The sequence below is a fragment of the Quercus lobata genome, chromosome 4 (assembly GCF_001633185.2).
Source record: "Quercus lobata isolate SW786 chromosome 4, ValleyOak3.0 Primary Assembly, whole genome shotgun sequence".
NCBI classification, from domain to species: Eukaryota; Viridiplantae; Streptophyta; class Magnoliopsida; order Fagales; family Fagaceae; genus Quercus; species Quercus lobata.
In genome coordinates, this window is record NC_044907.1 from 54,121,711 (window position 1) to 54,193,454 (window position 71,744).

Below are 71,744 nucleotides of genomic sequence, written 5' to 3' on the forward strand. Positions count from 1 at the left end.
TTTGTAAAACCTAAAGCTGTTAGAAACTAAAGTTCCTGGAAAAAGAGAAATAATGCAGGAATAATTCATACCTGTAAGACATTAAAGGTTAATAAACACCATGTGCCTACATCACAAGCATGATACAAGCCACTAAAAATTCCGCTAGCTGTGTACACCACCCACTCTGCTAATGCCTGTATAAAACAAGATATTGTCAATTTGGTAATAAGAGGTAAAAAAAATGTGTAGGCTGATTGAGATTGCTTGAACATTCCCTAATCGCTCAATCAGTTTGTACATATATGAGTTGTGAATAACTTCCCATGATATCACTGGACATATCATTGACCTCCTTGAGATTTCTACAATGTCACTAATCTCTACTTCATTTCAAAACTTTTTTAGTTTTCATTTTTCCCCCCTTTCATTTAAGAAGATAGCTCAGCGATGTGTAAGGAAATGCATCCATGACCTTACACTTCACCCTTGACCAAGAGTTTTCTATTGTCTGTCTTTATTAGAGTAAACATCTTCTACTAATTTATGCTCGAATTAAAGTTAAAAAGTCTTATAACAGCACTATACGTTGGGAAACTACAGAAGCATACGCAAGTCATGCAGCCATCATAACATTATGAAAGACCAGTGATATTGTTGCATAACCAAATGGGAAGATTCTGATATACAACAAAACCTATCACTACTCTTTGTTGTTAGAAGTTCTTAATTGTTTCAATCTAATCCAAATATAAGGTAAAAGCATTACCTTCTGTCGAAGGGCCCAAAAAGCAGGAAGTACAGCAGCCGCATTTGACGCAATAAGACAAAACGATTGCCATATATGCCCTACAGCAGTTTTTAGGCAAGAGAATCTAGTAAAAACCATTGAATATCAGGATACTAACTTCTGGCTTAAAATTCATATGCAAATAGATTTTTTTTTGTAAACCAAAAAGTAGACAAAAAAAGAATGTGACTAACAGGAAACTGGATCGGACAATTCAGGGGCCAATGTCTCAAAATTGAAGACCGAAATTTTTAGATCACAAACCTTTTAAGAAAAGAAAGTGGCCATCTAGAATACCAGAAAACCGGACCAAACGATTACAACTTTTTTGAAGACTAAAAAACTACACAGTAGTATCGAAAGTGACCGCAACTCGGAAAATTTTAAGGGTCAAAATTAGAAAATTTTAGCAACTTCCCATTGGAGGGACAGTCGGAATATATATATTGATTTTTCAGATTGGCCATCAGCCTTTACTCTTCTTTTTTTTATAGGGATTTATTTCCTTGCTTAACCAATTAAGGTGCTGGTTAACAACCGGCAGAAAGTTTAGCAAAATGGTTGTACAACATAAGGGGGTGCAAAATTTACCAATAACAGACAAGGAAATATTAACAACATAATTATCAAAGACCAATTACAAAAACATCATCTTAAGTTACTTTGTATCAGCATTTACCTTGATGTGATACAATTTCAATTCCACAGTCAAAGCCTCCATGCCTTCGATCACAGGCGCAGAAGCTGAGGAAAGGAAAAAAGTACCCAATTACAAAAGTGAGGAAACTTAAATAAGACAAGCAAAATTTGATTCTCCATAAGCGAGCACCAAAATCATAACAGTAATAATGCTTTTGGGAAAAGAGAGTAAGCAAAGAATGCCATGTATAATGTCCACCAAAAGAGGAATAATATAGATAAAGTAAAAAGAATATGGGGAAGGCTGAACATAAGACCTGTATGATGTTAATCCACTTGCATCAAAAGCAAGTCTGCAATCACCATGAGAGGAGCAGCTTTTGGGGCATCTTTCAAGCGAAATGGACATGATTATCTCATCTTTGGAAGCACTACTACTAGTGTTAAGATGTCTCAATCCAAAACCCCAAATTCCTTCTCTAGCGTATAAAATATAAAAATCAACCTTTTCTTTGCTTGAATTATTCAACATGAAAAACATGGAGCCATCACTACTTCTTGTACTATTTGCATAAAAATAGTCCCATATATCAATAGATGGCAATCCACCAAATCTAGCATACACTTCATAATTTATCTCTGTATCTGATGTTAGTTGGATGTGTATATTTCCACCAGCTGCACCACGAGGAATTTCCGACAGAAAGTAAGTCCAAATATCATCTGGTTTTTCACCATATGAGGAGTTACTTAGAAGGGGTTCAAGAGGGAAATTGGCTGACTTTGAGAATACTTTTTCACTGACTGGCAAATAATAAGATTCAAAGGGGCTTGAACCTCTCCTGAGTATCGTCTGCAGACAACCATTCTCAGCTTGTCAATAAGTTATTCCTGCGAATAAGTTTCTTCAAGCATCAAGAAAAGAGAAGACACTACAGGCATGAGTTGTTCATCAACTTAATATAAATGAAAGAAACTAATATGAAAGGTGATATTTCCAATGTGAAATCTGCATGCCAGAATCCTGATCCTATTCTGTTTATAATGATTTTCTATAAGATCATTATATTTTGGCATTATAAGCCATTTCACGCTTTATACGCAAACATTCTTAACAAAGCATTTTCTAATCATCTAAGAAAATGGGTCCAGATGGGAACTCATTGAAGAGATACACGTGCCCCTTCATATACGCAGTAGTGCATATTTACAAGTTGTATAAACAAATTCTCATCCTATTCTACCAGCTTTTCATATTAAAGACACAAATTTAATAGAGGAAGAATGACAGAAAACACATTCTCATTAACAATCTCACCTGAAGGACAAATCGTTCCCATGTACAATTTGATCCAGCCTTCCCTATGGGACATTCAAGCATTTGTGATTCCATGGAATAGCAAACTTTTGTATTTGAGTTTTGAGTCCCTCCAAGTTCTTTTGAAATATTAACAGGTAAAATGGCAATATACCAACGACCAACCTTTGGTGAGCGAATTGACAAAGGGGCTTTACTTATGTTACTGGAATAATCATGCAGTGCCGCTGAAGGAATTGCACCATGCCGAACAAAGCACATTAAATTAACTCCAATAAAATTCCCAGAATTATTTGTTGCTGTTACATTCAATCTAATATTCATTGCCATAATGGTTAACTCTTCAGCCACTCCCATTACCTCCAAGGAGTATACTTTTTGCTCACCATCACCAAGGCAAGAAGCTTCTAAACTATTTTTGCAGGAAACCACATTTTTACTTGTTTGGTTGTATGACTTGGCTACCGAAATATTTCCTGCAGATGGAACACATGAGAGTGTATCAACTGTTTGGTTGCAGTACTGGCCCCACATTGTTGGGGTTGTACATCCTTCCACAGTAATGTTGGCGCTAAAGGCATATGTCGGGCCTCGGACAATCTGCAATTATCAGAGCAGTAGCTATAGTTTAAATTTTCAAATGATTGCATTATTCATGACCATCCAGAAATTTGATATCAAGACTCTTCATTGAGGAAGTGAAACAAGGTAGACTGGAAAAAGCTAAAGGAAAAAAAGTCAGCAATATTTAAGGTGTACAACACTATGACACCATGGTAATTCTCTATTCATTGAAATTTAGAACAAACGTTAGAATGGTAAAGCTTGTAGAGCCAGCTGATTTTTTTTCAGATATAAACTTGTAGAAAGAATTCATGGGCTTCACAATTCACACAAAAATATTAGAACTTTTGGAACGATAGATTAAATGCCATTTGATCTTATTACAAACAAACAGATCATCAGCTTCAAACTTTCCAGTAACTATCATTACCGCAGCTTTCCTCCTAACAAAGTTTTCATTAATAAGAATGGCTTCCTCACAGAGATCACAAGCATTAACAACTTCCATTCTTGGATGGGATTTATATGTATTAGAAGAAAATATAAAAAGAACTGCTATTTAACTAAAGTATTTTCCTTCACGCGATATAATCAGATACAAAGCAGCATTACTAGCAGCCTTTGAGAAAAGAAGTTGACAAAAATTGTAAAACTGAAGGGGAAAAAACTATACCATCTTTGATTGTGTCCTTGTACGTCCAATGCCATTGAAAAGACCAAAATACCAAGCTCCTGGAGATATCTAAAGAACAACTTCATAAATATTATTGCTATCAACCAGAATTTATATAAATTATGAAATATTCCTTGCACCAAATGAATCACCCTTTACAAAGTATGTATATATAAGACAAAAAACCACCTGACAGTAATCATGGATTATCGTAAGTGGAAAACCATGACACCATGTCAGTCAGACTTATTAAAAAAGACAAATATAGTGTGAACATTTTATTTAAGCATCCAAGAAGAAATGTACAATAATAAGTAAATGAGATTGAGATTGACCTGCTCATTTGTCAACTTCATTGTGATATTTTTCTGCATAGGAAAACACTGCTCCACATTCTGAAAAGCTTGTATTCCTCCAAACGAATAATTAGAGATGGGAACTAACACTACAACAGAAGAAATTTTTTTTAAACTGCTGGCAAAGATACTCTGGTTAGACTGGTTACCAGAAGGAAAAATAAGTCGACCAGAATTCTTAATTGATTCAAAACCAAAAGCAAATAGGCAAAAAGAAAGAGTTTTAAAAGCAGCTAATTTGGGTGTTCCCTAACCCAAAGAAACTGTTACAAATGGTAAGTAATTTGAGAAAAACTATTTTCATAAAGCAGAAAGCAGAATACACAGTCATTAAGCCCTATTAGATGAAAAGAAAATTAATTTTGGTGGTCCCATGGTAACTGTCAGGTTGTTTTCATATGAAGTATTTGCATATGCATATTGGCTCAAAGCATAACCTCAAAGAATATAAAGCCTATAAACTGGAATGGAAAAACAAGATTCAAGTGGATGAACAGCGACAACAACAAATCCTTAGTCCCAAAATTTTGGGGTCGGCTAACCATTCAGAATGGAGTGACCAAATTTACGTTGGCCATCAACCTACCGCAACCCTCCTTTTCTCAGGCTTGGGATCAGCTGTGAACAAAATATATGACACTAAGCAAAGCCACAGCCCACAAGCAGAGTTGAATAAATTCAAGTGGATGAATAGATGTATTTAATTAAGATTCAGTTGAAGAAATTCAACCACTTTCATGTGAAGTACCTAGATCTTTTAGAGAAGTGTTTGAGACATCTGGCAGTGGGGGACTGCCATCTCTGAAGCAAATTATTGGCAGGGCGCTTTCAGGAGTCTTCCTTAAGCTAGCAGCATCCTGCAAACAAATTGGACAATAAGCAAATGAGGGAAGCAAATTACTCATAATGCATTAATTTGATAATTGATTCAACGCAATTCCCTACATTTTAAAGGAAAATTTTTGAAGCAGAACTCTGATCTCTATTTTAGGACAAAAGAAGAGTACAAAGGCACAAGATATGAACATGATGGAATTGGAAAAACTTAATAACAAGAAAACAAGCTTCAATTTCAGAATCAGCTATTAGACAAGTGTATGGGATACATTGTTTCTTATGGAAGAAGTTACATATACAACAGAAACATCAAAAGACAAGTAATTGATAAAAACTTATAATAAATAGATGCTGGAATAAAAAACAAATCCTATTAACTCTATAAACTTGATGAGCATACTTACAAGGTCTACATCCGAGCTCAATGAAATAGATAATGAAGAGAACCACAATGGCAAATCAACTGGAACAAGGCAAAACAGCAAGATCAATAAGCTACTGTACAAAATGTAGATTTTTCAAAAGAATACATCTTAGCATTTGCATCTTGAGTAAGTCAATATCTTGCCTTTGTAATTGAGAATTGACAGATTGAACACATAAATCTAACCATGATACAAACAAATATCTTTTTTAAATTCAATAACAGGAAGTAGGTAAATACTTCAACCCAATAGAAGTAAGTAGGTATTGACAAAAGAAACAAAGTGAAAACATCTGAAGCAAAACCCATTCCTTATTGCATTTGAAAAGAAAAAGGAAATATAAAACTTGATAATGATGAAACAATCAATAATGTCATGAAAACCCTCAAAATTAAAAATGACTCTAGTACCAATATCAGTGTGACACAGGCACACAGGACCAAATTAACTCTGATACTAAGACATATTGTCACGCAGCACCAAAACATGGTTACATACCGACCAAATGTTGATTCTAAAATTATTATCTCCGAACCCAGTATAAACATTAAATTTGTCTTATATATGACCTCATCTCAGATGAAGTTATGATACACAATTCTGCAATCAGTTCGTCAATTTTTGTTGCTAGAACAAAAACATTCTCAGTGACTGTTACGTATATTTCACCTCTGCTAGTAACATGTAAAACATAAAGAATATATTATACCAACAACATCAGCAAATAAGACCCAAAAAAAAAAATTTAATTAATTCAAATTTCATGAATTTTATTAGCAAAGATCAAATTTTGTCCATAACCCATTAAATATAGGTACCCCACAATTTTTGCAGCCAGTTAATTCTAAAAAAACAAGAATTGTAACATTGATACATATACACAAAACAACAACCATAATATTAAACAAATTCTACGTATTCCATTAATCCTTCACGAAATTCAAAATTTTGACGAAAACCCATTAATCTTTACACCCCATAATCCTTCAACAATCAATGAAAAACCAAACTTATGAGCCAAATTCTCAAAAGGGTAATTGAGAATTAGTTCAAACACCACTGAAAAATAGCCACAACAAAAAAACCAGGTTAATGAATCAAATACTCAAAAGGGTCATTGAGAAATGGCCCACACACCTCTAAGATAGCGCAAATCGAAGGGCCTGAGCGTTGTCTGAGGGTAGCTAAAGCTGGAGACAGTGAAAGTGTTGTAACCCGGTTGGTCATAAGTATAACAGAGACCAAAACAACAAGAAAAGAGCACGAAAATAGTGAGAATCAGATTGAAAGGAGAGCACAGAATCGAATGAAAAGCCATTTAGTATTATTGGTTTGGATGAATCTCGTAGCACACAGCATATATGTATACATACGTGAAGAAAAGCAATTGGCTTCGAAAGTTAAAGGGTTTAAGAATTAAGAGTGCAATAATTGTATGTTCCGTGTATGTGTTTGTGTGTGTGTGTGTGTGTGCGTGTGCGTGTGTGTGTGTGAGAGAGAGAGAGAGAGAGTGTGAGGGGTGTTTTAGGAAAATGAAAAGAGGTTTTGTAATAAAGCTTTCTTCATGTAAAATCAAGGAAACGTGGGAGTTGACCATATGGACCTCTGTTGATGAAGCTAGTTTTTTTTTTTTTTTTTTTTTTAATTTGAAATGATGTTGATGAAGCTAGTTAAGGTATTTATTTTATTGTTTTTTTTCATTTTCACTATGTTGGGTCTGAACATTAAAAATTGTTGTTTGAGGTTTGGTAGTAACAGAAAGTCAGAAACTCATAATATTTGTTTTGAGATTTCAGAAATTCATAATATTAAAAAATTATAAAAGGCTTTCTTGCGGAAAAAGCATAGACATCGAAATTGACTCATGTTTATCTTTTGACAAGGATTGCAACAGTGAAAAGTATAAGAGCGATTACTTTATATTGCAGCAATTTTTTTTTTTTTTTTTTTAAAAAAAAAAAAGCAATACCTTAGTTGTTCTTATTACCGACCTTCCTACACTACTTTACCAATTTTTTTATTATAAGCATACTACTTTAAACATATGAGTTTAATACGTTACTATATGCTTTTTGGTTAACAGTTTTATGATATACGATTGCCTGTAAAAAAAAAAAAAAATCGTTTTTGTTTTTTTTTTTTTTTTTTTTTTTGATTTCTAAGATGATTAAAAATTCTAACTTGACTACTATTCTTTCTAAAAAAAAAAACTTGCCTACTATTGGAATTCTTCCTCTAATGAAATGAATTTCTTTTAATTATAAATTTATTGCTTTTTATTACCAATTTATCAAGAGAATTAACATGAGAGCTCTTTTTTTTTTTTTTTTAATGAAACTTAAAATTAAAATAGAATTAGTATTATTTTTAAATAAGATAACTGTGGTCTCGTGAACTCATAATGATTTTATTTTTTAATGCCAAACTGTGAATTTCATTATAAAAAAATAAAAAATAAAAGTAAAAAAGCAGCATTACAAGTAGGGGTGGAGCTATACTTATCAATGGGGGGGAAGGATTTTTTTTTTTTTTTAAATCCTAATATATATATTTTACAATTTTTCAAAATATTAGATCATAAAATTAATAGTTGGCCCCTCCAAAAAATAAGAGCTAGCCCTAGCAAAAAAGGAATTGAACCACTATAATTGTTGGATTCCTTAAAAAAATAAAAAAAGTTGTTAATAACAACAAACTATCCATCTCTTTCTTTAAAAAAAAAAAAAAAACTATCCACCTTTTTTTTTTTTTTTTGATAACCGAAAATGGGGGCCTTTATGGTTGTATTATGCCACCCGGGTTTGTATAGACCATATGAGGGACAGGACCCACAAGGACCACCGAGGTACCTGCTAAGACTCGAACCTGTGTTCCCCTTAAATCTCTCACACAGCAGCCCACCAACAAGAGCTCGTTGGCAACGGGAATCGAACCTGGGCTGGTTAGGCGGAGCGAATGAACCTTACTAGCTGAGCGAAGCCCTTGTTGGCAAAAAAAAAAAAAAAAAAACTATCCACCTTGTAACCAAAATAAGAATTACATCTTTTTAGTTTTTTCCTCTCTTTTTTTTTTTGAGAAATAATTACAACATGCTGCTAACCCCGCAGTTCGAACCATTTCCCTCCTAGACCCCCAAGCACTTTGTACATGAGGAGGTGTCAATTCAGCTACAAGGCCTTTGACTAGTTTTTTCCTCTCTTAATTGGTAACTTCTAGTTGTTGACTTTAAATAGTAAGTTTTTAATAAAAGAAATTTCCTCTTGGAGTGTTATTTTATTTGGGATTAGGCCTTTTGGTGTTGTTGTTAAGTTTAAAACTGTTTGTTAATACTTGATTTAGTCACAAAATGTAAAAAAAAAGACACTGAGGATACTTAATGCTAGGGGGTAACAGTACTTAAAAAGCAAATTTCTCTTGGATATATATACAGGGCCGACTTAAGGTATTTTGGGGCCTAAAACAACAATTTTGGGTGGGGCCTTTTTTTTAATTTAAATATTAAAATTTTTTATCGATTGATTTTTTTTTCTCACAAAAATAGTTTATTTGTTAACAAAATAACAACTAGTACTGTTAATGTGGACCCATACAAGAGTATACAAGTAAATTTTTTTTTTTTTTTTTTTATAACGAATCAACGAAATTCTCAACAAAAAATTGAAGGTGAAATTTATTTAAAAAATTAAAACCCTAAGAGAAAAGTATAGACGTAGTTCCATGATTACTAAAATAATAAAATAAAATAAATTTATGGTCCTATGCTACTCCACATCCCAACCAACATGTTAAATGAATGAATGAATGAAAATGAGTTTACCTCTGTGCTATGTCAAAATTCAAAGTAATTACCAAGAATAAAATAAAGAGAAAGTAAAACAAGATAGCTTGAATTATGAGAAAGTTCAGGAAAGAAGCAAAGGTTCTAGAGAAGTAACAAACTTGAGGATTAGACTCAAATGAGGAGAAGAAAGTCTGAAGCACAACAGCTACAGCTTCAAAACAATTTCTTTTTTATGCTTTAAATCGAGAGTGGGGCAAAATTTCCAGCAATTCGTACAAGAAAAATTGAGGTCCGAGATTGAATATGTATATAATTTTTGTCTTCAAATTTTAGTTGTTTGGTTGAGAGAGAGTGTGTGTTTTTTAAGCTTCTCTATGTGGCGGTTAATGAATTCTACATTGAAAAACACCCATGGAGAAGGTGAAAGGTTACACATCAAACGAAAAATTTATTTGTTCTAGTTTTTTCTTTGATAAAAAAATTATTTTTTATTTATTGGTTATAATTTTGGGCTTAATTAATACTTTCAAGAAATAGATCCTATTGGGTAGAAGTAATGTTACGAAATATATTACATTTTTCACAACAATTGAGTTAGCAAATTTTGGTTTTTATTGGTTTTTTTTTGGGTCACCATTAACATTATTTTATCATCTAACATTTTGGGACTTAAAGAGCTTGTTTGGTATATATGTTTAAACAACACTTTTCAATTTTTTTTGAAAATACGTGTGGGTGAAAAAGTGTGTGAAAATACATATAATGTTGTTTAAAAACTAAAAATATGTGTTTAAATTTATGTACCAAATGGGCCAAATAAATTTTGATTGGTTAAAATTTAGGGCCTTTTTTTGCTTGGGGGCCTTAGGCAATCGCCTCACTTGCTTAGTATGTTGAGCCGGCATTGTATATATATGTGTGTGTGTGTGTGTGTGTGTGTGTGTTTCCCCAGTTTGGGACTAAGTCTTTTGTTGTTATTGTTGTTGTTAAGTTTCAAATTGTTTTTCAATGCTTAATTTAGACTGAAAATGTTGAATGAAACAAAAATAGAAGATATTTAATGTTAGGGGTGATAATACACCAAAAATGATACAAAAATAGAGAGTTTGTGTATTCATTAAAGTTTATAAAGATGACAATTTCTATTTTTATATTATTATTGTTATAATAATAATAATAATAATGTATACTTGTGTAAATGTTTGTATGTATCAATATGTGATTCAGTCCCCCCAAGCCAAAATTCTTAGTTCTGCCCCTTGTTATAGGGCAATAAGATAAACACCATTCATGGTTCAATCCCCTTCCATAACTTTGTTTCAATAACATGTTTTGACGTTAGACAAATAATTATAATTATGGTCAAGATTGTGTAAATGCCGACCTCCGTTTTTGTTGGATAAGATATTGTTGGAAAGGTTGTGATGCCTATTTTTATATTATTATTGTTATAATAATAATAATAATAATAATAATAATAATAATAATAATGTATACTTGTGTAAATGTTTGTATGTATCAATATGTGATTCAGTCCCCCCAAGCCAAAATTCTTGGTTCTGCCCCTTATTATCGGGCAATAAGATAAATACCATTCATGGTTCAATCCCCTTCCACAACTTTGTTTCAATAACATGTTTTGACGTTAGACAAATAATTATAATTATGGTCAAGATTGTGTAAATGCCGACCTCTGTTTTTTTTGGATAAGATATTGTTGGAAAGGTTGTGATGCCTATTTTCTAAATATTCTTACTTTTTTGGTTCAAATCCTTCGATTTAGCACATCGGATGCCGTGGAAAAGTAGTAAAAAAAAAAAACCATGTTTTAACATAAAATTCTCACTTTAATATTTTTGTAAATATTTTTTATTTAAATGGAGTTTTTTAGTCATCCAAGCATGTCAAATCGAAATTTATCATGTAACATTTTCAATGACTCCTCACTCGAACCAATTGGTGTTTATTTGATTATCATTTAGTCCAAAATTAAATTATAATCACATGTTGCAAAAAAGGTTAACACTTTTGATATTTTAGGAATATCTCATCCGTTTCAACTTTGATTTAGGCCCATGAACTTCCACTTTAAAGGGAAATTCATGATTTTTAAGACGAGCTCAAATTCATCTAAATCAAACGATAGGATTTTTGGTCAAACTTTGACTAGCCTCGCTTAGGGTTGGTCAAAGTTTGTCAACCTTAGCTAAAAATGACATTTTTGGGATTTTAAAATTTGGATCATCAAAATGATTTATCCAACATCTGAACGAGACAAATAAAATTATTTCATGTAATTCCTTTTTTTTCATGTTTAAAAAAAGAAATTTTTGGCTTTTTACGGCTTAAATTGGTTTTTTGGTACGCAAATCAAAACTGAACAAAACACGATATCAACACCACCTTAAGATTTTTTCCAGTGAACCTAGTTTTCAAGATCTCTAAATCTCTACACGCTTGGTTGGGTATCCTCTAATGTGGACTTTCAACCTCATCCCCTTCAACATCTACTAAATCTATTGGCTATAGCTACAGGCCTTCATTTGTTTTAATCTCCTCAAAAATACAAAAGGTATATTTTTGGTGGTATTAACAATTTCTAAAAATTAAAATTTTTGCACCAACTTTTTCTTATTGGCTTACTTTGGTGCTTTTAACAAGAATCTTTTATATTTCAAAATGGTATTCACCAAATTTATTTTCATAGAATTAGTAATATGAAAATATAATTTATGTTTATTAAAATACAATAACACCTTTCGTATGCCATTTAAAGACAAGAACCCTAAAATCACTCATTTCCATTTTCATGGTTGCTTTGATTTTGGTCAACTCCCTAGCTAGCCAAAATGTTAACCAAACACCCTAGAGACTCTGCAAATCTATAAAGTCCACCCCTTTTTTGGTCACTCATTTCCATTTCACTCCTTTTTTCAAGAATGAAGTCCACCCCTCAAACCATACTAAAATGCTACTGACATCTAGACTTGTTCCCTCTCTTTGCTAAAAGTGTTAGAGCAATATCTTTTACAAGAATTAACTTTTCTCTCATGGGTTTCAACTATCACTAATTTGTCCAACATTTTTTACCCTTGTAGTGTTCATGTCATCCCTTGAAGTTATTAATCATTTTGGCTTAGGTTTTTCTAGAACCCCTTTTACCTTATTTCTGTTGGGTAACACACATAACTATGGTACCTGATTTGATGAAGCGATCAGTCAAAAGATCACTTCAATAAACGAAAAGAGGTATGAATTTCTTCCATAATCCTCTCCTCCTAAATGTGATGTTTTTAGAGTTATTTTCAAATGTTAATTTGTGCTTTCATGTATATTGGATTATAGCATGTTGTTTATCTTTCTTCTTCTTCTTTTTTGGCACTTTTAGTGAATTTATGTTTTTTTTTTTTTTTTGATGATGTGATGTATGCCACTTCCAGAGATACATATAGTCATATACTAGTCATCAATGGCTTACACCAGTTCTAGGCACCCCCCCCCCCCCCCAACCCCTGATTGGATGTTCTTTTAGTTCCCATATTCTTCATTTTCTGGGATTTTGTTTGAAACTAAGTAGAGTACGCCATCCATCAATGGTGTATGCCACCCAGAGTAGATCCTTTAATTTGAATTTAATTTCCATATATTATTTTTGTACAATTTTATTTTACTCAATTTCGTTTTATTTTAGTAAGTTGAATAAATCAAGTTCAGTTTATATAATAAAATTTAAAATATTTTTTTTAGCCAAGCATTTCATTCTATTTATTTTAGTATAAAATTTATTCAGTGCATGTTTAATAGACTGTAATAAACATTGTAATGTAACAACCTACTGTTTAGTTATTCAATAGTTTAGTTATGTCTTTGTTACAAGGAATAGCTGTGGATGCCCCAAAAATTTAATTCCAGTTGCTTTCCCTTTAAAGAAGTTTTCTTTTTGGTTTATCACACATTGGGTCTTTAACGACGTGACTCTTTATGTGTATATGCTTCTAGGGTGAGGTGTGTGTGTGTGTGAGTCCCTTTTTCTAATTTTTATTTTAGGAGTCACCACCAACCATTGGTTTTGTATGATTGGTCGCTTCTAGGGTGAGGGGTGTGTGTGTGTGTGTGTGAGAGTCCCTTTTTCTTATATATAATTATGAGTCGCCACCAACCATTGGTTTTGTATTAGGTTTGATTGGTCACCTATTTGTCTAATTTATTTTAAGTTACCTAATTAACTAAACCAAATTCAGGGGTTTATTAATTAAGGTAAGCCAAAAATCTCGAACCAAAGATCTTAGACTCGGAAGTTTAGTTACGTGTGAGTGAGGTTTGAGGTTTTCAATGAATAAGGGTGGTGGGTTTTCATGGTTTAACGATTTTTTTTATTAATGCTCACACACCTGAGACTAGGAGATTTTGGTGGGGTAATTTTGTCCATTTAAAAAATGGTTCTCACATGTGCCAATAATTTTTTGCTACATGTCTAAATTTGTTTAAATAAAATAATTTAGTTCAAGTCAAAATCCACATTAATGCTTTGTCAAGCCACGTAAGACATAAATTAACAGAAACATAATAAGGGATGAAAATTAGAACGCTTTGCAAAGTTTAGGGATGAAAAATAAAACTTCTGAAAGTTCAGGGACAAAAGGCAAACTTTTGTGATATTTTAGGGATGAAAATTATATTTTACCCTTTTTAGTTTATACATATTAGGTTTAGCGTGCCAATAAATGTTATAGGGGTTACTTATTAGTAATATTTATTTAGGTATACTACAATAATACAAGTGAAGGCTAGCTATGGTTGGGCAATATTAGGTGTCTAACATATTCCCAATAATCATGGGCAGCGCCATGTATAGTTCAGGGGGTTCCTAGCAATTTTTTTTTATATATAATATATTTTGTTTTTTTTTTATTTGACCCTCCTAAATAAAAACTTGAACACTCTGACCCTAAATTTTTTTAAAACCACTTGAAATAAATTAATTATGATCATCTTAACAATATTTTGATCTTTTTAAATACAAAAAAAACGCCTAACAACAATCCAATTTTATCTAAAATCTAGAAGAAATAGTAAGCCCAACAACAAAGTTTTTTTTTTTTCTCATTTAAATTTTTTTTAAAAGCCCATTTAGATCTTAATAAATTTGAAATAAACTAATGGAAAATTCATAGTTTATATTGTACTATCATTGTAATATTTACATTATTTCTAAACAAATGTGTACAATATTATATAGTTTTTGCAAATGTGTATTATAATTATCTATAATATAAATCTTACATTGATAGTACAATGTAAACATATAATTGTAAGGGCGGATTTTGGGACCCAGGCCCAGTGAGCAGGCAATTCTGGCCCAGAAGACCCTCAACAATGAATTTGTAGAGAGTGGGTCGAAGAACTAGGTCAAGACAGAGTGCACGTAATGGTTAGTAAGCCATGCAACCATTTGAACGTGGGAACGCTTCATTAGGTTTCTTGGGATAACAGTTCATGGAACGACAACTCAGGCTTTTCTTACAGAACTTCTTCTTCTTCTCTCTCTTTTCCTTACTTTTTTGCTCTCTGACTTCCCATCCCCTGGTCATGGGGGTTTTCTTCTCTTATATAGCATCCTTCGAATGATAATGGCCCTACATTTGTTGATCATCTAGGCCTCTACTTGAGTGCCTGTCCCATAGGACATCATCCTCCTTTTCTGTGAGTTGCACTGGCCAAGATAATACTGTTCTCCTGTCCTCTCCACATTAATGCGGCTGGAAAAGTAGCTTCCTCGCATTTAATGCGGCAGTTGTGGTTGCCTCCCTGCGCATCCAGCATTTTCCTTCGATCTGGGACGATTTCCTACTATGTGAAGGGTGTGCGTTGGATTCCCATTTGATGCGTCCGAGGAGACATTCCTCCTCGGACGCCTCTTAAACAGGCCCGGCCCGGCCCAACAGGGTTGGGCTGGAAGTCCTCTGGCCATGTCCTCACTTCTTATCATGGTTGGGCCCCGCATGGGTGCCAAGGCCCACCGTTGACTGATGAACTTTTACCCCCACAATAGCCCCTCAAAATTCCGACTCTTTCTTCTCGATCCGAGGAGGAAAGGTGGGATTTTGATACCCACTGGATAGTTCGCTGAGGATCCCTGCTTTGCACGTGCGGAGGCGTGCCCTTACGTGCCTCATTAATGCTGTAGGCATTTATTGACCCTGGGGGAAGTAACTGCAGCTTTTGGAGTTTTACACTCTCTCAATCCAACGGTTGGAGACTGGATCAACGGTGGACAACATTTCATTTGCTCTAGGCGGGAGTGTGTCTGTCCAACTCCCTTTGAGTATATAAGGCTTTGGAAGGCGTTCCTTCCTCGCTTTTGACGAACACTCCAGTATTCAAACACCTTAGAGCCTTCTCCTTCAGCGCGTTCTTACCTTCGCCGTCGTTCTCTTGAAGATTCCGTCGAGCGTCTTACCCATAAGTGTACGCCTCTCCTTCGTTATTCTTCGTTAGACAGATTGCCTTCACGTTGTCTAGGATTAGAGGGGATGGGTAGGCTTGAAAAATTGGTAAACACTCCGGCCGGTATGGCGGGCTTCAGGGCGAAGTATCATATTCCACCGGAGGTTGGTTTAGAGTATTGCCACCTGGAGGAAATTTTTTTCAAGAGGAAAACGGGGGAAGTCGCAATTCCAATGATAGCCTTCGTGGAAGGAGGAATGACGATTCCAATGGGGAGAATAACTAGGGACTACCTACGTTGTCATAGGTTGGCCCCACACCAGTGCACCGCGAACCTGTTCCGGATCCTGGGGTGCACTGACGCCTTAAACGACCAGATGAACCTCGGCCTTTCATGGCACGACGTCGTTCATCTCTATGAATGCCATAAGCTCGGCGACTCATATTACCTAAAGTCCAGGACTAACGAAGTGAGATTGATATCCTGTCTTCCCAAGTCCAGCAAAGGCTTGAAGGATGACCATCTGATCGTCTTCGGACCATGGCATGACGGCCTTCACTGTCCGACTAGAGCAGGAGAGCCAGGTGGGGTGTCATAGAATTAGATTCCGTGGGGAGGACCTTAGTTTCGAGCTCTCCCCCCTTTTTGTTTTCTTTCTTTTTTCTTTTTTTTTTTTTTTTTTTTTTTTTTTTTTTTTTTAACTTGTTGGTTTGGTTGCATGCCTCCTCGGACTAACAAACCCTTTATCAGCCTTTGCAGACAAGGAGCGAACATCCCCTCGGCTGAGCTTTGTCAACGTCCCAACACTAAATTTCCTCCTCCGATCTGAGATTTTCGTGAGTGAGGACGGACACTTACGGTCGGCTCCTCTGATTTTGGAATACGTTCCTCTCACTCGATCCTTGGTGGACCCCGGCCAAGCTATAAGAGCTGGTAGTCCTCTATTGGCACGTATTGACGTATCCATACCGGGGTTCCTTGCTTCAACAGACTTACCTCCTGTTCAGCTGCCTCCCCAACGTGCCTTTCCCCCAGTGGTTATCCCGGAAGAGGAAGCTGGTTCTTCGCATTCATCCCTGGAAGAACAAATAGACCAGTTCCATCTTCCCGAAGAAGGAGAGGTGTCGGCCAGGGTAGTAGAGCACTCAGACTCCGACGCCGATCTAGATCGTGCTTCAGCGGCTCCTGATACTGGCCTAGTCATCGCGCAAGTTGACACCAGCGAAGAAGTTGAAGAAGAAGGGATGGACTTGAAGCCGAGGACAGGTCTCAGGGGTCTTCTATCCAACAGGAGCAAGGGGCAGTCCTCTAAGGGTGCCTCGAAGGAACAAGCCGTCACTAAGGCTCCTGCTCCTATTCTCCCTCCCCCCTTGTCGGACGCGGCGCTGCAAGCTATGCCTAACCTAAGGCGAAAAAGGCAAGTAGAAGAAACGGAGGAGGGAGAGATTGGCCGTGAGAAGGCTAGGCCTCAAAAGAAAGGCAAGGAAACGAAAGAGTCCCGAGAGAGGAGGACTAGGTCCACTGATACTCGAGATGAGGCGGCCACCCGTAGGGAACAACGAACATGGTCGCCGCGGATCGAGTTAGACGGCGCCCCGATCCCCTGGGATGCGACCCTATGGGAATCCCAGCGAGAGCAGGCATCATACTTGGCCGAGGCCCTGCAGCAACCTCTTCTCCTGCCTCGTGATATGGAGGGGCTTAGAAAAACTCGCCAGCCAGAACTTTTCATGTCATTGAAGAGGGACATGGCCATGGTAAGTGGAGTCTTCCGTCTCGTCCCTATATCGTGTACCCTATTATTGTCATATTTTAATAGGGTTTTCGTTTACTTTCGAGCGCAGGTGACTCAACAAATTTTTGTTGCGGAGGAATGGGCCAAGAAGGCTCGCGAGGACTTGCATAGGAAGGCTCAGTCCCGCTATGCCGCCGAGAAGGCCGCTGGCGATCTCAAACAGGATTTTGATCGTCAGGATAAAGAGATGAAGGAGGTGAAGAAGGCTCATGCGAGCGCGGAGGCCGGCGTTATGAATGCCGAAAAGCAAGCTGAGGAGCTGCGCGTAAAGCTCCGCCAATCTGAGGAGAAACTTACGGCGGAGCAGCAGGCAGTCTCTACGCTCAAGGCTGACCTTGCAAGGACCAAGGAGGAGGCCCGCTTGGCCAGGGAAGTTGCTGAGAAGGCTGTGGCGGCCTCGTATGAGCGTGGAGCTCGTGATACCGAGACTAGGCTCGCCGAGGAGGTAGCCATTGTCTGCAGGGAATACATCACCATGTCCTGGGGTGTAGCCCTAGATCGGGTAGATGTCCCAGCGGATTCTAACCTTAGGAAGGCTGAGAACATCTTCTTCCCAGAGGAGGTACGCGAAATTCCTGATGAGGATGCCACCAAGGAGCCTCTCCCAACTGACTCCACTATTCCCGAGGCTGGGGGCAATGAGCAGGTCGTGCAGGACAAGCCACCTAAGGACAGCCTTTCCATCAACGAGATCGTCGCCCAGGCCAAAGAGGTTGCCCCGGGGACCTAAGCAGCTGATGGTCAGCCCACTCCTGCTCCGGGCTCTTAAGAGACTAGCTTAGGATTTTTGTCTCATTTTTTGTATTTCGATTTGTTTTGCCTCGCCAGTGTTTGTAAACAGAACTGCTTTTAGATTTTAATGATAAAGGTTATTTTCTTTCAAGTATTATTGTTTACCTCTCTTTTTTTCTTTTCATTATGAATGGATGCCTATTCCATCGCTAACTGTTGACAACCGAGCGTAAGTAAATGAATACGTGAATGGAACGATAGTTAATAATTAGGTGTATTGGCTGCGAACCTTATTTTCTCCAAGCCCCTGGTCCGAAGAGCCAGTCAGGATTTGGGCCCTATTTAACACTTAGGGAAAACAATGTCGCGGTTATTTCCCTCAAGTCTGCGGCCGAGAAGCCGTGCAAGACCTGGGTTCTGTCTAACACTGGGCAAAGAATAGCTTAATTGTTAATTTCCCCCAAGTCTTTGGTCCAAGGATCCATGCAGGACTTGGGTTCTGTTTAACTCTCGGTGAGAACCATTTTGCAGTTAATTTCCCCCAAGCCTGTGGTCCGAGGAGCCAGGCAGGACTTGGGTTCTGTTTAACTCTGGGTGAGAACCATTTTACAGTTAATTTCCCCCAAGCCTGTGGTCCGAGGAGCCAGGCTGGACTTGGGTTCTGTTTAACTCTGGGTGAGAACCATTTTGCAGTTAATTTCCCCCAAGCCTGTGGTCCGAGAAGCCAGGCAGGACTTGGGTTCTGTTTAACTCTTGGTAAGAACCATTTTACAGTTAATTTCCCCCAAGCCTATGGTCTGGGGAGCCAGGCAGGACTTGGGTTCTGTTTAACTCTGGGTGAGAACCATTTTGCAGTTAATTTCCCCCAAGCCTGTGGTCCTAGGAGCTAGGCAGGACTTGGGTTCTGTTTAACTCTTGGTAAGAACTATTTTGCAGTTAATCCCCCAAGCCTGTGGTCCGAGGAGCCAGGCAGGACTTGGGTTCTGTTTAACTCTTGGTAAGAACCATTTTACAGTTAATTTCCCCCAAGCCTGTGGTCTGGGGAGTCAGGCAGGACTTGGGTTCTGTTTAACTCTGGGTGAGAACCATTTTGCAGTTAATTTCCCCCAAGCCTGTGGTCCAGGGAGCCAGGCAGGACTTGGGTTCTGTTTAACTCTTGGTCAAGTAACTGCACAGCAATACGGCATCAAATATTTCATCTTTCATTAATAACAGTATCTTTTCAGGTTGCTTACATTTCAAGGGCGTGGGACTACACGTTCATCCAAGTCTTCTAAATAGTAGGCTCCTACGCCAGCTACAGAAGTGATGCGGTATGGTCCCTCCCGGTTTGGTCCGAGCTTCCCCCATGAGGGGTTCCTCGCATTGCCCAAGACTTTCCTCAGTACTAGATCTCCAGGCACCAATGACCTGGGCTTCACCTTGGCATCGTAGCCTTGCTTGAGCTTCTGCTGATAGTTAGCTAGGTGGACCATCGCGCCTTCCTTTCTTTCGTCGATGAGATCCAAGCTTTTTTCTAGAAGTTTGTCATTGGTAGCGGGACAAAAGGTGGTGGTCCTCTGGGTTGGGAAGTTCACCTCCAGTGGAATGATAGCCTCGGCTCCATAGGTCATTGAAAAAGGGGTTTCCCCAGTGGACTTACGAGGCGTGGTGCGGTATGTCCATAAGACATGGGCTAACTCTTCTACCCATCTTCCTTTTGAGTCATCTAGTCTCTTTTTCAGTCCGTTCAATATGGTCTTGTTGACGGCTTCTGCTTGGCCATTACTCTGGGGGTAAGCTGGCGTGGAATACCGGTTAACAATTCCCAGCTCGCTACAGTACCCTCTGAAGGTTTTGCTATCAAACTGGAGCCCGTTGTCTGACACCAGGGTGTGCGGGGTGCCAAACCTGGTTACTATATTCTTCCAGAGAAACTTCTTGACATCGACGTCCCTAATGTTTGCCAGCGCCTCGGCCTCTACCCATTTGGTGAAGTAGTCGGTGCCGACGAGAAGAAATCTTCTATTCCCTGTTGCCTTGAGGAATGGACCGAGTATATCTAGGCCCCATTATGCAAACAGCCAGGGACTGGACATCGGGTTTAGCTCTCCACCAGGCTGGTGTATGCTCGGAGCGAATCTCTGGCATTGGTCATACTTCTTGACGTAATCCATGGCTTCCTTTTTCATGCTCGGCCACCAATAACCCTGCGTTAAGGCTCTGTGAGACAAAGACCTACCCCCCATGTGACTTCCGCAAATTCCTTCATGTAACTCCTCCAAGATGAGTTCTGCAGCCTCTGGGTGCACGCATAGCAAGTACGGCCCTGAAAACGAGCGTCTGTAAAGCTTGGAGTCCTCCGATAACCAGAATCGGGTAGCCTTTCTCTTGATTTTGCTAGCCTCAACCTTATCGTCTGGCAAGGTGTCATGCTTTAAGTATAGAACGATAGGGTCCATCCAGCTCGGTCCTGCCCTGATGTTATGTATTCCATTCCCATTGGCCTTTTCTGCTGATGGACGGAGGACCTCTTCTACCAAAATGACTCGAGGTAGGGGTTGAGCCGAGGAGGTAGCCAACGTCGCAAGAGAATCAGCATGAGTGTTCCCACTTCTGGGTACGTGCGTCAAGCGGAAGTGATGAAATTGGGTCTGCAGGTGCTTAACCCGAACAAGATACTCTTGCATTCTTTCGTCCTTTGCCTCCATGTCTCCATTTACCTGCCCCACAATAAGTCTTGAGTCCGAGAACATGTCTACGGATTCCCCCCCCCCCATTTTCCGGACCATTCCCATCCCTTCCAATAGCGCCTCATATTCGGCTTCGTTATTTGTGGCTGAAAAACTGAGTCTCAATGACTTCTCTATGGTTATCCCTTCAGGTGAGAGCAGGACAAGCCCTAACCCTGAGCCCCTTTGGTTTGATGCGCCATCAATGTATGCTTTCCACCAAGCGAGCCCATGCGGGGAAACTGTGTTGCTCACCCGCTCACCAGCCCCCAGTAAGACCGACACTTCCTTTCCCTCTGATGCAGGCTCTGCAAACTCTGCCACCAGGTCGGCGAGGACCTGGCCCTTTATAGCGGTGCAAGGCATGTATCTAATGTCAAAGGCGCCCAAAATAGTTCCCCATTTTGCAATTCTACTTGTGTAATCTGCGCTGCGTAGGATGGATTTTAAGGGGAGTTGAGTTAACACCACAATCGTGTGTGCTTGAAAGTAGTGGGGCAGCTTTCTCGTGGCCTGTACGATGGCCAGGATAGCCTTTTCGAGGGGAAGGTAACGGGTTTCTGCCTCCTGCAACGATTTGCTAACGTAATAGACGGGGCGTTGCGTGCCGTTGTCTTCTCGGATCAGCTCCAGGCTTACTGCATGTGGAGCCACTGCTATGTAGGCAAACAAAACCTCGTCGGCCTCGGGACTGGACATAATCGGTGGCTGGGCGAGGTATTCCTTTAGCTGTTGGAAAGCCGTAGCGCATTCCTCATTCCACTCAAATCCTTTCCACTTGTGCAGTAGGAGAAAAAATGGCCTGCATCTATCTGCTGAGTGCGAGATGAAACGGTTTAGCGCTGCTATCATACCAGTAAGCTTCTGTACTTCCTTAGGGTTCCGAGGAGGCTGCAAGTTATGGATGGCTCTTATTTGGTCAGGGTTGGCCTCAATACCTCTGTGAGTCACCATATAGCCCAAGAACTTTCCAGATCCCACTCCAAAAGAACATTTGGTCGCATTCAGCCGTAGTTTATACTTTCTTAGTACTTGAAAAACGTCCCCGAGATCATCAATATGGTTAGGGGCCAGCTTACTTTTAACCACCGTGTCGTCTATGTACACTTCAATGTTTTTACCCATCTGATGTTCAAACATCTTGGTCATCATCCTCTGATAGGTTGACCCGGCATTTTTTAGGCCGAAGGGCATCACTTTATAATGATAATTCCTAACGGGAGTGACAAAAGCAGTCTTCTCCTGGTCTTCGGCGGCCAAGGGTATCTGGTGGTAGCCCTGAAAAGCGTCTAGAAAGCTCATTCTAGGATGTCCGACAGTCGAATCTACTAACCGGTCTATCCGGGGCATAGAGAAGGGATCCTTTGGGCATGCCTTGTTTAGGTCGGTGAAGTCTACGCAGACCCATCATTTCCCGCTCTTCTTCCTTACCACCACCGTGTTGGCTAACCACTCGGGATAGAAGACCTCTTTGATAGCCCCTGCTTTCTTCAATCTCGTAACCTCTTCTATCACAGCGTCAGTATGTTCTTTCGATGGTCGTCGAGGAGCTTGCCTCTTAGGTGTTATGGCTGGGTTCACATTAAGGCGGTGGCAGATGAAATCTGGGTCGACCCCGGGGGCCTCATAGGGGTCCCAAGCAAACATGTCTAAATTCTGTCGGAGGAAGGCAGTCAGTGCTGACTTCTCTTGGGGCGGCAATTCCGAGCCAATTTGAAAAAATCTCTCCGGGTCAGATCCGACAAGTACTTTCTCCAACTCCTCACAATTCGCATCCATGGCTGGTCCTCCACTTCCCGCAGTTGGGACCGTAGTCATTAATTGCTATAAGCCGCTTTCGGCCGACGTGGAAGTTACGCGATCCTGCCGCCGCAAGATTGCCGACACCATGCATTGCCTAGCAACTCCCTGGTTCCCTATTATCTCTTTGATCTGACCTCCCGATGGATACTTCACCTTTTGGTGCAAGGTTGATGACACAACCCCTAGGGTATGAAGCCACGACCGGGCCACGATGGCTGTGTAAGGGGAATATGCATCTACGACAATGAAGTTTACTTCTACCACCTCCGAGTCTGTTTGCACAGGCAACCTAATCATGCCTTTCGGGATGACTACCTTTCCTTCAAAGCTAAGCAGGGGGGAATCGTATGGTAACAGGTCTTCCTGCTTCAAGTTCATTCCCTTATACAAATCAGGGTACATTATCTCCACCGTGCTGCCCTGATCAACTAACACCCTTTCGACGTCATAACCTCCTATCCTGAGCGTCACGACCAAGGCATCATCATGGGGTTGGATAGTCCCTTGTTTGTCTTCCTCCGTGAACCCAATCAATGGCGTGGCGCTCACTCTAACCCTCTTGGGTTCCCTGTCTTCTGGCTTAGTCGGGAGATTGCTCACTGACATTACCCTGAAGGGGACAGGGCCTGTCCTTCCAGGTGCGGCGAGAATGACATTAATTGTGCCAATGGGTGGCCTCAACGCACTTTGTCTGGTTTCATTGTTTGATGGTTCCTGCCATCCTTCCGAGCGATGCAGCAGATGTCTCAGCTTCCCTTCTCGGACGAGCCTGTCTAAATAGTTCTTCAGGTTCCTACAATCATCAGTAGTGTGACCGGGTTCCTGATGGTATGCGTAATATAGGTTCTGATTACGCTTCAAAGGATCGCCAGCCATCTTGTTCGGCCACTAAAAGAAAGGCTCATACTTCACCTTCTCTAGGATTTTGTGGAGAGGTTCCCGGAACACAGCATGGACTGTCTGAGCCCTAGTAGATCCAGATTGCTCTATATAATCCCTTCTCGGCTTGTTACTGTTGTTAAACCGTTCCGACCTGAAGTCCCTCCTCTCCTGAGGGACGACCTTCGCTTTACCCTTCCCCATCTGCTGATCCTCCTCGACCCTTTTATACTTGTCAATTCGGTCCATGAGCTGGCGCACGCTGGTGACTGGCTTTCCAGTGAGGGACTTTCTTAAGCCATGCTCTGTCGGCAAGCCCCTTTTGAACGCGCTGATGGCGACATCCTCATTTTTCCCTTCGATCTCGTTGTACATTTCCCAGTATCTATCCGAGTAGGCCTTCAGCATCTCTCCTTCTCGCATGGACAGGGATAGGAGGGAATCGAGGGGCCGAGGGACTCTAGTACTGGTGATAAAACAGGAACCAAAAGCCTGCGTCAGCTGCTTAAAGGAATCTATGGAATTTGGCTGGAGGGAATCGAACCATCTCATCGCCATGGGTCCCAAACTAGATGGGAATATCCTACACATTAACGCCTTATCCCTGGTGTGGACGGCCATCCTTTGATTGAATTGGCTCACATGCTCCACTGGGTCGGACCGACCATTGTATATGGCAAATGTCGGTTGATGGAATCACCGAGGAAGCACTGCCCTCTCTATTCTACGTGTAAACGGCGACTGGGAGATGCGATCCAGGGCCTTACTCATGGCATCGTTGGCCAGGCCTTGGTAAGATGGGCTTTTGTGGCTGCGTTTACGAGGTCTCTCTTCCTCGTAGGAAAAGGTCTCGCTCGGAGGGGTTCTTGATCTTCGCCGGTATTCATTATCCTCGCCACTGCTAGAGCCCGAGGAGGGTAAAGGACGTTTCTGCTATGCTCGGTGCAGCTTTTTCTTCAAGTCGTCAATCTCTTTTCGTAAAGCCCTTCGATCGTCTTTCTCACGGGTTGCATGATCCTTCCCCTTTGAACGACTTTTACTCGTATGAGAGGTGTTCATGCTTCCCTCTCGTTGGTTATCTTGGTCGTTCCTTCGTTCGACATTTAAAAAATTGTCCTGCCGTTGAGAATCTGCATGTCCGGTTTGGCGCAAGCCTGATCCTTCCATTTCTTACTGTTCACTTGTCGAGACGCAAATTCTCCCCACAGACGGCGCCAATTGTAAGGGCGGATTTTGGGGCCCAGGCCCAGTGAGCAGGCAATTCTGGCCCAGAAGACCCTCAACAATGAATTTGTAGAGAGTGGGTCGAAGAACTAGGTCAAGACAGAGTGCACGTAATGGTTAGTAAGCCATGCAACCATTTGAACGTGGGAACGCTTCATTAGGATTCCTGGGATAACAGTTCATGGAACGACAACTCAGGCTTTTCTTACAGAACTTCTTCTTCTTCTCTCTCTTTTCCTTACTTTTTTGCTCTCTGGCTTCCCATCCCCTGGTCATGGGGGTTTTCTTCTCTTATATAGCATCCTTCGGATGATAATGGCCCTACACTTGTTGATCATCTAGGCCTCTACTTGAGTGCCTGTCCCATAGGACATCATCCTCCTTTTCTGTGAGTTGCACTGGCCAAGATAATATTGTTCTCCTGTCCTCTCCACATTAATGCAGCTGGAAAAGTAGCTTTCTCGCATTTAATGCGGCAGTTGTGGTTGCCCCCCTGCGCATCGAGCATTTTCCTTCGATCTGGGACGATTTCCCACTATGTGAAGGGTGTGCGTTGGATTCCCATTTGATGCGTCCGAGGAGACATTCCTCCTCGGACGCCTCTTAAACAGGCCCGGCCCGGCCCAACAGGGTTGGGCTGGAAGTCCTCTAGCCATGTCCTCACTTCTTGTCATGATTGGGCCCCGCATGGGTGCCAAGGCCCACCGTTGACTGATGAACTTTTACCCCCACAATAATCATCATAAAGTAATAAATAAAATTATTTTAAGCAGTAATAATTAAAATTCACTTAATAACAACAATTAACATGTTCATTATATTAAGAAAAATATGTCAAATGAACCTATGGTTTATTTTTTATTCTATTACTAGTACATACTATAGACAAATTTGTAATAAGAAAGTCATTTAGGCCGTAAGATTTATATTTTATCTAAGACATATCTTCTTATTGTTCCCCCTAGAAAAAAATCCTAGAGTCGCCACTGCCAATAATGTACCCTAACTTTATACTTAGTATGCGCCATGTAGACCTTCATATGTAGGGTCTAAAGTGGTTCATGGATATATAACTTGGTGATGACTCATTTTCCGCCCTATCCTTAAGTTAGACACTAAAGCGATACATATCTCGTTAGGCTGACCCACTATTCTAGTTGGGACCTAAGAAAGGTGCTAGCGCTCATAGAATTTATTTGATCACAAGTTCAAATTTCTTCAAATTTCACATATATAGTTATTTTGTCATTAAAGATCATGTGTCAAGGAAAATTTGGTTTATAAATTTATAATATTTTCTATTTGTTTTGGGAACATAGTATGACATTTTTTTTTTTTTTTTGCCAATCGTAATATGAAGATTTTTTGACCGGTAGATAGTTACAATGGGGAAGGAGAGGTGTGATTCAAATCACATATATAAAACACCATAATATATACTATTACAATTGAATTTTCACTTGAATCCCTTAGAGCATTTAAATTGGGGTGCTAAATTACCAAAAATGATATTTTAGTAGTTATGGCTGCAAGCGCCCTGTGATGAGTTTGAAGTGTTCTCCAATCGTGGGATGTACGTCTCGGCCTAGGATAGACTTGGTAGAGGGTGTAAATGGACTTGCCACCTAGATTAGATCCAAGAACCATATTTATAGCATCCTTATGTGAATGATTGATCTTACCAGGGCACATGTCCGGAGTTTAGGTATGGGAATGGGAAGGTGTTAGGCACCCAACCCTACTCGACTTGTGGGTCGGTCTCTACTCATTGTGTTCCAAATTCTAATCCCATCAAAGGGTCCTCTAACATGTTCATCTTATAGCCACACACACTTTAACATGCATCTAACATCCAAACATAACATATTATCCCACATACATGTCATAAGGCAATGACATCAATAAGGCATAAACATGTGGTCATGATTTTTAAACAAGACATATTCAATCATCCAAGCATGGCATCATAGTATTCAAGCACGGCATCATAGTATTCAAGCACAATCATCAAGTTCATCAATCAACTCATGTTAAACAATCCAAATGCATGTCCATATTCATATGCATGACTTATTTCACTTACCTTACTATACCACAACACCTATACATCAATGCATGTTCATGTTCTATGCATGTTTATATTCTCTAAAGCATGTAAACCCTAATATAGAGATTAAGCAAACAAAACATGTTCTACTACTGACCTAAACTCTAAATATGCAAGAACTTGACTAAACAGAAACAAACACTTGCGCACCCCATGTGCATGTGTGCACATGCATGCAAGTATGCCTTGGCATGCATGATGCATGCACACACATACGAGCCCAAGAACACCACCCTAGAACATGCAAGAACAGAAGATTAAAACAATAAATCTAATGACCTATCATGCTGCTAATATATATAAAAACTAAACAACCTAAATTAACAAACAAGGTATTAAAGAAATAAAACACACACCAAAAAAAAAAAAAAAAAAAAACCCAAACAAACAACAAGAAAAGGAAGAGACAAAGTTTGAACCTTTACCTCAACGCTAGAACTCTTTAGAGTTTTGATTTGAATGTTCCCTTCAGTCAATCTAATCAAGAACAAAACCAAGAAGAGTAAGATTAAAACTCAAAGGTTAAGACCAAGATATGTCTCAACCAAGTAAACTTTAATTTGAGGATGTTTTAGAATAAAAACTACCTCTTTGATTCACTATTTTCTAGTGCATTTGGCTTTTTTTTGGTAAAAGAGCCTTTAGGTCCTTTTTATGGGATCATAGAGGGGTGTAGGGTGGCTCCCAAACGATGTGTGATTCACTCTATATGATTTTATATCCAAAATTTTTTTCCTTACATGGGGTATCCGTGTGCATGCTTGATATATACGTACACATTCTTAACAGCACACGTGCTTAGGGTTTTCCTGCATTATTTTCTTCACCAAATATCCTTCAAGCTAAAGATTCACAAGATTAAACTCTAAATCAATCCTTGGTCTTTCAAGTGATGTCGTCATTAGGGAACGAGAGTTCATGTCGTAAGGGGTACAAAATGAGATGTCTACAGTAGTCCAAGTAACAAAAACCATGCTTCACTCGAGTTGATAAAGTTAAAAAAATTACTAAATTGCTATAGTAAATTACTACTTATATTTTTGTTTTTAATTCTCTCTTCTCTTTGTTTATCTTACTTTCACTCTCTTGTCCCTTTCTCTTTCGTCCTTCTCTCTCTCTCTCTCTCTCTCTCTCTCTCTCTCTCTCTCTCTCTCTCTCTCTCTCTCACACCACTAATGCCTCTATGATGGAGATCAATGTGGGTTATGGTGGAGATTGGTGTGCATGGGTCACACTGGATCTACTACTAAGTTGAGGATGCCAATATGCTACTGGTTCGATTTGAGGACGACAATAATGAGGGCAACAACGCTGGTTTTCTGGGTTATGGGTCATGAAAATTAGGTTGATTTTGGCTTGTGGTATGCGTGGGTCACAATGGATCTACTACTAAGTTGAGGATACCAATATGCTACTAGTTCGATTTGAGGACGACAATAATGAGGGCAACAACGCTGGTTTTCTGGGTTATGGGTCATGAAAATTAGGTTGATTTTGGCTTGTGGTGGCAGTGGTGGTTGAGTTGCTAGGTTTTTTTGGGGGGGGGGGGGTTTGTAGTGGTGGATGGGTTTCTATTTGATCAATTAAATGGAGAGAGAGAAAGAGAGAGAGAGAGAGAGAGATGAATAAATAAATAAATATTATTAGCTGTGATGTGAAGAATAAGAGATGAAAGGTAGTGTGAGTTGTGAAATAGTATGTTTAAGGATAAAATAACTTCTTGGAGTGATAAATATTAACCTTTGTAGCACCCAAATGTGAATGTTCGTAAGATGAAATCATGCTTTAATAAAGGCCAATGCCTTAGTATGATAGAGTCGACACAATTTAGGCAAAAATATCATTTTGATCCCTACATTTTGAGGTCATTGTCAATTTAATCCCTATATTTTTGGTAGGAGTCAATTGGTCCATATTATTTACATAATATGATGACATATCTAAATTTTAGTAGTCACATCAGCATTTAAAATTACTTTTATTTTCTTTACCAAATTTTTATTACAAATTTTTTTAACAAAACAAAAATTTCTTTTTTTATTCTTATATCTTTATTATAATTTCTGAGTTACCAAACACTCTCTCTATCTATCTCTGCAATTTCTTTACTCTTTAGCTTCTCTCTCTCCCTCTCTTATGGCTTTCACTCTCTTTCACTTTACTCTTCTTCTCTTCGGTCATCAATGGCTATCAAAAAAGACTCAACACCTCCACCAATTATCGGCAAAATCAGATCATACACAGTATTCATGAAGCCATCATCGACTTCGTCCCAAAAGCTTTCTTAGCAGCTATTTTTCGATTCAGCCAAGAAGATCGTTGTCCCTTCGCTGCAACTATTTGATAAGTTTATTCAAGAATGAGATCCATAATGGATGGTCCTAGAGAAGAATGAGAAGGGGTTACCAAGAATAAACTGGGTTTGATTACATATGAGGTTGTTCCTTTTTGTTTCTTGGTTCCTCTACCCTTTCTGAGTTTTGAATCTTCTAATTTCTGAAAGCATCACAAGAAACAGAGATCTACTTTCTAGTTCTAATAAACTACTGTGGGAAGCAAAATGATGATTTTTTGTTTAAAAAAAAAATTATCTTGGGGACTTCACGTTTGCTCTCAGAACCTCATTAAAGAATTCACATTCATTATAGAAAAGAAAGAATCTTTTGGATCATTGTTGATATCTGATAGTAGTAGCACTAATAAAATAATCAAAGGTCCTTTCCCAATTAATTGTTGTTTATGTAGAGAATAAAGTTGCAAAGAAAGAGACGGTGTGTTTGGTTACCGAGAAAAAAAACTCGAGAAAATAAAATAAAAATTTTAAAAGGTGACGTGGCTTTTAATGTGGTCACTAAAATTTAGGCTTGTCATCATAAAACGTAGTTTAATACTAGGCATGCCAACAGTGCAAATCGTTTGTCATATATGCATTTTTCATTAGCAAGTTAATGGTAAAGACTAAATTGGTTGCAAGTGGAAAATAACGGATAAATTAACTGCTACAAAAAATATAGGGACTAAATTTACTTTGACCTCAAAATGTAGTTAGGGTCTATTTGGAATTCGCTTATTTGGTGAAAATTGAAAATTTTTACTGAAAGTACTATAGATAAAGGTAAAAGTTAGTTGAAATAGTACGGTGGGACCCATGAATAGTATCAAAAAGTGCAGTGGGCCTATGAATAGTAGCAAAATAAGCTGAATAGTAAAATAAGCTGATTTTTTAAACTAGAGCCAAATGCACACTTAGTGAGTTAATGGTAAAGACTAAATTGGTTGCAAGTTGAAAATAACAGAGACTAAATTGACTGTTACCAAAATATAAGGAATAAATTAACTGTAACCTCAAAATGTAAGAACTAAAATGATGTTTTCTCGGACAATTTATACAACCCTAGAAGAAAAAGCAATATCATCTTCCACCAATGAATAATGCTAGAAATACAAATTATTTTACAAATTGCTGATGTGATGAGTAATTATTGGTAAATAAAAAAATAATATTAATAGCGAGTCTAAATAAAAACCAATAAAAAGATGGCTACATCAATAATTTGTAAAAATCAAGGGTGGAGCTATAGCAAGGCTTGGGGGGAGGGGGGATTGCCCTCGAAATTTTAAAAAATTATTTTATATTATGTATAAGTAGTAAAAGTTTAAATATTTAGCTACAAAAATAGAAGTTTGCTTCCCCAAATGTTTAAGTTGGTCCAATGATACTCTTAAAAACCAATAGAATTTGTCAATTAGTCTAATAGTTATAGAGACAAGATATTTTTTGTTTTCTCTAATTTGTTTTTTGTACATGTTTAATATCAAATTAAATTGCTTTTATATAATATTGGAGTTTAAAAGATGATAAATTCGTCTAAAAAATATCTTGCAAATATACATATGTGAAAGTTATTAATTTTATACATACTATATTTATAAATTATGACATACTTTAATATTAATATATTAATATTTATATTTGTGTATATACATTTAGACATATGTGTGATAGTTTATCTTAACTCGAGACTAAAATATTAGTGACAAAATATGGCACTACAAATAAAAAATTCTAACTTCACCTCTAGTAAAAATATTGTAAAATAATTTATAGTTATAGCATTATCTTCAACCAGTTGCCCTACCTCTACGTGGGCGATGGTGCAAAATCTTAGGCGTGACGTAGATTCCAATTTTGGTATTCTCCATCCAATCCCAAAGTATTGATAATCTCAACAAATCATGAATTAGCACGTAACAACCGTAGGATAATATCCTTAAAAAATTCCCATGATCCAGCTTTCCACAATAATCAAAACAGTCAATACAATAAGTTATCGTACAACTTAGAATCACCATAACCCTACCTTCTCCCTATGTCTCTTCGCTGTCTCCGTCTCAGAACGTAGTAGTAAATGTAACCCCACAAAAAGAGTAACTCAAAGACTGTCACACACAGAGAGAGAGAGAGAGAGAGAGAGAGAGAAATGGGTGTGATGTGTGATAACACGAGTTGACGCGATTTGCAAGAAGTACGAGAAGTACGACGTAGATAAACACAAGGACAAGGACCCCAGCGTTGTTTCTGGTGGGGATGATGCTTTTGCTCGTTTATACGGCGTCGTTGAGGCCGACACCGATGCTGCCTTCCAGGTCTGTCTCTGTCTCTGTCTCTGTGTTCATGGCGGTCTTGGATGATGAAAAGGGTCTTTGTTGGTTTGTCTTAAGAATGCTTTTTCTTCTTTGTTGAGAAAAAAACTGATCAGAAAGGACAAGAAAATAAAAAAGTTAACCAATATAGAATCTTCAGTTTTATGTTCTTTGTAGAGGGTGCATGTTGGTTTAGTGTTTTATTATTATTTTATTTATTTTTAGGGTGGGGAACCTTTTGCTGTGAAGAAAATTGAAAGGGAAAGGAGAAGAAGAAAAGTATGAACTTTTTTCTTTTTTGATGTTTTGTGTTTTATTACTTTTTAAATGATTAACTTATTTGTTAAGGAAAAAGTGTTAGTAGGAGGCTGAGTATAGAGTAAAGGTTTTTGCTGTGATTATATTTAATATGCTTTCTATTTTTAGAATTTTTTTTACGTTTTGGTTATATTTATGTTTATTTAATCTTGTAGAAATCAGATGCGGCTGCCAACGAGAAGAACGGGGCTACGGTGGTGGCTTTGAATGCAGAGATTAGGCTAACCAAAGCTCGTTTGCTTGGGGAGCTCCCTAAATTGCAGAGACTTGCTCTTAAAAAGGTTAGTTTATCTTTTTACATTTTTTTTTTTTTAATGTTATGTATCTCTCTGTATATGTGTTTAATTGTTGATATGAAGTTCCGTCTTCTTTTTTTTCTTTATTTTTTTATTTTTTATTTATTTTTTATATTGCTTTGTTTCTGAAAAATGTAGAAAAGGGTATAAGTTTCCTAAACTTGTACTTTGATTTAAATTTTCTTCATTTATTCAAGGGGGCACTTAAGAACATGTTCAATTTCCAAAATTTTCTCTTCTAAGTTCTAACCTTAGTTGAGCTAAAATTGGTGGAATTTCTGCTTTCAAATGCGGGAAAAGACTTCAAATTGCTATCCCTATGATTTTTTGAGTATTTCCTGGATTAAACAAAAGCAAAATATTGTTTTCATTTATAGTATTTATTTTTCATCTTGTGCTAGACTCTACTACCCTTTTTGCTACTGATTCTAATTCATTTCCCTTCTTGGTATGCTTATTAAGGTTTAAAACTATTTGTAGGTCAAGGGCTGTCAAAAGAAGAAGAGCTTGAGGCTAGAAATGATTTAGTTTCTGCACTGAAGGAGAGGATTGAAGCTATACCTGATGGATCTAATACTAGTGTAGCTAAACAAACTGGTGGTTGGACAGCTTCTGCCTCTTATACTGGAATCAAAATTGACTAACTTCAGGTATTACTTTATTTAAGTTATTGACCAGGGTTCTTATAAACCTGTAATAATTATAAACTGATTAAGCTTGAACACATATTATACCAGATGGAAGATCTGATAATGAGTACTTTCAACAAACCAAAGAATCGGATCGGTTTAAGCAGGAGTATGAAATGCGGAGAATGAAGCAGGCAAGTATAAATAAAGCAGTGGTTTTTGAGTTTGTGTACTTGTGAGAGCTCAGCTACCTGTTCTCTCATTATTGTTATTAGCAGCTAGGCATTTGACCTCGATGACTCTGTTTCATTTTTATTTTCCTGATTTGGAAGCTGGTTTTAGATATTTCTTGGATTTTTCACATGAAGCCTCCCTCCAAAAAGAAACCTTTGATTTTGATTTCTTTAAAGAGCTCATTATAAACAGTGCCATTGTTATTCTGCCAAAGATGGTGGGTAAAGGATTTAGCAGTAGCCAGTAATAACTGGGAAATATTCAGAATTATGCGTTGGAGTTGTTGGAACACATTTTTTTCTTCTCTATGTAGCCTGTGATACAACCATTACATGTAAGATCAATTTGAATTCATATAGGATCAAGGATTGGATGTTATAGCTGAAGGATTGGACACATTGAAAAACATGGCACACGACATGAATGAGGTATTTCTCTGCTTGATTCCATCAAATGTGATAGAAAGAATAGAGTAAATTGAATTCTTGTTCCTATTATAATGTGAATTTGATGTACTGGAATTTGACAGACAAGTATGATTGATGGACGAAATAGACGATTAGGTAATCCATCATTTTTTTTCTTTTCTTTTTGCCAGTGTCTTCTTGATTATCTATCATGGAGGTATAGGACTTATTGGGAGAATCTTACAGCAATACCTATCAGATAGTCCTCCATCTAAGTTTGTTAATGGCTAGGTGATATGAAAACTCTACAAAGGATTTGCCAAAGATTTCCCCCCCTTACATATATATGTGTAAATGAAATTTGTAAAATGAATTATTGACTAAATTTGGACATCATCTCAGGTCAACAGAGCAACCACTGACCTTAAAGGTGCTAATGTGAGACTCAAGGAGACTGTAACCCAGGTATATACATTTTGTGCATATTTGAAATTTAGATTATCCATGATCCATCCTTTCATATCATCCCCTCACATCCTTCTTGTATGTGTTTCTACTTTATTCAGCTGAGGTCCAGCCGTAACTTTTGCATTGATATCATCCTCCTATCTATAATTTTAGGAATTGCTGCCTATTTATACAAGTTAGCTCCATATCTTACCACATTAACCTAAAATTCTGGATTACTCTTTGTTGCATATTCCTCCACTAATGTGTATCTGGCCAGATAAAGATTTTGATATGAATATTAAGAAAGCCTATAGATTTCTAACTCAATTGTTTCAGTGAGATCCCTGTGTGTTGACTTGGTAAAAATGTCTGACATTTTTTCAAAACAAATCTAACCTACCTCATTTTGAATGAAGTGTAACTCTCACTATTCTGAGCTTTTAGCAGCCACTGAGTTGCACATCTGCAAAAATGGCACTGGTGCACCGTGCACAACTATGGAAGGTGTTTAGTAATTTAACTGGTATTTTCTTGAAATTTCATAATAGAGCTTTATAAATGTGACAACATTAATTATTTTTAAATTGCTCTGAAAATTGACATAATTTTAAGGTTGTGCATCAATATGTAATTTTACTGACGAAAATAGTATTTATACAGTCCTCTATGTCCCACCGATTGTGATTGACCTCCTCTCGTGGCCTTTGTATCTATAATAATACTTAGGGAAAGAGACGTAATTTTCGATTTCCTTCTAGATGAATATGATGATGAAGTTATTGCATATTTTGATGCCTGTAATTCTCTATGCAGTGTCTTAAAGTGACATTGGTGCTCTTGCAACTACCACCACGGCTCCTCTATTTACTGATATATGGACTCCTTTGAGTCGAGGAATTGTGTGTATATGCATGCAATGGTGGTTTTTTGGCGTAATATTGATGTGCGTATGCGTGCTTCCTATAGTATAATGTTAGTGCAAGCGTGTTGGTATCTGTGTTTCTTGTCTGATATTAGTATATGCATGATTCTCTCTCACCTTGAGATAAATTTCACATTTACATTTCATACATATAGCATGACTTGGATTGCCAACAAATTCACAATGTTTTCTTTTGAAAAAAATATTAACATTGTTAAGAGTCTCTGGTTTTAGAGTGTGTTTGTTTGGAGGTGAAATAAAAAGAAAACAGGAAAAAAAAAAAATTTGGAGTGTGTTTGATTGGGGAGGAATGAAAATAAATGATGGGGTCCAGGTGTTTTCTCCTTGAACCCACTAAAATATTTTCTCTCCAAAATGGGGAGAAAACTGAGTGGGGATGCATTTTCTCTTGATTGACAAAAATGCCCATGTGCACTTCATCTAGTTGCCTCCTTTTTTTTTTTTTGTCACTTTTTTGTTTTAATTGGGCATCATTCTTTAATAAGGGTATATAAGTAAATTTATTCAAGCTCATTTTTCCATCTCTAAACTTTTTCACTCACAACTAAACAAAATGAGAGAAATTAAAATCTTTTCTATTCTCCCACCATTTTCTATCCTCATTTTTCTACTATTCCAACCAAACGGAACCTTTTCCGTTTGGATTGAATTTATTGTTGCTGAAACTAAAAACTGAAAATTGAAAACACTGTAGCAAAATAATTTTTAAATGTGTGAAAAGTACTGTGTGACCTATTTTTAATATTTTTAAATGCGTGAATAGTGCTGCTACAGTATATAAACAGTACTGTTACAGTGCATGAACAGTGATTTTTGTCTCTGCACAGTAAATTCACTGTTCATGTGCTGGATAAAAAGGGAAAAAAAAAAGGAAGGAAACTAGCAAGACCAAAATCTTCCAAAGGACCTTCTTTTTTGGGGCCTAGAATCTTCACATATTTGGAAGAAGGAAAATGATAAAAGTACTACAAGTTTTACTATACTGAGCTTTCAAACTGACGTAACAATGAATATAATTAGGTGGCGGGTTTTAATTATCTTGTAAATAAATATTTGAATTGTATTTATAATTTGTGACGCATTTATAAATATAATGTAGTAAAACTTGTAGTACATAAACAGCTTCTCATTATTAATTTTTTGCTTATATGTGATCCTTCATTGGAAGTTGGAACATTCAATGGAAAATTTATTGCCACTTTTCAATACCAAACATACCAACCATGTGTAGGTGAAAAAGCCTTCTCCTACAACTACGTAGAGTTCATGACAAGGCTACCTTTACTTTCTTTTTTTTTTCTTTTTTTCTTTTTTTGGGTTCTTTCGGGCTTAATAAAGGCGACCCTTTACTGGAAATTTGAAAGATTCCCCTGTGGGATCTCAATTTTCGTGAGATCCAGGAAAGTCACACTGGCCTTGGAATCATCTGTCTTTTTTTATTCATAATTATAATTAATCGCACATCTAATAAATAGTGAATCTTTAACTCACGACATCACATTTCATCTTATTCTTACAAAAAGAAGAGATGCGATTTAAATTAGAGATCTCACTCTCCTAATAGAGTAAAATTAGAAAAACAAAAATTCTGCTCATTATTGAATTAGGTGGTTTGATTTATTGAATTTGTGGTGGACGATATGGAAGCCTAATGACATGAAATAGAGAAAATAAGCCGAGGTTGAAAAGCCTGATCAAAGTATCAAACCATTTTGTGGTCACACTTTGTGTAAATGATTAAAATGCGCAGTACAACTAGCAGGAAATCGAGTCCAAATTCAGTCACTGTAGTTGTAATTTAAATAAAATTTCACAAAGAAAAGGCAGAATTTCAATTTGTAAAAGGTACTAGTTAGTTTGCGAGATAACATGGAAAATTGTACATAAAATACAAAAATATGCAGTATATTAAATATTTAATTTAATTTTCCTAAAAATAGTAGTATATGTTAATGATAATATATTAATTATATTTAGTGTGAGAAACAAGTAAAGAACAAATATTAAATTACAAACTCTTTATCATTTTAGTAAGTTGAATGTAGCACCAAAATAAAGGAATAATTGAAAAGCCAACCAAGACTAAATTTAACTTTATTATTGGTGAAATATCAAGCTTAATTTAATCAAAATTTGTAATAATAATTTGTCAAGTGTTTGGTTATTTAGCTTCAGCCCAATAGAACTTGCCACATGAGTCTAGTTAGTTTTGGCTAAGTTTACACCTCCAAATTGTTAGAGTAGAGAACACCGCACACCTTTGATGTGAAAATCACTCTACAATTTCAAAGTTCTTATGGGGAGAAGAGAGGAGGATAAGAGTTAAGGTTCAAATTTCTAAAAATGAGTTTCACACATATATACATACTAATAAAAGTAGCTATTATATCATTTGCCTCTTCAATCAAATGACCGTAAGAGGCATTAAACTATTAAACTGTTGGATTTGAACTAAATATCCTTGCTTATTCCAAAGTATATCCTCTAAACCCAAATATATCATCCCTCTCAATACCTCCTATTCCTATAAGCTTTGGTGCTTTACCGCAAATGAGAAACTTTTTGCCGTCTAATCAATCTTTGGATTTAAAAAACCAATAAATTAAAGCAAAAAAAAAAAAAAAAAAGGCAAAGCAAACAAGTGAAATCGAAAAAATTATGAGATGGGGTGCACTTAATTTAACCTAAAAATGCTGTTGGCTTTGATGTCATAATGGGTCACAATACTTTTTTTCAAATAAAATAAGAAATCACACATTAGATTGTTGAATTACCAGACGCACTCAAGCCTAATGAGTTTAGCACCTGGTTAGAGTACATTGGCTAGAATTTGAAAAGGAGACAATAAAAATCATGGAAAAAGTAATTTTTTGCTCTCAATCCAATCAATTTTCATATGACCAAAGCTTTAGTTGTCATCAATAAGGCAAAACACTAAAATGAGTGGGCCACAAAGAAAACAAAGTAAACAAAGGTTTTCTTATTTTTTTAAAACAAATAAATAAATAAAAAGAGAAACAACAATCTTTTACACAAAAAAAGAGAGAAATCAACAATCCTAGCGTGTGTGGTTGTGAAACACCTAGAAGAAGCGTGCAGCTAGAATTCTTTCACATTTTCATATGCGAAAATATGGTTAGTTTTTTGTATTGGTTTCAATGAAAAAACACATTTTGTGAGATAATGAAAGTTTCTATCCTTTATATATTTGTCTTCTTAGCAGCCAAAAAGCAAGTTACTTGGGCTTTTGCTTATTCTTTCTTTTTTATAATAAACCTTGGCTTTCTCCCAATCGGCTTTATTTGGAATCTACACACTTTTCTTCGACTTTTATGGGACAATGACTGCATAGGGCTTTTTCTAAATTTTTGCTCCAATGCTACGGATATTAAAAAAAAAAAATCTCTTTAGTTTTTCTTCCTCTCTCCATCTATCTGAGATTCGTTTATTTTGTTGAAACTAAAAACTTTTTACTGAAAGTACTATAAATAAAGGTAAAAGTTAACTGAAATAGTACAATAAAACCCATGAATAGTACTAAAAAGTACTGTGAAACCCATAAATAGTGGTAAAAATAAACTGAATAATAAAATAATTTGACAAAAATAATTTTTACCAAACAGACACTAAGTGAAAACTAAAAATAAAAGGGAGAGAGAGAAAACCATTTATTTAGTTTTATGTTAGATTCACCTAGCATATATGGAGGTTTGAAGTGGTAAGACTGATATATATATATATATATATATATATAAAAAGTAAAAACTAATAAGTGTCCATTTGGCAAAGATTATTTTTACCAACTTATTTTACTATTTAGCTTATTTTCGGTACTATTCATGAGTCTCATTACACTTTTTGGTATTATTCATGGGTTCCACTGTATTATTTCAATTAACTTTTACCTTTATTTACAGTACTTTTAGCAAAAAGTTTTCAGTTTTAGCAAAATAAGCAGATCCCAAATGCACCTTAAGAGTAATAAAAATGAGATATTTTTTACATTCCCAACAAATTTTACAATTATTAATATGACAAGTTATTGCTAGTGAAATAATAAAGATGAAAGTCTAGATACAAAAACTGCTGATGTGGCAGATTGTTAATAGCAACTAAAAAAAGTAATGTCAATAGTGAGTTTAGATAAGAATAAAAAAAAAACTTGTCAACTCAATAAATGTAAAAAAAGTTGTCAAGATTTTTATATATGATGTATTAATTATAATTAAGTGGTATCAATTGTGAACCTATATGAAAATTAATAATAACTTGCCAACTACATAATTGTAAAATTGATTAAGAAAAATATCAATAATTTTAGAAACACTCAATTTCATAACATGCTAGTATGATTCTCATAGTCAAAATTGAGCATAAAATCCGGTGTGTCCATAGTATTGTCTAAAAAATGTTGTGTTTATAGCATTATTCGCCTTTAATTTTTTTTTTTTTCCATCTTAGATTTATGTTGCGGCTTGGTGGTGGCCTGGTAGGTAGTAGAATTTAGATCACTAGAAAGTCGAGATCATAGACCCAGTTGGATCCACAAGTTGGACTCAGAAATGTCCTTTTCAGAACTTATAAGCCTCTTATCCATTACCCAATCATAGTGATTTGAACTTCTTCTACTTTCTCAAAGTATTCAGATTTTAATTACTTGTATAACTAGTTTAGCAACTTTAGCAATTTTTTTCTTCTCAAAAAAAAAAAAAAACTTTAGCAATTTTCTAATTTGCATCCCAGCATTATCTATAACTCGTGGAAATACCTTGTCTCTGCGTCTCTTTGAAGCGTGGGAGGAATTTCATGTGACCCTCAGGTCCCCCAACATAAAGCTGGGGGGTTCAAAATTTGTGTGACCACTATCCAAAACTTCTTATATGAGACTGCGACTATTTAACAATGAAAATCCAAAACTTCTTAATGAGTACTTTTAGTATTATATAAATTGTCACAATTATTTTACGTGTCAGATTGTGATAGGCTGACGGATTGTTTGTCACTTTCACATGGATCCACCATTTTTCTCCACCATTCACAATTTACAATGTGGACAGTTGTAGCACAAGTTGTACAATTTTATGTGGTCTTAGAATTTTTCAACTTCTTGCTGGTAAAAAAATTAGACTTTGTGGATTTCAGCTAGTTTAACTGATAAGTTTTTTGTCATTGGAAAAGAAATTTGGAATTTGAACTCTTCCTACACTAAAAGCTATTAAGTGTCTTGTAGAGTCGGCTCAAGGCCTTTTGAGTACTAAAATGACTACTTTAAGTGGGACATATTCTTATATTTTGAATATTAATAAAAGATTTATTTAACTTCTGACACTTTTTTTTTTCATTTAAAATCTATTTTTTTTTAAATGCTAAATTATGAATTAAAACAAATCAATTGTATTACTCAATGGCTATATAACTAAAATAAACTCTATCTATTGAGTGAGGTAATCAAATGACAAAATTATGACTGAAAATTTTAATAAAATTATATATTTAATATCTCTAAATAAAATTTGAGTTTAAATTTATTTATTAGTGAGAGATTAATGAGTTCTTTCAGCATTTGTGTGTGGAGATTAATGAGTTCTATATTCTAAAATTGAGAAAAACGAACAATCATTGTCACATCCAAAGAAAAGATTTTTCCTTTTTTGGTTTTTCTTTGATAAAAAATTACTTTTTTTATTTATTTATTTATTGGTGATTATTTGGAACTTAATTAATATGCCCATTGATACAATTATATCTCTATTAGTAAAAATTAGGGAGTCTTTTAAGGTTGCCTACATGCCTTATACATTGGGCTGGCACTAGTATTTCAGCCCGATAAAAAAAAAAAACAATTATTAAGAAGCAGACATTATAAATTGAAATTCTACCACGCATATGTGTGTGTGTATATATATATATATATATATATATATTAGACTTGATTTCACCTCGGCTAGATACTAATCTTCATGTCTTTTCTTTTTTTAAAGCTGATTTTCTCATTTAAACGTGACAACTACACATTGTAAGGTTTTAATTATTTGGTGAAACTATATTGAATATTATTGGTATTTAAGCTTTTTAGATGAGACATTGAAAAATCTTAGAATATAATAAAAAAATTGACTTGACAATACAGCGCACTTTGATGTGATAATATCATTTCAAATACGATACCTAGATTATGTTACTTAAAACATGAAGGTTGCGTTTGGGAACTTAGATTTGGATTTGGATTTGACATTAATAGATTTGAAATTAAGGGATTTCAAATCCATTGATTTTAGAAGTTATTTCAAATCCAAGTATTTTAAATATTGAAAATTCTTGGTGGATTTGTCAATTCCAAATTCTTGACCTTTTTTAAACTTCCCAAACAAAGGATTTGAATTTAAGCCCCCTCAAATCCAAACCCAAATCTAAGGAATCCAAACAGGCCAGAAGAGAATCAGAATCAATTATGGTACTTAAACACATGAAGCAAATTGGAATCCTATTGATTTATATCATTTAAGCAATAACTTTTGAGAAATTTTTCCATATAAGTGATATTGAAAAAAATGATAAAATAACAAAAAAAAAATTTACAAAGTGATATCAATGGTGAGTTCAGACGAGAATCAGTAAGAATTTTGCCACATCAATAATTTGTAAAATTATTGTAAGTAGGTTTGTGGTTGTAGCATTAATGTCAATGTGTTTACCCAGACTAGAAGTAAACTTGACACAATAGTGTAGGAGTTTTAGTAATATCTTTTTTCCCCTTTTTGATGGGTCAACAAGAATGAGTTTACTTCTAATAACCCCATTTATCTTGTAAATAGATATTATTAAGAGCCATATAGTTCAATTGACACTTTTGGGTATTTCCAAAAGAGACATCTTAGGTTCAAATCCTCCCTTCCCCAACTATCAAATTATCTCTAAAAAGAACTTGTAAATGGCTATAGGAGATTGCCTAATGAATCTTTGTCGAAAGCATGTTTAATGTATTTAAACTAGGTCACATGATATCAAACAAACTCAACTGGTTTATTCATGTCAAGTTTCTTAAATCATTGGCAAACTTGCATTGACAAAATCACATCTTGCATCTTTGAGGAATTTTCTCATTTTTGTTGAGTGCACTTTTCCGTCACCATCTCATATCTTTAAGAAGTCTTTTGGAGAACTAAAATTTACAACAATTTTACAATAATCTAATTAAATTATCCTACTACCTCAAATATCGGAAATTGTGGTGGGTTTATATATGAGGTGGTAGGATAATTTGGTAATGTTACAAAATAATTGTGAATTTTTGTTGTTTCCTTAAATTTATTGCTAAGCAACATTACTTTTAAAGGAAAAAAAAAAAAAAAAAAGCTTACATATTCAGATGTTGACCAAAAACAAAGTAATATTTTTTTTAGAGAGAGTTTCTGATGATAACTTTTTATCATCAAACTAAGACATCAATCAGTTTTTGGTGGAGGCAGAGATTGAATCTTAGATCTCTTATTCAACCATCAGAGATTTTAACCATTGAGCTAACTGAAACCCACAAAAACAAAGTAATATTGGTAGTGCATAATATGACAGAGCCATCCTATTATATGGAACCCACAAATATTGATCTATTGAAGGGGCAAAGCTAGGATTTCATAATTGGAGGACCAAATTAAAGAATATAAACATTAACTATCCCAAGTTGATTTTTTTTTTATTTTTTTTTTTATTTTTTTTATTTTTAATGTGGATAGTTCGATAGATGGGAGAAGGAGGGGATTTAAACCCAAACTATCTCTATTGAAGTGTCAACCGGTTCTAATTGAGCTAATAATTCTTAGCTAAATTAGTTTTGTTTCTATTAATTATTGATGATATAATAGAGTCTACAATAATTTTATTGAACTACACGGTGGACTAAAAATAAAAAGGGTAGGAATTTCACAACCTAATTTTGGTGCTTACTAAAAAGAGTGCCTAACAAAAACATATTCGTAGCCGACCAAAGTTCAAAAAAACTAGATGAAAAAAAACCGTGAATGCCTCGAATCAATGGGCTCACATTCAAAATAGGGTTGCCACGTGGAAAAATACCGCAAGCATGTTATATCTGCATGCAAATAATTTGTACTTAATTTTCTTTTATTTTATTTATATTTATTTAATATCCTATCCCTAAAGCTAAACTCGCATAAATAATCAACGAGAAGAATAATGAATTGTCCTGCCACATCACGGAACCTAAATTGCATATCGTTGAAAAAAAACATGGATTTTGCAACACCTGAAATTACTGAATCACCCTTACATTTTCCAAAACATTGACTAACACCAACCCCTCGGTCCAACCGACTCACACCCTAACAAAACTGCTACTGTCATGTTACGAAAGAAAAAACTAACTTCACCCATAACAAAACACAAACCCAATACACCAAATCTAAATATAAAAAATAATAATCCTTAACCCTAAAATACTAGTACTTCAACCCCAAAAAAAAAAAACACACACACAAATTTACGATAATCTCAAAACATTCATTCATGTACATAAATCCAACAAATTAAAATTACTATCCTACATTAAGGACTTCAACGATCGAGCTTTCACGGGCTTCCTCATCCTCTTCTTGCCGCTATCACCGCCATCGTCCTCGTCGTCGTCGTCCACATAATCGAATTCCTCATTATCAAATTGCGAAGAGGAGGAAGGAGTAGAGCTTTGAGTAGCACCACTAACACTATTATTATTATTATTATTCACATTCTCAGCAGCAGCAACAACTTTGGCAGCACCAGCTTCTTGATGAGTGCTTTTGTTCCCATCTTCGCCTCCTCCTCCTCCTCCGCCTCCGCCACCGCTTCTATCGCCTCTTTTCCGTCCCCATAACGGGCCGAATCCTGAATAATAATAGAATTCGTAAGGGTTGGAGGCCGCGGCCGAGGAGGAGGAACCCTTCTTCGCGGCGCGGGCTCTAGCGCGGCGCGCCCCGGCGGCTGCGGCAGCAGCAGCAGCCGCAGCCGCGGAGGATTTCCGGAAGCTGATACTGCTGCTGTTGGAATTGCCGGTGTTGTAAGACCTAAGAAGATTCAAGTGGTGTTCACAAAGAGATTGCCCTTCTTTCGCTTCGTTCCTACATTGCCAACCCTTCCCATCGGTCTTTTGGCAGCACGATGAGCTTCTCTTCTCTGCTACTGCTTTCTCAAACCCATGCCCACCGAATTCATTCTCTCTCGCCCTTTGGTCCAACGCTCTGCTGCCTTTCTTCTCGACGACATCGTTATCGTTTACGGCCAGAACCATATCTTCGGCTTTCGCTGCCACCGCGTCCATCATCGACGCAACACTACACACACGAACTATTCTTAATTTTGTACACGTTTCCAGCAACAAATTTTGGAGAATTACTCGCATACGATACAACTATTTTTCGAACTGGGAATGGAAAAATAAACCCTAATAACTCCGGAAGATAAATAAAAGTATTCGGAATTGAAAGAATAGTCAAAAGGGTTTATCAGTTACCTCTCGACAGCTCCAATAGAATCGCCGAGGCTCGCATTTCCAGTGAGGCTATCATCTCCTTCGAACTGTGCGGAGCCAACAGAATAATAATAAGAGAGAATAATAAAAAATGAGGAAAACCCATTAACCTAATCGGGTGTTTGGAGCTAAATACACGATAAAAGTAAAAGAATTTAGGGTTTAGGGGAACCCTAAATGCGGCGAAGAGGCAAATAAAGAAAACCCTAGAGAAAAAATGCAGGTTGGAGAGGGAAAATGCGAAGAGAGACAAAGAGGGTTTTGGCAGATCTGCGAAAGAAAATGAAAGAAAGTGAAAGAAAATAATACCTGGTGGGTTAAAGGAAGCACATCCCATGGAGACTGGTTGAGCTGGCACACGTGTGCCTGCAGAGACTCGGGAGCTGAAGCGTGTGAGAACCAGAGCGGTGAGAGCTTCGCGTTCTTGCGGATCCTCATATTTTTCTCTCCTTTTTTTTTTTTTTTTTTTTTTTTTCCAATACAGAATAAGAGCTCGAAAAAGATAGAGATATAGATCCAAAAGAAAGATGAGGGGCTTATTTATATTTGGTAGCTCTCTCACTTTCTTGGAGGTTTTTTATTTTTATTTTTGTTTGGTGTCTGAGAAAAAGAGTGAAGAGGTTTTTGAGAGGAAGAGAGATGGCTCTCTTATTTTTTTGGTTTTTGCAGATCTCTCACACAACTCGATAATCAGGGTTTCTTATTAACTTTCTGTTGCTTTCTCGGCCCTTCATATGTTTTCGATTTTGTATCTTTTCGTTTTCACATTTTTGCCCTTAGGTTTTTCTATCATTTACGGGTTCTGTGTTTGTGTTTTGTGCGTAGGAGGGCTATGTAGGAAAAAAAATCGAAAGAAAGAAAGAAAGAAAAGCTGCCGCTATTACACGTCATGATAGTTGTCCAAAGATTTATTTATATATTTATAAAAAAAATTATATATATTGGAGAATTGAATGATCATGTGGGGACAATCCCACAGTAAGAATCGAGTGGGTGCGTTTCAAATCTCATATTTAATGTGTTTTTGGCTTTTGTATGGAGCCCAAACCAAACAAACAAAATTGCCCATTTTCATTTCATATCACTTGATGCTTTGATGCTCATAAAAATCATAAAAATTAGGGTGAAGGGTATTTTTGGAAAATGGTATATGTTTGTATATTTTAAAAGGTTTAAAAATATCCACATGAAACCTAACACTTTCATTTTTATTTTTTATTTTTTAATTACATTTTTGGGTGTGTGGCTTTCCTAGAATAGAGGGAAAGAGAGAGTGAATCCTACGCGCGAGGATAGAGGGAAGTGGCAAACAGAGTTGGCCCACATGGAAAGCGTTGGATGAGTTTACTTGGCAATGCGTCCCATCTGATTTAGCAACAAATGGACGGCTCTGTTGGGCCGTATTGGGACTGATAACAAACAACTGCAGCTAAATGCATGAAAACTTAGAGAGAATCAGATTCCTAAACCAAAACCCCCCGATTAGGTTTTTTGTTACATATCATATATATATATATATATATGTTTTAGTAACACTCTTATAACGTGTCGTTTGCTGCTATAGGGTTCATTTTTAAGTGATAGGCACATTATTAATTATTAAAGTTTGTTAATCACATTAATTAATATGATTATGGAAAACAAAATAAATAAATTTGTACTACAAAAGCATGTAGCTGATGATATCACTATGAGGACCCTGCCATTCATTAACAGTGTAAGTGAAAACAGTGGGAGTTGTATTGGAATCCCAATATTGGTCAAAACAAAATGAATTGCTTTTATGAAAATTTTTACATTTTGGTGAAAAAAGGGTATCTATAAAACAATGGAAAATATATATATATAGAAAACCGTGTACTTTTCTTTCTGTTATATAGAATAATAACATGACACTAGTCCCTGTTTATGACTGGTCTTGTTTATGTAATTTTTTAGATATTTATTATGAGACTTATTAGGTTCCACATACTCTAAAATTAACCACTCTGTAAAATGAGTACTAAACACAACAAGCACTGGTGGGGGACAATATTAATAAAGGGTTACACAACTTTTCACCAGATTTTGGTTAAAATTTTTTTAAGCACCACACCCTTTTCTTTCCTTATTTTTTTCCCCTCATTGTATGATTTATATGTCTTTGTAGTATTTTTGAGCTAGTTCTTAGCTTGGCTTAGAAAAACAATGTGGCATTCAATTTACTCAAATAAATTTATGCTATAATAGCAGAAGCAAACAAATCAACCGTTGAGAATTACCTTATAAAGAATCATAAAAGAACCATTTAATTTATCCTCGGCTCTCTGTTTGTTCCCTTAAAAACCATTAATTCTCAAGCTGGAGATATGTTTCCAAGAACTCAAAAGCAGCTGAACATCATTACATTAGCATTGGTAAAATTTTCAACAATTGCCCATCACTTCAAGTATAAAGTATAGTGCTTAAAATAATCAGATAATAGGCGCATCCAAGGTGAAACTTGGCACAAATTAACTAGCTACCCCCTCCTTTGCGGCTTATATATATTATATTCCTTTCCTTAGTTGATACAGAATATCACTCTTGAATCTGGAATTTTACATTAACAGGTATATCATGTTTGGACCAAAAGTGTAGCAATATTGCTAAAGCTATGTTACTCTGGTTTAATCCTCACTGTATATAATTAACAGAAAATATTATGTCCTTTCTTTCTTACCTGGTACGATCTTCCTCTCTCTGCAAATTCTGAAAACATTTTAATTTCACTTCAAAATTATGCCTTCTAGGTTTTCTTCTATTTCTGCAGTGGTTTCCTACAGGGTAAAGAGCAAGACAGACAAAAATCAGCACCATGAACAGCAATACAGATTCAAGTTCTTCATGTTATTAGTTCGATGGAAATACAGTCAAAAAATTTCTGATCGATGTAGATTGTTTAACAGAATTTTAAAATCTGCAAAAAGATGCTTTTAAAGAATGTAAGTGCAGACTACCCTAAAACCCACACCTCATTAAACAGAAAGAAATCAAAATCATTAAGACAGGGCAAACCCTTTTTCAGACACAAATTGTGATCAATATTCAATACGATATATATGTTTGGTAAGGTAGAAAACAAACATAGAAAGAAAGAACTAAAAGAAAAAACATGGAAATTATAAACAGCTTAACTCTCAGTTGAAATTTATATAGATTTCTCCAACCAAATCGAATTTAATGAAAAACTTAGATGTCAGATTTTTCCTTATGCTTTCCTAAAGTAGAAACTGAGTAAAACATCTAGCATTTGAGAAAAAATCTACTCCGATATTGTCGGCAACAATGGCCCGGACTTAAATAGCAGAGCAGAGAAAGCAGAGAAAGTTTGCGGTTTCTATAACAGAACTACTTCAACAGAGTTGACATGAAGGCACTAGCAAGTTTAACTTGAGCTACTGCTCCAAGATACAACTTTTTATTTATTATCAAACCATGAAAACCCTAAACTTTTGTAATGTAAATTATCAAACCCAACTGAACTTCGAAAAGAAACTTAGCTAGTAAATTTTCCATCCGAAAGATCTGGCCAGATAAGAAGATTTTGCTTGGTGTTTCTTAAAGAAATGGCCTATCTAAATCATGGGTCTGATTAAACACCCTGAAGCAGAGCTATAGAAAAAAGAGTTAAATGGCAGAGAAACGTGATTTAGGGTTGATGAAAAATGCAACTTTTGAAATAATGTGTAACCCTAAACCTAAATTTTGAATGCAAACGAAATAATAGAAAGATAGAACAGGAAGAATGAAAAGATGGATTTTGATTGAGTGGAAATAGAATCTTTTATTTCAGAGAGGAAGAGCTTTTCAGAGAGGGCAGTTCTTATAAGGTTGGAGTTTGGGATTCAGCTGTCTGTAGTGGAGGTTCTGATAGGGTTTTATTTTATATATATAATATAAAAATATATATATATGGGTTGGACTTGAAATAGGATTTTGAGAAATGGGTTTGTGTCAATTTTTACTTTTATTTTGATATATTCACCGGGTAAAGATGAGTTGAAGTTTTAAACATGTATTTCTGGGCAGAGGCTCTCTTTATTGTAACTTGCTGGTCAATGTGCCATAGTTCTCACAAACTGATCTGGTTTGACTACTGACCATCTCATGCCTTACACAAGCCACTGCGGTAAGGCCTTTTTTCTTGCTGGAAGCCTGCGTGTGTTTGTGTATGTGGGTGCGTGATGAGAGAGAAAGAAAGAGAGAGAGAATGAAAGAGTGTGTGTGTATCCATTTGTTTATTTCTTTTTACCTTTGCAATTGCTCCGATGTGCTATGATGTTGCAACCTGTACCTCAGCCTACAACACATAGAGTGTTGCACATCCGACAAACCAGCACTATTTTTCATAATTTTTGTTTGTACGTGTAACTCACAGAGTCATGCCACAGATATAATAAATTGACATGTCTATAATTTCTTTTTCTTTTTTAAATTTTATTAAAAAAAATACAGAATTATTCCTCTAACGTGATTTGGGTAAATTTCGCAAGGAAAGAATCACTTATTTCCTTTTATATTTATATTGTATTAAAAAATAGGTTGGTTGAAAATATAGTTATATTTAAAAAGATAATTTAAAAAAAAAGGTAAATAAATCAAATAATATTATACTTTTGATCCCTAAAACTTGAAATTATTTTTATTTTTGTACCTTAAATTGAGAATTTTGATTTTAATCCCCAAGTTTAATTTTTTTTTCTTTTCAAAACAATCATTTTGTTGATTTAATTCCATAAATAACCTAGTCATTAAGTGCCAAATATAAGTCAAACCATGTGACCACATTACTCATTTTTGCCGTGTTATTTTCCACTTCACCCAAATAAATAAAATGGAAAATTATCAAACTATAGAAATCAAAGAAGAGAGAAAACAAATGTGCATATCTCTCTATCTCTCATCTGCTTACCACTATCATTGGTGGATTTAATTTGTCGATCTTGGCACCAACTTCCATCCATTTCTCTATTCCTCTTTATTTAGAAGTGCTACATGTACAATATATTTACAATACTTTCACAACAAATCAGTAGTAAATTGTTACTGTTTCTAATTTTAATCTACAACTTAAATTACTTTTTTACCCACTCGTAACAGCTAATAATAACTTGCCACTTAAAATTTGTTGTGAATGTATTATGAAAATATCATGGATATAGCATCTCTCTCTCTCTCTCTCTCTCTCTCTCTCTCTCTCTCTCTCTGGTTGAACCCCCTTCTCTAGCACCCCCCCTTCTTTTTTTCCTTTACTATTTTCTTTTGGATTTTGGGTAGGTCTATGAAGGTGGTTTTAGTTTAATCGATTCACCATGGGTTAAGGAAGGATTATGTCAAGAGATTTGGGGATGGGTTTTGGTTTGTAAATTGTTTTTGTTCACCCTTAATTCGTGTGCCGGACTTCGAAAATTACAAAAATATTAACTTTTAACCATAGGGCTACAGAAACATTTAAAGTGACATGGCACAACCTATTCGGACATCGGAATACTCAAAGTGCCTTTTTAGGTCAAAATGACCAAAATGCTTCTAGTCAACCTTAGGTTAATCAAAAGTCAAAGTTGGTCAAAATTACTCCAAAACTACATTTTTCGTGCTTTTACATCAAACTCGAGCTATTCAGATATTTTTGGCAACTTTGACCAAGTTTGACCCGAGGTTGACTCTCAAGGGCACTAGAAACTCTAATTTCAATCTAACTGTTAGAATGAGTTGAAACCAATGCCATAATAATAATAATAATAACCCTTGACCCCTCAAAAGTTTATAATAATAATAATAATAATAAGATTTTTGGGTAACTTGGAGCATTTTCTGGGCAGATTCTCTCTCTCTCTCTCTCTCTCCAAAACACACACAAAAACCATTAATTTCTCACCTCTTCCCAACAACTAAGAGGTAGTGTTCTTGCTCCTGTCTTCCTCTCCTTGGTCTTGATACCTTGGATTTGAGGTTTAGGGGTGTAGATGTAGCTTTTTAGCTACTATTTACACCCAATTAATTTTATAGCTTTTTATTGCTTTATAACATGTTTCACAATTTTTCCTAGTATATCTCTTGCTTTATCTTGCCTCCTAACATGTTTTATAGCTTTTCTAGCATGTCCACTTGCTTTCTAGCATGTTTTATTGCTTTGATTCTGTTGGCCAAGCCTTCTTGGGTTAGGATATGTCTAAATTTCTTGTTTGTGCTTAGATCTACGTGTTTATGTATCTCTCACCGTGTTTGTGTTTAGATCTACATGTTCATGTGTTCAAAGCTTTGTTTGGATGCTATGCCTAGTGCTTTTTATAGCTTTATATCTCTCGTTGGTTCCTTTTTCTTGTGCTTTAGCTTTTGGGTAGGGTGTAGATTTAGATCTAGTGGTCTAGGCTTACATACGTACACCCAAGTTTCTCAAAGAAGGGTTTGGATTACTTTCCTTTATGTATGTGTTTTGTTTGCTCTTTTCCATGTGTTTATGGTCGGATCCATGCTTGTTTGCTTAGATCTAGGCCTTTACCTTGTTCTCATCCATTTTCCCTTTGTGGGTTTGTGCTTGTTGGTCTTTGGGGCCACTTTGTTTGTTTGGTTGCATCCGTCCTCTTTGGTGGTTTGTTTGGATGCAACCATGTTTGGGAGTACATCTTTGTGATGTTTGGCTTGCTTGCCGCTCGCCTTTCTCTCTTTTGCTTAGTTTTGCAAGTTAGGGTTTCTCATGTTAGCCCCTTTGTGTGCCTTACAACATGTTTACCCTTCCCCTTTGTGTGATACCCTGCTTGCTATGCTTGCTTTGTGCCATCTTGTTTGGCATTCCTTGGTTTTGCTTGCATCCTTGCATCTTTGTTTATGCGTTCATGCATGTGTCTTTATATTCTTATTTGTGTCATCAAGCCTAGTTCCTACTTACAATCTCGTGCGGGTTCACACCCATCTTTTGTACACGAGATCCAGAGTCCCTTTTAGGAACTTTGCATGATGGCAAATGCGTTGTCTGTACTCCAATATAGTGAAACTATGGACACCAAATCCAAACCTACATTTGTCCTTTTAGGACACCCTCTTTTGATTGTTAACATGGTTGTTTGATAACATGCTTATTTGCCCCATTGTGTACTTTCTTTCCTTGTTTGCCCCTTTGTGTGCTTTCTTTGTTATCTCTTTTGCTTGTCTGTTGACCTTGTGTTTTCTTTATTGTTGCATGTACATGCTTGGAGCGAGGGCACAACTTCCAAAATGCAAGCTAAAAAGGGCAAGAATGCAAGCAAGAATATGCAAACCCAAAAAGGGCAATATTCAGTAGATTAGGAGGTCTAACCTCCCCGTATGGTTATTTCTTTCTCTCTTAGCCTTTTCTTAAGAACTTTGTATCTAGATTAGGGCTTCCCTTTCCTTGTATCTAGATTTGGGCCGCATTCTTAGGGTATGGCAATGTCTGTTTATATTTCCTGTACCTTGTTGGGCCATACCTTTTGGATGTAAGCTTGTATGCTTTATCTTTCTTGTCCTTTGCTTGGGCCGCGTTCCTTGGGTATGGCAATATTTGTTTACTTTTCCCGTACCTTGTTGGGCTACCCTTGGAACGTTGACAACGTCTGCTTTACTTTTCCTGCATTGTATGTTTGCATTGTGCATGGTGTATGTGTATATATATATATATATATATATATATATGTATGTATGTATCTGCTTACTTGTGGGTGGTTATGCACTTTGTATGATGGACTCTCATGGTTAGAAGAGCGACCCTCTTGTGATCATGGGTGCTTTTGACCTTGTAGTGGGAGTATGCACTCAAGGCGACTATTGTCGGTGCATATTCGTGCTATATTGTGTGCGTGATCATCATGGTATGTTTTTCTCGATCCATGTCAGCTAGTGACATTAGTTTCCCCATGTATGCGACATGCATAAACATGTTCGATGCTTTGGAGAGTTTTAACTTGCCTTAGTATGAACATATTGATGCCTGTTGTATACACATGCACGAAACCCTACCGATGCGCCATAGTGCATCAAACGCGAGCCAGATTTTCACCGTGAAAATGGGGCACCTTTGTTGCCATATTCTCACAATGAAAGCTTGATGAGGATGGTGTTTTGTGTGCTATGATGCACCAGAGGCGAAATACTGTCGGATTTTCGTCGTCAAAATTTGACAACAATTCCAAAATGCACTAGCAAAGCATTGATTAAGACCACACCCCTTCCAAAATCAAACCTCAAAGCCCAATATTGTTAAAGCCCCAAAAGCTAACGTCAATAGCTTGTTTTTAATTGCTAATGTCCGAAAATTAAGATTTTATCAAAACAAAGGATTGTGTTCAGACAAGCGTTATAAGGTGCCTAATACCTTCCCTACACGTAAATAGACTTCCGAACTCAAGAATCAAGATTTTTTACCCATTCGTATTATATTAGGAAAAACGACATTTTTCTTAGTCTAGGATTGGTAATAAAATCAAATAGAGTCAAATGACCAATCACACATTGGAAAAAACTCAATGATTGGTGGTGCTTCACTTCACCTTTGTTGAATCAATAGGTTTTAAATTAAAAGATTAAAACTGACTCCATTCCATTAACACCTGCATTGTCACGATGGGTGGTCAACTGCTACCAGGCATCAACATGGTCAAATGAACAAGTATATGCTATAATTAGATAGGATTGTAGTCATGGATATTGTTTGGTTTATTGTCTTTTGAGAAGGCTTGTGCACCACTAACTTTGGTGGTTGTAATTAATGGTTTGTAAGGGGGTGGCAATTTAAATCGTGGGCTCAAAAAGTTAAAGGATAGGATCAATTGGGTTTGTTGGCAATGAGGGTGGGTCCATTTATGTGATTTGGTGGCTTAGATTTGCAATTAGGAATCGGGTGATTTGAGACTCTGACAGATTTAGTTCGATGATAGGCTAGATAAATAATGGGTTGGTAGTGAATTTTGTTTTTGTTTTTTGGTTTGCTATCTAGGGTCTTAGGGTGGTTTGGTCTCAATGATAGTGATGTGGTTTAAGATTGCAACAATTTTGGGGGGGTGGGGGGGTGGGGAGGGAGGCTAATTGGATTGTGCACTTAAGGTGTTTTTGATTTGGTATGAATAAGGTTTCCAAATTTAGTGAATGAGATTGCATTCGAATGAAAAATTAGTTAAATTGGTTGGTTTCATGAGGCATCCTTCTTGCAAGAGCTCAAATGTTAGTTTGAAACTTGGAAGGATGTTCATGATTAAATTCCAACTTGCCCAAAACCCCACCAAATTATGTATATACATTTTTGAGAAAAACTTAATGGGTTTTAAGGAGATAAATGAGCTAGAGATTGAAAAAAAAAAAAAAGGATAGGAATAATGTATGAGAAAAGGAAAAGAAAAAGAAAATAGAAATATGTATTTTATTTCATTTCATTAATATATTGAATAAAAGGCTAAGTTCGATTAAGTAATGCTTAAAATGATGACTTAGATGGCTTAAGTTGCATTTAACGAAAGTTATAGTAATAGATTTAGATGATATGACCATTTAGGAAACGGGATCGAATTTAGTGGACTAAAATGAAAAATCTCAAACTTAAAGGATCACCCCTAACTTGAAGGGTAAAATTTGTAACTTAATATTAAAAAAAAAAAAAAAAAAAAAAAAAAAAAAAAAAGCCAAAACAAATAAATTTAATTTTTTTTATGACTAATTAAATGATACAAAAAATAAATAAATGATATTTTTTGATGGTAATATCTAATCCATCCCATCAAAAATGTTCTAATAGAACTTTTATGATAATGTACTAGTCCACTATAAAAAGATATAATAATCAAATTTTCATAGAATTGTTGAAGGTGATTGGCCAAATGGTCAATGTCTTACTCTCTATTGATTCAATTGGCACAAATTCTTGAGTTCAAACTATCAAAATATGAAATTGGTTCTCGAGAAACTTACCTCCTTAAACTAGTTAAGAGTGCTTGAAGTCTCTCATTCTTCTAACACTCACTTCCTTAGCACTTGACGGAGTGTTTGTAGTTCCACATGCTTAAACCACCTGAGTGAGTTTCGATAGCTCCCTATCCCAAATAAATAAATGACACTTTTTAGATGGAAATCCCTAATCCACCCAAGCAAAAATATAAAAATAGAAGGTGAGTGGCCTAATGGCCAATTTCATACTCTAATTTGATGCAATTGGGACAAATTCTTGAGTTTAACTAATCATAATATGGAATTGGTTCTTTAGAAACTTACCTCCTTAAACCGCTTGAGAGAGTTCTTGAAGTCTACCATTCTTATGACACCCACTTCTTAGCACTTGACAGAGTGTCTGTAGTCCCCCATCCTTTGTTTAGGCCTCCAAAGCACAAGATTAGACACTGGTTCTACCATGTGTTCCACATGCTCAAACCACCCAAAGGAGCATTTGTAGCCTATATCCCAAATAAATAAATGACATTTTTTAAACAAAAATCCCTAACCCACCCAATCAAAAACATATACATAGAACTCTTATGGTAATGTAGTAGTCCACCATAAAAAGATACAATAACTCAATTTTCATTGAATTGACGAAGATAAGTGGTCTAATGGACAATTTCTTACTATATTTTGATTAAATTGGAATAAATTACTGAGTTCAAATCATTAGAATATGAAATTGGTTCTCTAGGAACTTACCTCCTTAAATTACTCTAGAGATTGTTTGAAATCTCTTGTTCTTATGACACCCACTTCTTAGCACTTGACGAAGTGTCTATAGCCCTGCATCCTTTGTCTAGGCCTCCAAAGCATAAGATTAGATATTGATTTTGCTTTAGGTAGGTGTTCCACAGGCTTAAACCACCTAAGGGATTTTTTGTATCCCCTATCCCATATTATGTCTCAGTTAAGCATTAGGTCCTTTACCACTCAAGTAGGGTCACCAAATTATTGAAGGTGAGTGGCCTAATAGTCAATGTCTTACTCTCAGTTGATTCAATCGGCACAAATTCTTGAGTTTAAACCATTAAAAGTATGAAATTGGTTCTCGAGAAACTTACCTCCTTATACTAGTTAAGAGTGCTTGAAGTCTCTCATTCTTCTAACACTTACTTCCTTAGCACTTGACGGAGTGTTTGTAATCCCCATCCTTTGTCTAGGCCTCCAAAACATAAGATTAGACATTGATTCCGCTATAGGTAGGTGTTCCACATGCTTAAACCACCTAAGTGAGTTTCTGTAGCCCCCTATCCCAAATAAATAAATGACATTTTTTAGATAGAAATCCCTAATCCACCCAATAAAAGAAATATGAAAATAGAACCCTTAAGATAATGTAGTAGTCCACCATATATATAACTTAATTTTCATTCGAAGGTGAGTGGCCTAATGGCCAATTTCTTACTCTCATTTGATGCAATTGGAACAAATTCTTGAGTTTAAATAATCAAAATATGAAAATGGTTCTCTAGAAACTTACCTCCTTAAACCACTTGAGAGAGCGCTTGAAGTCTACCGTTCTTATAATGCCCACCTCCTTAGCGCTTGATGGAGTGTTTGTAATCCCAATCCTTTGTCTAGGCCTCCAAAGCATAAGATTAGACATTGATTCCGCTATAGGTAGGTGTACCACATGCTTAAACCACCTGAGTGAGTTTCTGTAGCCCCCTATCCCAAATAAATAAATGACATTTTTTAGATGGAAATCCCTAATCCACCCAATCAAAAATATAAAAATAGAACCCTTATGGTAATGTTAGTCCACCATATATATAACTTAATTTTCATTCGAAGGTGAGTGGCCTAATGGCCAATTTCTTACTCTCATTTGATGCAATTGGGACAAATTCTTGAGTTTATATAATCATAATATGAAATTGGTTCTCTAGAAACTTACCTCCTTAAACCACTTGAGAGAGTGCTTGAAGCCTACAATTCTTATGACACCCACTTCCTTAGCACTTGACAGAGTGTCTGTAGTCCCCCATCCTTTGTCTAGGCCTCCAAAGCACAAGATTAGACATTGATTCTACTATGTGTTCCACTTGCTCAAACCACCCGAGGGAGTGTCTGTAGCCCCTATTCCAAATAAATTAATGGCATTTTTTTGACGGAATTACCTAAATCACCCAATCAAAAACATAATAATAGAACTTTTATGGTAATATAGTAGTCGACCATAAAAAGATATAATAACTCAATTTTCATGGAATTGTCAAAGGTGAGTGGCCTAATGGCCAGTTTCTACTGTCATTTGATTTAATTGGGACAAATTCTTGAGTTCAAATTACCAGAATATGAAATTAGTTCTCTAGGAACTTACCCCCTTAAACCACTTGAGAGATTGCTTGAAGTCTCCCATTATTATGACACCCACTTTCTTAGCACTCGACAGAGTGTGCCTATAGTCCCCCATCCTTTGCCTAAAACTCCAAAGTACAAGATTAGATATTGATTCTGTTATGTGTTCCACATGCTTAAACCACCCAAGGGAGTGTTTGTAGCCTATATCCTAAATAAATAAATGACATTTTTTAGACAAAAATCCCTAACCCACCCAATCAAAAACATATTCATAGAACTCTTATGGTAATGTAGCAATCCACCATAAAAAGATACAATAACTCAATTTTCATAGAATTGTTGAAGATGAGTGGCCTAATGGATAATTTCTTACTATCTTTTGATTCAATTGGGATAAATTCTTGAGTTCAAATCATTAGAATATGAAATTGGTTTTCTAGGAACTGACCTCCTTAAATCACTTGAGAGATTGTTTGAAATCTCTTGTTCTTATGACACCCACTTCTTAGCCCTTGACGGAGTGTTTGTAGTCGTCCACCCTTTGTTTAGGCCTCCAAAGTACAAGATTAGACATTGATTCTGCTTTAGGTAAGTGTTCCACAAGTTTAAACCACCTAAGAGAGTTTTTGTAGCCCCCAATCCCATACTATGTCTCAGTCAAGCATTAGTTCCTCTACCACTCAAGTAGGGTCACCAAACCCTTTTCTTAGAGAGAGAGAGAGAGAGAGAGAGAGAGAACTCATAGTAGCTTAGACAACGAAGCATAGTTTGGAAATACTTTTTATGTTTCTTAAAAATCTCCCAATTTCCATAATAACTTAATAAAGAAAATAAAGACTAATTTGGAATGAATTTTTCATTTCAATAGTATTAAAAGCTATATTGTTTTGAGAAGCACTAGTCTAGAATTGATTAAAAAAAAAATCTAGAGCATACTTGAATAATGAAATAAGACATCATCATATTTTACCGTTTTAAATTAGTAGAAATTTAAAACTTTGAATTATCCCTTAAGCTATTTTGACCACAAAATAGCTCAAAAAAAGAAGAAGATAAAATCCATAATATACCTTCAAAGAAATCTAAAAATTGAAACAATAAGGCTGAAAAATTGAGCCCTTTAATCGGCACTTTGATTGGGGTTTAGAATGTTGATCAACATGCATAACCCTTTCATCAGCACTTCAGGGCTTAGATGTAAAATTTTGATTGGCTTGCTCACTTTTTTTGTAAAAATAAATTCATAATAATTAGTATCATACAATACACAATACATATCTTATAACCCGTATTGAATTCAATGAAAAAAAAATTGTATCTTATGTATATATTACCCATGTTCATGAATGGTACGATACATAGATGTGTATTGTATATATTATAGTATTAGGTGATACGTAGAAAAGTGGATTGAAATTTTTTTGGGGGGGGGGGGTAGGGATGGCAATTTTGCCCCGTCCCTTTCCGCTTCGCCCTGTGTGGGTTTTCCCTACCCCGTAAAGGTGGTGGGGCGGGGATGCGGTAAGATTTTAGCTCCACACCACGGGGCGGGGCGAGGATGAATTTAAACTTTATAAACCCAACCCATCCCGCCCCTCCCCGTCCCTATCCTGCCCCGCGTTGTTAAGGGTTATAATTGTAAATTTTTCATACTCTAAAACCCTACTATTTAAACAAACATATCAATATTAACTTATTTTATTCTACCTAATGTGGTTCTCTGTCTTTATTTTGTTATGTGTTATACTATGAGTTTTTTTTTTTTTTTTTTGGTGATTGTCTTGTTAAACACTCGGATATATTATTCAAATTTTTTCTAAAAATTGATTTGATTTGATGGGATAAATTTAGTTATTATTTCAAGTATATTTTTATTAATGAAATAGGTTTCATTAAAAAAATTGTACTAGTTGTAGCGCAAATTAACAAAAAATAGAGTTTTATGGGATGGGGTGGGGCTTCATAGGGCCCCAAGAGACGGGGACGGGGTGAGAAAGTTTTCCTCGTCATGCAGGGTGGGGTGGGGATGGGTAAGACAAAACCATACGGAGCGGGGACGAAAATCCCATCCTTCAACCCCACCCCGCCCCATTGCCATCCTGCGGAAGGGGGGAGGGGGGGATTGGAGGGGTTAAATTTGTGCTTTGACTTGAGTTCTACTTATTGGACTTATTTTTTAGCACAAAACTATTGGGCTGCATAATTGAGCACAATTTGATAATATGTCGATGAGTGTTTTTATCCTTTCTCCCTCCACAACATTTACACCACACACGTGAGCCTAATATTAAAAAATTAAGATTTATATTTTTTAACACGAATGCGTGCATGTGCGCACACACATGCACATGTGTGCATGCGTGTAAAAAAATCAAGAGAATTAATCCTCTTTTTAAATTTTAAAATGGATACAAAAGTTGTTCATATAGTTTGCTTTGAACTTACACACAAAATATCCAAAAAGAAAAATAATTAATGATTCTTTATTTTACATGATCAGTTTGCATGTAGAGAAAACAACAATTATGAAAAAAATAAATAAAAAATTATAGAATAATTTTATTAAAATCTTACCTTTTTTTTTTTGTCTAAAAAATCATTGAATCCAGAGGCTTGGGACAAATTTATAATTTTTTTTTTGGACCACCCTAAATTAAAAATTTTGAACCTTCTAAAAGAATCCCAACAACAAACCAATTTAATTTAAAATATGTGGAAAAAAAAAAGACAAGCCCAACAATAAAAATTAATAAATTGTTGATTTTAAATTTCAAAAAAAGAAAATTAAGTAGGCAGTAAAGTGTAAACACTTAAAGAGAATTAAATGTGAGTTAGTGGAAATGAAGCATTGGGAGTGAAGACAATTTTTATTTTTAAATAATTGTATTGTTGTGTTGAATTATTAATAGAGTAATGCAAAAGGCACAACAAAAATTTTTCTTAATGAATTACAAAGACCAATATATTGTCAAAATTGAGATGAATTTTTAAACAAAATAATTGAAAAGAGTAAAGACAAAAACTAATAAATGATAAATTAAAGTATTCTAAGTAATAATAATAAAAGTACACTTTATAACAATAATTAATAAATTTATTATAGTAAGAGGCAATAGATGATTTCCAAGATTTGATCTTAACAACTATAATTAATATCTTCATTATATTAAGAAGAAAAAATATTTCCAATGAACTTATAATTTATCATTTATTCTCTTTCTAGTACTATAGATAAATTATGATAAGAAAATCACGAGTTTCACAAGATTCATTTCCTACCTAAAAAGAACTTGTGTTAACTTGAAAATTCTTCCTTCGGATCATGGGTTGCAAGACAAGATCTCCTCTTATCATCCTAAATATTCCTATGATCAAGATAAAATACGAAAATATTATTTACAAAGAGGACCTTATAAAGCTCTTCAACATGAATTTAAATGAACCCCCTAAAAATTATTCCTGGAGCTGCAACATTTGAATCAATTGTTCCTCCCCACGCCTCACCTCCCTTCTTTTGAGGATTAAGTCAAAATTTTGAATGTTTAAATTGTAAAAAGTTAGTTTATATATATATACACACACACTTTTATTTCTTTTCTTCCTTTCTTTTTTTGGCTATAAAGTACTATTTTCGTTCCATTTACCTACTGGCTTTTATCACATTTTGGTTGAATAAGAGACCTGAGGTTCAATGTTTGACTGCACCAAAATGTGATAAAAGCTAGTAGGTAAATGGAACGAAAATAGTACTTAATAGCCAAAAAAAGAAAGGAAGAAAAGAAATAAAAGTGTATATATATATAAATATAAATATATATATATATATATAATAGTTATCAATTAGTGCCTCAAAGAAAAGTAGATAGAAAATGCAAATTTGTTAGATGCATTACGTTTATATTGAGATTTGAGAGTACATAAGTACAAATTGAGCACTGCATTTCAGGCACGAAATAAGGTTTCAAAAGTCACCAACTACACCATTAGCATTTACATTGGTGGAACCATATTTTTAGCTTTTAGATACTCAAAAATTTACATTATCTATTTTAATACCTGTTGATGACCATTTTGGAAGCCCAAGTAGAAAGGAGAAGCCTAGCAGCATGGACATAAAAGAATTGGTAAATGGATAGAAAACCCATTAAGCCCAAGCGGCAGGAATAATGAATCATAGACCCATGAGATAAACAAATGGGCCTTGAGGGGGTAAATGGGCTTAAAGGAGCCCGGAAAGAGAGAAAAAGCAAATCATAGGCAGTATATGATGTGGAAAAGTGAGAAGGGGTCACGGCAGACCCAAAGTAATGAAAGTAAAGAAAGTAGGGGGTTGATGGCAAGCCCATGAACCTCAAGGATGAGAGATAATGTAATTGGGTTGGGGAAACCCAAAGAACTCAGTAAAAGCCCATGGGAATGCAAAGTTAAGAAAATGGCCGAAGAAACCCAAGGAAAGCAAATGGGCTAGGGACGCCCAAGAGAAAACAAATGGGACATAGGAGCTCGCCAAATGATGTAATAAAAGAACCAATGGCTGTACTAGGCCATTGGGAGAAGAATAAACGGCAGGCTCAAAGAGGCCCAGCAAGATTGAGACAAATAACTTTGCAGCAGGAATGATAGAGTGGCATGGTAAGAGATGGTAGTAAGAAAAAGGGTGGGCTAAAGAAAGGCAAAGCCCACTGCCAAGCAAGGCCCAGTCCTTAAGTGGGGCAAGCCATAAAGGAAAGGGGAACCAGAAAATAGTCACAAACGGACGACAGACTGTGTAGGCCAACCATGGCAAACGCATGAGCAACAGGCAGATTTTGGACATACATGGAAGAGAGGCATGCGCAAGGCTCAGACCTCACAAGCTTGTATCTAGTCAATACAGGACACGGTGAAGTTGTGGGTCAGAGGTAAAAGGACATGGTTTGGCGGTGGGGAGAGGGGAAAAACCTATTTTGAGGTTCCTGCTTGGGCTCTTTTGGGGGAAGTGTCCTGTTGGGATGACATACCATCCAAAAGAAGCAAAGTTGAGTTGGAATCATTAGGTGCATGCCACGAAGGATAGGGAGAGAGAAGGCAACCACACCATAGTAGGGTGCCACGGCAGACAAACAAACAAAATAGTTTTCTTTTGTCTAGCGATGGGGAATGGCACACAGACGGACTAGTGGTGGTCGGCAAATACACCCAGACTAGACAAAAGTGATTAAGGACTAAAATAGTAAAACCTGATCACGACAAGCACTATAAAGAGGCCTTTGCCGTGAACAAGAAAAAACAACGCACACCACGGTATTAGGAATTCAAAAATCTGGAAATAGAAAACAAGTATTAAGAAAAAGAGGAAAAAAGAAAAAAAGATAAGAAAGGGGAATATTAGAGGAGAAGGAAAGAAAAAGATAGAGAGTTAGAGCGGCGGGCATGCACCAATAGGTTGATTCCCTTTCTCCCTCTCAAAGTCCTGCCCTCTGCCAGAAACAAAGAGTTCTCTAGTGCACCAGCCATTCAGGTCCGCTTCTCTCAAAGTGATTAATTTCCACGGTAGGATCTCCCTGGGAGATTATTTAATTTGAGAAGAGGTGTTCTTCCCTCTCTGGTTTTGGTCCTGTGGATCAGCTTCAATATGATTTCTTTCATCTTTTAATTAACCCATATACTGCCCATTTGTTTCCCTTACTTTCCTTATAAAAATAATTGTTGTTAAACTGTGATTATCTATTCTTAAATAGGGATTATCTATTTGCTTTAATAAAGAAGTCAAAGTACTTTCTTTTATCTTATTATTATTATATCTACTTGCCACGACTCATCTGAAACAGTTCTGCTCATCGTAAGTGTGCTCTTGACAGACGAGGCATAGTTTGCACACAAGCCAGACCAAATTGAGTTGCAGTTGGACCAGTTTCAACTCCTTTACTTAGAATATTTGGGCCCAATATTGCAGGAGGCAGCCCAGCCCAATTTAACCAAAAAGGCCCACTACAATACCATATTTAACAATACACCCAGCATCAATGATACTATTTTTTTACCACTTCATTTAAATATTATTTATTTATTCTTCCTTTCTCTCTTTCTCTTTCTACCTCTCCCTATTTGTGAACAAACAAGAAATCCGCACCTCCGCCAGTCACATCCACCACCACTACCACCCACACCCCTGCAAACCACAACCCACAGTTGCCACCACCACTACCGTGACCACAAGCCAAAATCAAACCACACACCACCACAAAATCCCACATTTTAAGCCCAAACCCAAATCTCCAATCCCTAACAAAATCAAACAATAATCAAACAAACATAGCCTGATCAACAATCCATCACATCCATAGCAACCCACGGCGTGACCCACCACTATAAGCCAACCAACGATCCAACCATTGCCAGAGCCAAAACCCACACTACACAATCAACACAATCAAACCACACAAACCCACACCACCATTAAAACCACGGATCCAAATCACCCAACCACGCAAACCTAGACAAACCCAATCCACACTGGCCCACCACCACGAACCTGCACTGGCCCACCACTTCAAACCCACATTGACGATCTTAACTAACCTAGGTGACACCACGAAGAGAAGAAATACTTGTTTCAGTCAAGAGCAAGATAGGGGCTGCGCTAGAGAGAAAAAGAAGGAGAGAAGACCAAAAAAAAAAAAAAAAAAAGAGAGAGAAAATGATTTTTTTAATAAGAGAAGAGAGAGATAATGAATAAACAAATATTTTTTTCCTTTTGTTGCTACAGACCTACAGTAGACTGCCAAAGATGGCAGTTTACTATAGCAATGTTGTTAAAATTTTTAACCATGGCACCACTGATGTAGCATGTATTTTGTTGTCGATGGTGTTAAAAATAGCAATTTAGTTTTTTAGCACCATCAATATTAATGCTCTAACTGTGATTGTAATATGAATATGCACTAAAAAGGCCAAATCCAATATTCAAAAAAGGAATAGCTCATGTTAAACAAGAAGCTTACATATAGTTGAATTATTGTATTTGTCATTAGCATAAAAGTTTGTAATGAACTATTGTTGAAAAACTAAAAAACATTATCTTCGCTTAAGTGAAACCAAGGTGAGTTTTCATGGGTTGAGTTAGATTGGGTTAGGGATTTCTCAATTCAAGAATATCAAGTTGAGTTGAAAAATATCTTAAACCCGACCTAATTCAGCCCATGCTTATTCCTACTTGTTGGTAAACTAAAGTATTGGTAACACAAAAAGATATAATTAGAGCCAAAACTCCTAGATTTTGATTTTTTTTTTTTTTTTGGTTGAAAACTATACTAACCTCACATAGGTCACAAGTTTGAGTTCAAGAATCAGCCTATCCAAAAGAAAAAAAGAAAAAAAAAATTAGGGTAAGATTGCCTATCAATCAGTTCTTACAAACTCTACAAAAGTCAAAATTTTGTATACTGAGTACGACATACAAGGTATAAGAAAATGACAAATAACTCCAAAAGTCCTCCTAAAATTTGTGATAAGCATGTAGACGTAACAAAATCCTTTTTTTGTCTTAGAGAAAATATATTTTTGTGAACTAACCAAATCTGATTAAGCCTAATTTACCCTTGCTTATCAATAAAATTCCTATTTTTCTCTTAAGTTGTGGTAATTAAAATGTGATAAAATCCTTTTTTTGCCTTTGAGTTATCATATTTTTATGGACTAACCGATCCTTATTTAAACGATAATGTTCCTAATTTACCCTATGTTTATTGATGAAATTCCTCTTTTACCTTTGAGTTATTTTATTTTACCACAAAAATTAAGAACATTTAAAATTGTGGTCAGAAATCTACTACTTACTACTAGAATCCCTCCCTCCCCTTAAGTACTAGGTGTAAACTTGTAATGGGCAAGTACATTTACACTTAAAACAGTTTTTTTTTTTTTTGGATGAATACACTTAAAATAGTTGGGTAAGCATGAAATATTGATTTTTTTTTTCTTGCATTTTTTTAGGATAAGCATGAAATATAGATTTTTTTTTTCTTGCATTTTTTTTAGGTCTGTCAGACAACAGACCTAAAATAAAAAAAAATTAATGTCATTAAGTCTCAAAACTCATTTTCATAAGAGTCCCTTCTCTTACGTCTGGCATTTAATTTTTTGCCCATTATAAAAATCAAGTTGTGCATTCAGCATCTAGCTTGTAATGTGTGGAACATTTGCATACACATGAATCAATTAATGTGCGATGGTAGCACATGACTTTAAAATATAATCCCACTGACATGTTAAATAACGAGATTATATAATTTTTTATTTATTTCATTTCTAAAACGAAATTATTTCTTCTCCAAAAAAAAAAAAAAAACGAAATTATTAAATATTATATAAATATAGATCTTCGTAGTTACATATATGATAAATCATATGTCAAGAATTTTAAAGTTGATTAATTGACCTTTATTAGTAATTTAATTTCAACAGAAATGTTTAAGTTAAAATTTACACTCTTCCAACTATATATTACATTAGATCTAAAAGAGTGGAGTGCGGAGTGCAGAGGGTTGAGATTGCAGAGCAAGAGGTCGGCTATATTATATTGACAAAAAGACACTGACACCGTCTCAACATAAAAATGGTAATTTTGGTAGTTTTGATGACATTACATTACACTTTGCTTGCGCTGGTGCTGGTCCCACTGCAATCATAGATGGAGTTCCTAGGAAAGAATACTAATGGGTCGATTCTATTCAATACTAACGATTCTATTCAATACTAATTCGCAGCTACACGTCGCATCCGACTGATATTAATCTATTACTATTTTACCTCTTGCAAACTGCAGTCTTAATTTTTAATTTATTTTTCTTCTTCAAAATAGGTATTGGGGGAAGATGATGAAAAAATGAATTTCAACACACACAATAAAAAATATTATTATTATTGAGCTATCACTTAAATTCCAATCTCCCATTTTTAGGCCTAAATTTGATCTTAATTAATTTATGATTTGAGATCTAATTTAGTATTTCAAATCACAAAAATGATCAATTTGGTATGAAAATTTTAAATAACCACGTGAGTTCCAAGATTTTTGTTTTTACAAAAAGTATTGACGATAGATGAAGAGTAATGCTACATATAGCCATAAACTATTTTATAATATTTTTATAAATTGTTATTGTGACCAACTTCTTACTGGTTCTCATTCTTAGTTTTTATCCCATATTTTGTTTATAGTCAATATTTAGGGAAAATTTAGATTTCGAAGTTCAATTGTTAGTTCAGGAACCCATCTCTATAAATTAATTGTCATGGATACTGGTCTAGCCCAATACTTTTTCGGCCCATCAGATTTTTAGCCCATACAAATTCTTTAGTGTCCACTTTTTTATTCCTCTAAAAATAACCTTATTATACAATTCAAAATTATTTAACAACAAAACTTCTCAAAAATATAAAAAAAAAAGTTAATAAGATTAAAAAAAAAAGAGTTTTTCTACTCTCACAACAAAATGTCACAATATTTTCAAAACAAGTGAGGTTTCAACTCATCATAGGTAAAATAATAATAATAAAAATTTATTGGAACCACTACAACTCAAAAACAATAGTGAAAGTGTTATGAGGTTTTTTTTTTTTTTTTTTTTTTGAGAATTAAGTGTTATGAGGTTTTGATTAATAACGAACTATAACTACTTGATATGACCATTTAAAAATGATATATATATATTTATTTATTTTTAAAAAGGAAAAGTTTATAAACACAAGCATGATATTTAACATGCCCGCGTAAACGCTTCCAAGGCTATGGCATGGATGCATGCATATTGCCTAGGAAACATTTTGTATTCAAATTTTCTTCACTCAACTATTGATTTTTTTTTTTAAATCCCATTAATATATATATATATATATATATATATGTATATAAAACAGAGTCAGTACCTCTGATATTTTTCAAGACATGTGTGGGATTTTTTTTTTTTTTATATAAAAAAAAAAAAAAAAAAAAAAAAAAAAAAACAAATTTGTATTACTCTATACTATTTTTATATTGGTTACCAATTTGGGAGTTTTCTTAGCTCTCACTTTATCTCTTTCCGCCAACATATAAATCCCCCTAACATTCAACCCCCTTACCAGACACGGACTCCGCGTTTCGTAGTAATACAAATCAATAGCGTATTTTTCTTCTTCATCTTCAAAAAGGAAAATTCCCAAAACGCTTTGAATCGAGACCATGGACAAGAACGTAGAGAAAATGCAGGTCCGTAAGAATTACCGGAATCTCTGGCACACCGACCTCATGTCCACCATCCGAGCCGATACTCCTTGTATGAACACAATTTGCTCTCACCTTAAATTTTTATTTTTGAGTAATTCTTGTTGTTCTGTTTGGTTGTTGAGGAAAAATGCTAGAAAATAAAAAATAAAAAAGAAAATTTGGATATGAACGATGGAAACTGATACAATTCGACTGTTTGGATTCGTTCGAGTTTTTGTTTTCCTCATGGATAATTATCATTTCTTTCATATTTGGACTCTGTTTGGTTACTGTGAAAATTATAATGCTGTTTTTCAGTCGTTTAGTCCAAATTTTTTATTAATAAAAACTATGTTTGATTTTTTTTTTCTTTTTTAAAATTGTGTTTGATTTGTGAGTAATATTCTGTTTGGTTGTGGAGAAAATCCTGGAAAAGATTAAGAGAATTGGATTTTGAGTTTCAAACGTATTTCTTTAATATTTCGACTCTGTTTGGCTACCGAGAAAATCATAGGATTGTTTAATTTTCATTCGTTTAGTCCAGATTTTTTATTATTAAAAACTATGTTTAATTCTTCTGCCTCATTTTTTTTTTTTAAATTGTTTTTTATTTGTGAGTAATATTCTGTTTGGTTGGGGAGAAAATGCTAGAAAAGAGAAAGAGAATTCTATATTTAAGTTTCAAATGTTCTCTTAAATTTCTTTAATATTTGGACTCTGTTTGGTTACCGAGAAAATCACATGATGGTTAATTTTCATTTGTTTAGTCCAGATTTTTTATTATTAAAAACTATGTTTAATTCTTCTGCCTCATTTTTTTTTAAATTGTTTTTTTATTTGTGAGTAATGTTCTGTTTGGTTGGGGAGAAAATGCTGGAAAAGAGAAGATAATTGGATTTTGAGTTTCAAAAGTTCTCTTAACGTATTTCTTTAATATTTGGACTCTGTTTGGTTACTGAGAAAAAGATAGGATTTTTTTTTTTAATATAAATTAATTTTGAGTAATATTCTGTTTGGTTGGGGAGAAAATGCTGGAAAAGAGAAAGAGAATTGGATATTTGAGCTCCAAATGCTCTCTTAACGTAATTGGCTTCGTTCTAGTGATATTAGTTTTCATTTCTTTCATATTTGAACTCTGTTTGGGTACTGAGAAAATCATACAATGGTTGATGCTGTTTTTGATTCGTTTAGTCAAGATTTTTGATTACTTTAATTTTTTTTCTTTATTGTTTTTGATTTGCTGAAAATTCTAGGATTGGCTGCTGAGAAAACGCAAGAAAAGAAAAGAAAATTCAACATTTGCGTCTTAGGACTCAGTTTTCTGTTTTTACCTTAAAATAGAAGAAAAAAGATGATCTCATGACCACCATTGTAGAAAATATTTTATATTAATTGTTCATTATTTCTGTTTTTTCCTTTTGTCTTTTGAAATTAGGACTCTGTTTAATTACTGAAAAATTTTTAAAAAATTTAAAAAAAAAAGAAGGAAAAAGAAGAAGAGAATATTGAATTTCATTATGCTATTTGACTGGGTCCATTTTTTTTCCCCAATAATTTTATAGGCACAACTCAATGCAAGAGTGAGATTTTATGAGAAATTTTGGGCTCTTGTAGCAGAGCTCTTTTTTTTTTTTTTTTTTACTTGGGGCTCAGTTGAGATCAGATTCACAGTTGTGCTTGTACATGAGGTTTTGTTTTTAAAGTCAAAATGGAGAGATCAAGCTGATATAATATTTTATTGCTGAGGCCTGAGATGTATTTAAAAGAAAGAAAGAAAGGATGTATTGAGTCTTAAAAAATAACTATGATGTGCCTATTAAAATTGCTTGGTTGTTGATCGGCTATGTGAGTGGCAGAATGGGTAACTGATTTTCTCTGTTTTGTCATAATATCGTTCCTGTTGCTGGGAAAGAAAACATTGGAAACTTGATTTTTTGAATGTTAGAGTTTCTACTCAACTAATCCAATTTCAATCTATTGGTGTAGCTTGAAAAAGATGGTAATTAGATGTGGAATTTAATTTTCCCTTTCCCCTCAGAGATCAAATAGGCAGTCCATTTTTTGATAATTTTTCATTTCTTAAGTTACATTTGATTACTGATCGAGTTGCTTATGTGTTGTTTGATATGCAGATTGTTGCTTTGCAGTATGGTGGTAAGTGTTATTAACTTGATGCATTTTTTTGCTTTGTCTATGTTTTACTGGTCATTGTTATGGTGTGTGTATATATAGAGAGGTGATTTTGTGGTTGACTTGTGCAGATGAAGGGGTTCTCTGTGATTACTCTTTCTGTTTTTCTTTTATAAACCTTTTGTTTGGATACAAACTTTGGAAAGAGGCCCTCCTCTTCTCCCTCTAAAAAAACCAGGACGAAGAACTATACGTTAAACCAAACTAAGTGTATATAAATATATTCAAACTATGTTATGGTATTCATAATTGTTCAATTATATTGATTGTTTAAATTGGAAGTTGGATTGATTATTATTGAACTCTTCTGTATAAGTAGCTTTTATTATTATTATTATTAGTCTAACGTAGTGCTCCATTAACATGGATAATAAGGAAGATACAGTTTATAGAGCAGTGTGTTAAAGTACCAAATAAACTTTTTTTGAGGGAAAATGCTTATCACATATCTATTGAGTTACCTAGAGATTAGTCTCAATGAAGCGTTTAATAAAGAGAGTTTCAGCTAAAGATGATCTGACCTTGTTATTTGCTATTTATTTTTATGTAATGCTCACTGCCATGGAAAAAATGCAATTGCTCCTCTCTTGTTTATTTTTTTTTACTTTTTATTGAGAATTATTAAGAGATTATCTTCTATTTTGGGTGTGGCCTATCTAATTTTCCTTTTTTATATGATAGCGCTCCTTGTGCTTCTTACTTGCTACGCAAACGAGCTCTTTATAATGATATGTCAAGGTAATTAGTGGCAGTTCTTCCTTGGATTTTTCATTTAACAAGAATCAAAGTGAACTTGCCGTAATTCCTTTTTCTTCTATGTCATAGATACACATGCTGTGCTGGTTATATGCCATGCAGTGGTCGGTGTGGAGAAAGTCGGTGCCCTGAATTTTGTCTTTGCACTGAGGTATTTCAGTTATTTAATTCTTCCATTTATGTGTTTGTGGTAATCAACTAATCATAATTAAAATTAAAAAGAAAAAAAGCCAACGAGTTTTGGCTCAAATTACACTTCTTTCTCCAAGAAGAGTTGTAATTTGAGCCAAAATTCACTGAGTGTGTAGTAATAATTAAAAAAAACAGGGAGATGGTTAGGTACATGGTCTCCCTTCTGCACTCTATAAATCATTAATTTGCATGTGTGTTTTCTTCACTTTGTTCAGGTTTTCCTTTGCTTTGGAAATTCAGTAGCCTCAACACGCTTTCTGTTGCAAGATGAGTTTAATATACAGACAACCCAATGTGATAACTGCATTATTGTACTTCCTCTCTCTTTTCCCATGAATATCTATGATTCTATGCGTACTCACTCTGCTTCTTTATCATCTACACTTGTTTTTCACATGACACATTGCCTTCTTTGCAGGGATTTATGTTCTGCCTCCAACAACTTGCATGCATATTTTCCTTAGTAGCTTGTATTGTTGGAAGTGATGAACTTCGAGAAGCTTCGCAGGTCTTGAACATTTTGGCTGATTTGACTTATTGCACGTAAGGCCTTAAATAATGCGCCCTTTTGAAATCAATTGGCCCAGAGACATGAAATGATGAAATCCTGTACTGATACTTTTATTTGATTTGTTTCTGCAGGGTTTGTGCATGTATGCAGGTATGCAATAAATTAAACAAAGTGCATTTGAAAACCGTATATCACATGAGCATCATATAATTTTTAGCTGATGGATGGCACAATTAAGAATGTTGTCGGACCTGCTATAGATTATCCATTCCCTTATTACACGTCTTGGGTTGTAGTGGTGGAAAAGCCTTGGCTGTAAGCTAGTGAACATCAAATCATGTCCCAGAGTAATAGTAAAAACCAATGTTACTCAGATTGGGACCCAGAGATGGTTGGTTCTTAGTTATCTGGTTCCTTTATTGATCTTGTGATAGTTACAAAAATTTTGGAGGGGGGATTTAAACCTTGATTCTCCTCATAAAGGATAAGAGGTTATGCCATTGAGCTAAAAAGCTCTTGGCAGTTATCTGGTTCCTTTTCTGTGTGTGTATTAGATAGAATTTTTTATTTTTTTATTTTTTTAATTGTGGGTTTTGGAGTTCAAAGTTTTGTGACATGTTTACTTAATTTGTTTCTAATGCAGACCCAGCACAAGATTGAAATGGATAAAAGAGATGGCAACTTTGGGCCACAACCAATGATGGCAGTACCACCAGTCCAGCAGATGTCACGTTTCAATCAGCCGACTCCTCCACCGGTTGGATATCCATCCCAACCAGCATATGGGCAGCCTTACGGCTATCCCCCACCCCCTCAAGCTCAAGGTTACCCTCCTGCAGGTTATCCTCAACCTGCTCCTGCCTATACTCTTAACCGCTAGTGATTTGGACTGTGATGCCTGTGTCTCTGCTATAGTAAAATCTCACCTCCAATGTCTATATCTGCCTTTTGATGCCGCTTTCTCCCAAATATATTTCTGTATGTGGACATTTTTCAACTTCCTAATATTTCAGTGTCTATTTGGTTTCATTAATGGCATTGAACTATGTTATAGAGGGAAAATTATTAGTTTACATTTACCATATCTAGTGC

At 35.8% G+C, this 71,744-nt stretch overlaps 5 protein-coding genes and 1 pseudogene across 8 annotated transcripts in view; 2 read left to right on the forward strand and 4 right to left on the reverse strand.

The window, feature by feature from the left end:
- Positions 1-7,082, reverse strand: part of LOC115986403 — a 9,714-nt gene extending 2,632 nt beyond the window's left edge. The window contains exons 1-10 of one of the 3 annotated variants that reach the window (XR_004090715.1): positions 6,719-7,082; positions 5,561-5,619; positions 5,068-5,176; positions 4,299-4,408; positions 3,964-4,032; positions 2,727-3,326; positions 1,726-2,261; positions 1,449-1,513; positions 749-828; positions 72-176 (exon numbers count right to left, since the gene is read on the reverse strand). Coding sequence is in view for 2 of the 3 variants with exons in the window: in XM_031109393.1 (XP_030965253.1) it covers positions 72-176; positions 749-828; positions 1,449-1,513; positions 1,726-2,261; positions 2,727-3,326; positions 3,964-4,032; positions 4,299-4,408; positions 5,068-5,176; positions 5,561-5,619; positions 6,719-6,899 (1,914 nt within the window). In the remaining variant the exon portion in view is untranslated. Of the gene's footprint in view, positions 1-71; positions 177-748; positions 829-1,448; positions 1,514-1,725; positions 2,262-2,726; positions 3,327-3,963; positions 4,033-4,298; positions 4,409-4,861; positions 4,938-5,067; positions 5,177-5,560; positions 5,620-6,718 lie in introns of those variants that run through there. The other 2 variants (XM_031109393.1, XM_031109394.1) reach the window with 2 other exon arrangements.
- Positions 7,083-19,575: 12,493 nt separating this feature from the next.
- LOC115985455 lies at positions 19,576-22,866 on the reverse strand. The gene is made up of 3 exons (XM_031108390.1): positions 22,552-22,866; positions 20,399-22,326; positions 19,576-20,227 (listed from the first exon to the last, which is right to left on the reverse strand). The coding sequence occupies exons 1-3, from the start codon at positions 22,864-22,866 to the stop codon at positions 19,576-19,578; spliced, it is 2,895 nt and encodes a 964-aa protein (XP_030964250.1).
- Positions 22,867-22,872: 6 nt separating this feature from the next.
- Positions 22,873-23,727, reverse strand: LOC115985456. The gene has a single exon (XM_031108391.1). It carries the CDS (start codon positions 23,725-23,727, stop codon positions 22,873-22,875), a length of 855 nt encoding a protein of 284 aa, XP_030964251.1.
- A 7,834-nt stretch (positions 23,728-31,561) lies between these two features.
- LOC115987755 lies at positions 31,562-34,846 on the forward strand (annotated as a pseudogene).
- An 8,371-nt stretch (positions 34,847-43,217) lies between these two features.
- Positions 43,218-45,222, reverse strand: LOC115986986 (putative lysozyme-like protein). Its single transcript, XM_031110424.1, has 3 exons — positions 44,815-45,222; positions 44,488-44,552; positions 43,218-44,308 (listed from the first exon to the last, which is right to left on the reverse strand). Exons 1-3 carry the CDS (start codon positions 44,941-44,943, stop codon positions 43,540-43,542), a joined length of 963 nt encoding a protein of 320 aa, XP_030966284.1. The 5' UTR covers positions 44,944-45,222; the 3' UTR covers positions 43,218-43,539.
- A 21,574-nt stretch (positions 45,223-66,796) lies between these two features.
- LOC115983265 overlaps positions 66,797-71,744 on the forward strand; it is a 5,023-nt gene continuing 75 nt past the window's right edge. The window contains exons 1-8 of one of the 2 annotated variants that reach the window (XM_031105909.1): positions 66,797-67,073; positions 69,136-69,157; positions 69,875-69,931; positions 70,019-70,100; positions 70,357-70,452; positions 70,560-70,684; positions 70,784-70,796; positions 71,290-71,744. The exon at positions 71,290-71,744 is cut by the window's right edge and continues 75 nt beyond it. In XM_031105909.1, the coding sequence (XP_030961769.1) occupies positions 66,980-67,073; positions 69,136-69,157; positions 69,875-69,931; positions 70,019-70,100; positions 70,357-70,452; positions 70,560-70,684; positions 70,784-70,796; positions 71,290-71,532 (732 nt within the window). In that variant the 5' untranslated portion in view covers positions 66,797-66,979 and the 3' untranslated portion in view covers positions 71,533-71,744. Of the gene's footprint in view, positions 67,074-69,135; positions 69,158-69,874; positions 69,932-70,018; positions 70,101-70,356; positions 70,453-70,559; positions 70,685-70,783; positions 70,803-71,289 lie in introns of both variants that reach the window. The other variant, XM_031105908.1, reaches the window with a different exon arrangement.

Excerpts from the sequence above, each read along its gene's own strand:
- LOC115985455 (XM_031108390.1), bottom strand. The coding sequence starts at position 22,866 with ATGACTACGGTCCCAACTGCGGGAAGTGGAGGACCAGCCATGGATGCG. Across the intron at positions 22,327-22,551 it reads CTGACGCTGTGATAGAAGAG|GGCTACCACCAGATACCCTT; the intron begins GTTACGAGATTG and ends GACGCTTTTCAG. Across the intron at positions 20,228-20,398 it reads CCGATGTCCAGTCCCTGGCT|GTTTGGCACCCCGCACACCC; the intron begins GTTTGCATAATG and ends TATAGTAACCAG.
- LOC115985456 (XM_031108391.1), bottom strand. The coding sequence starts at position 23,727 with ATGGCTGGCGATCCTTTGAAGCGTAATCAGAACCTATATTACGCATAC.
- LOC115986986 (XM_031110424.1), bottom strand. The coding sequence starts at position 44,943 with ATGAGGATCCGCAAGAACGCGAAGCTCTCACCGCTCTGGTTCTCACAC. Across the intron at positions 44,553-44,814 it reads TGCTTCCTTTAACCCACCAG|TTCGAAGGAGATGATAGCCT; the intron begins GTATTATTTTCT and ends GGCTCCGCACAG. Across the intron at positions 44,309-44,487 it reads TCTATTGGAGCTGTCGAGAG|TGTTGCGTCGATGATGGACG; the intron begins GTAACTGATAAA and ends TCGTGTGTGTAG.